The 60,448-nt window shown below is 55.1% G+C and overlaps 1 protein-coding gene across 1 annotated transcript; it reads left to right on the plus strand.

Moving 5' to 3' along the window:
- Positions 1 to 10,577: 10,577 nt before the first annotated feature.
- LOC144489429 (brevican core protein-like) lies at positions 10,578 to 50,416 on the plus strand. Its single transcript, XM_078207274.1, has 13 exons — positions 10,578 to 10,692; positions 13,478 to 13,843; positions 15,030 to 15,204; positions 17,440 to 17,567; positions 20,105 to 20,395; positions 31,276 to 31,824; positions 35,492 to 36,106; positions 43,041 to 43,148; positions 44,378 to 44,536; positions 45,983 to 46,065; positions 47,975 to 48,119; positions 48,674 to 48,856; positions 50,343 to 50,416. Exons 1-13 carry the CDS (start codon positions 10,611 to 10,613, stop codon positions 50,414 to 50,416), a joined length of 2,958 nt encoding a protein of 985 aa, XP_078063400.1. The 5' UTR covers positions 10,578 to 10,610.
- The last annotated feature ends 10,032 nt before the right edge of the window (positions 50,417 to 60,448 follow it).

Consider the following 60,448-nt stretch of genomic DNA (forward strand, 5'->3'; position numbering starts at 1 on the left):
ACTGTGACAATCCCCTTGTCACCACACAACGGCGCCTGTTCGGGTTACACTGAGGGACAATTTCGCACGGCCAATCCACCCCAACCAGCACGTCTTTCAGACTGTGGGAGGAAACCCACGCAGACACGGGGAGAACGTGCAGACTCCACACAGACAGTGACCCAAGCTGGGAACCGAACCTGGGTCCTTGGCACTGTGGGGCAGCTGTGCTAACCACTGCGCCACCCTGGTGAAACTTCCAGTGAAGAGGATTTGATTTATTATTGTCACATGTACTGGGATACAGTGAAAAGTATTGTTTCTTGCGCGCTATACAGACAAAGCATACCGTTCATAGAGAAGGAAAGGAGAGAGTGCAGAATGTAGTGTTACAGTCATAGCTAGGGTGTAGAGAAAGATCAATTTAATGCGAGGTCGGTCCATTCAAAAGTCTGACAGCAGCAGGGAAGAAGCTGTTCTTGAGTCGGTTGGTGCGTGAGCTCAGACTTTTGTATCTTTTTCCCGACGGAAGAAGGTGGAAGAGAGAATGTCCGGGGTGCGTGGGGGTCCTTGATTATGCCGACTGCTTTTCCCCGAGGCAGCGGGAAGTGTAGACAGAGTCAATGGATGGGAGGCTGGTTTGCGTGATGGGACTGGGCTACATTCACGACCTTTTGTAGTTCCTTACGGTCTTGGGCAGAGCAGGAGCCCCAGACCAAGCTGTGATACAACCAGAAAGGATGCTTTCTATGGTGCATCTGTAAAAGTTGGTGAGAGTAGTAGCGGACATGCCAAATTTCCTTAGCCTCCTGAGAAAGTGGAAAGAATTCTCTCAGGCCACCTTGTCCGGAAGAAAGGACAAGAAAGAAGCGCGTAGTATTTCCAACTGGGGCGCGTGTGAGGGGAATGTGAAGAGGCTGGCTCCATTGTGTTCAGACAGAGCGACGGAGGGAGCTGTGAGCACTGCATATCGATCAGAAACAGCAAGAGTCAGCACAGCGAGGGCGCTGATTCTCTCTCCGAGGGTCTGGAGTGCGAGGGGACGGAGGGAGTACTCTCCCGACAGTTTGCACACCGCACAGGATTGCCTACACCCCCTCCCTATCTCTGTAACATCCTCCAGCCCCTACACCCGTCCCTATCTCTGTAACCCCCTCCCAGCCCCCTACACCCCCCTCCCGATCTCTATAACCTCCTCCAGCCCCTACACCTCCCTCCCTATCTCTGTAAACTCCTCCAGCCCCTACACCCCCCTCCCTATCTCTGTAACCCCCTCCCAGCCCCCGACATCCGCTCCCTATCTCTGTAACCCCCTCCTGCCCCTACACCCCCCTCCCTATCTCTGTAACCCCTCCAGCTCCCTACACCCCCTCCCTATCTTTGTAACCCCCTCCAGCCCCTACACCCACTCCCTATCTCTGTAACCCCCTCCCAGCCCCCTACATCCGCTCCCTATCTCTGTAACCCCCTCCTGCCCCTACACCCCCCTCCCTATCTCTGTAACCCCACCAGCCCCCTACACCCCCCTCCCTATCTCTGGAAACTCCTCCAGCTCCTACACACACCCCCTCTCTGTAATCTCCTCCAGCCCATAACCCTCCTCCCTATCCCTGTAACCTCCTCCAGCCCCTACACCCTCCTTATCTCTGTAACCCCCTCCAGCCCCTACACCCCCTCCCTATCTTTGTAACCTCCTCCAGCCCCTAAACCCCCTCCCTATCTCTGTAACCCCCTCCAGTCCCTACACCCCCATCCCTATCTTTGTAACCTCCTCCAGCCCCTAAACCCCCTCCCTATCTCTGTAACCCCCTCCAGCCCCTACACCCCCTCCCTATCTCTGTAACCTCCTCCAGCCCCTACACCCCCTCCCTATCACTGTAACCACCTCCAGCCCCAACACCCCCTCCCTATCTTTGTAACCTCCTCCAGCCCCTAAACCCCCTCCCTATCTCTGTAACCCCCTCCAGTCCCTACACCCCCCTCCATATCTTTGTAACCTCCTCCAGCCCCTACACCCCCTCCCTATCTCTGTAACCACCTCCAGCCCCAACACCCCCTCCCTATCTCTAACCCCCTCCAGCCCCTACACCCCCTCCCTATCTCTGTAACCTCCTCCAGCCCCAACACCCCCTCCCTATCTCTGTAACCCCCTCCAGCCCCTACACCCCCTCCCTATCTCTGTAACCTCCTCCAGCCCCTACACCCCCTCCCTATCTCTGTCAACTCCTCCCGCCCCTACATCCCCCTCCCTATCTCTGTAACCACCTCCAGCCCCAACACCCCCTCCCTATCTCTAACCCCCTCCAGCCCCGACACCCCCTCTCTATCTCTGTAACCTCCTCCAGCCCCTACACCCCCTCCCTATCTCTGTAACCTCCTCCCACCCCTATACCCCCCTCCCTATCTTTGTAACGCCCTCCAGCCCCTACACCCACTCCCTATCTCTAACCTCCTCCAACCACTCCACCCTCCTCCCTATCTCTGTAACCCCCTCCAGCCCCTACACCCTCCTCCCGATCTCTGTAACCTCCTCCAGCCCCTACACCCCCTCCCTATCTCTGTATCCTCCTCCAGCCCCTACACCCTCCTCCCTATCTCTGTAACCTCCTCCAGCCCCCTACACCCTCCTCCCTATCTCTGTAACCCCCTCCAGCCCCTACACCCCCCTCCCTATCTCTGTAACCCCCTCCAGCCCCTACACCCTCCTCCCTATCTCTGTAACCTCCTCCAGCCCCCTACACCCTCCTCCCTATCTCTGTAACCCCCTCCAGCCCCTACACCCTCCTCCCTATCTCTGTAACCCCCTCCAGCCCCAACACCCCCTCCCTATCTCTGTAGCCTCCTCCAGCCCCTACACCCTCCTCCCTATGTCTGTAACCTCCTCCAGCCCCCTACACCCTCCTCCCTATCTCTGTAACCCCCTCCAGCCCCTACACCCTCCTCCCTATCTCTGTAACCCCCTCCAGCCCCAACACCCCCTCCCTATCTCTGTAGCCTCCTCCAGCCCCTACACCCCCTCCCTATCTCTGTAACCTCCTCCAGCCCCTACACCCCCTCCCTATCTCTGTAAACTCCTCCCGCCCCTACACCCCCCTCCCTATCTCTGTAGCCTCCTCCAGCCCCTACACCCCCCTCCCTATCTCTGTAACCCCCTCCAGCCCCTACACCCCCTCCCTATCTCTGTAACCCCCTCCAGCCCCGACACCCACTCCCTATCTCTGTAACCTCCTCCAGCCCCTACACCCCCTTCCTATCTCTGTAACCTCCTCCAGCCCCTACACCCCCTCCCTATCTCTGTAACCCCCTCCAGCCCCTACACCCCCTCCCTATCTCTGTAACACCCTCCAGCCCCCTACGCACCCTCCCTATCTCTGTAACCTCCTCCAGCTCCTACACCCCCTCCCTATCTCTGTAACCTCCTCCAGCCCCTACACCCCTCCCTATCTCTGTAACCTCCTCCAGCCCCCTACACCCCCTCCCTATCTCTGTAAACCCCTCCAGCCTCTACACCCCCTCCCTATCTCTGTAACCTCCTCCAGCCCCTACACCCCTCCCTATCTCTGTAACCTCCTCCAGCCCCCTACACCCCCTCCCTATCTCTGTAACCCCCTCCAGCCTCTACACCCCCTCCCTATCTCTGTAACCCCCTCCAGCCCCTTCACCCTCTCCCTATCTCTGTAACCTCCTCCAGCCCCTACACCCCCTTCCTATCTCTGTAACCTCCTCCAGCCCCTACACCCCCTCCCTATCTCTGTAACCCCCTCCAGCCCCTGCACCCCCTCCCTATCTCTGTAACACCCTCCAGCCCCCTACGCACCCTCCCTATCTCTGTAACCCCCTCCAGCCCCTACACCCCCTCCCTATCTCTGTAACCCCCTCCAGCCCCTACACCCCTCCCTATCTCTGTAACTTCCTCCAGCCCCTACACCCCCTCCCTATCTCTGTAACCTCCTCCAGCCCCAACACCCCCTCCCTATCTCTGTAACCCCCTCCAGCCCCTACACCCCCTCCCTATCTCTGTAACCTCCTCCAGCCCCGACACCCCTTCCCTATCTCTGTAACCTCCCCCAGCCCCTACACCCCCTCCCTATCTCTGTAACCTCCTCCAGCCCCTACACCCCCTCCCTATCTCTGTAACCCCCTCCAGCCCTGACACGCCCTCCCTATCTCTGTAACCCCCTCCAGCCCCTACACCCCCTCCCTATCTCTGTAACCCCCTCCAGCCCCTACACCCCCTCCCTATCTCTGTAACCTCCCCCAGCCCCGACACCCCCTCCCTATCTCTGTAACCTCCTCCAGCCCCTACACCCCCTCCCTATCTCTGTAACCTCCTCCAGCCCCTACACCCCCTCCCTATCTCTGTAACCTCCTCCAGCCCCTACACCCCTCCCTATCTCTGTAACCTCCTCCAGCCCCTACACTCCCTCCCTATCTCTGTAACCTCCTCCAGCCCCTACACCCCCTCCCTATCTCTGTAACCCCCTCCAGCCCCTACACCCCCTCCCTATCTCTGTAACCTCCCCCAGCCCCGACACCCCCTCCCTATCTCTGTAACCTCCTCCAGCCCCTACACCCCCTCCCTATCTCTGTAACCCCCTCCAGCCCCTACACCCCCCTCCCTATCTCTGTAACCTCCTCCAGCCCCTACACCCCCTCCCTATCTCTGTAACCTCCTCCAGCCCCTACACCCCCTCCCTATCTCTGTAACCTCCTCCCGCCCCTACACCCCCCTCCCTATCTCTGTAACCTCCTCCTGCCCCTACACCCCCCTCCATATTTCTGTAACCTCCTCCAGCCCCTACACCCCCTCCCTATCTCTGTAACCTCCTCCAGCCCCTACACCCCCTCCCTATCTCTGTAACCTCCTCCAGCCCCTACACCCCCTCCCTATCTCTGTAACCTCCTCCCGCCCCTACACCCCCCTCCCTATCTCTGTAACCTCCTCCAGCCCCTACACCCCCCTCCCTATCTCTGTAACCTCCTCCAGCCCCTACACCCCCTCCCTATCTCTGTAACCTCCTCCCGCCCCTACACCCCCCTCCCTATCTCTGTAACCTCCTCCCACCCCTACACCCCCCTCCCTATCTTTGTAATCCCCTCCAGCCCCTACACCCACTCCCTATCTCTAACCTCCTCCAACCCCTCCACCCTCCTCCCTATCTCTGTAACCTCCTCCAGCCCCTAAACCCCCTCCCCATCTCTGTAACCTCCTCCCGCCCCTACACCCCCCTCCCTATCTCTGTAACCTCCTCCCGCCCCTCCACCCTCCTCCCTGTCTCTGTAACCCCCTCCAGCCCCAACACCCCCTCCCTATCTCTGTAACCCCCTCCAGCCCCTACACCCCCTCCCTATCTCTGTAACCCCCTCCAGCCCCTACACCCCCTCCCTATCTCTGTAACCCCCTCCAGCCCCTACACCCCCTCCCTATCTCTGTAACCCCCTCCAGCCCCTACACCCCCTCCCTATCTCTGTAACCCCCTCCAGCCCCTACACCCCCTCCCTATCTCTGTAACCCCCTCCGGTGAGTGATGTTCCTGCCTCCAAATGCACACCAAGTAGTTTAAACATTGTGTACGCTGGACAGAGATAGAGAATCCCTGCAGTGCAGAAGGAGGCCATTCGGCCCATCGAGTCTGCACCGACCGCAATCCCACCCGGGCCCTATCCCCGTATTCCCACGTATTTGAGGGTGTTTCCATCCTAGCTAATATTGCTTCTGGACAATTCTGACCCCACGTGAAACCTGACTCATTTGATTCTAACTTTTATTTTTCAGTTTGAAATGTGGAAGTTTGTTACTGAGCAGAGTCACAGGAGTCTGTCGATTTACTTTGAACGAAAGAATAAAGCATTTATTGAACAAGGAAGGATAAACTATATCACAATGCTCCATCAGAGCTATGCATTTACAGATAACTGCAAACTTGTTAAGTTATTTTATTAGTGTCACAAGTCGGCTTACATTAACGCTGCAATGAAGTTACTGTGAAAATCCCCGAGTCGCCACACTCCGGCGCCTGTTCGGGTAACACCGAGGGAGAATTTGGCACGGCCAATGCACCCTAACCAGCACGTCTTTCGGACTGTGGGAGGAAACTGGAGCACCCGGAGGAAACCCACGCAGACACGGGGAGAATGTGCAGACTCCACACAGACATTTGATTTAATTTATTATTGTCACATGTATTGGGATACAGTGAAAAGTATTGTTTCTTGCGCGCTATACAGACAAAGCATACCGTTCATAGAGTACATAGATTTGATTTATTATTGTCACGTGTATTGGGATACAGTGAAAAGTATTGTTTCTTGCGCGCTATACAGACAAAGCATACCGTTCATAGAGTACATAGATTTGATTTATTATTGTCACATGTATTGAGATACAGTGAAAAGTATTGTTTCTTGCGCGCTATACAGACAAAGCATACCGTTCATAGAGAAGGAAAGGCAAGAGTGCAGAATGTAGTGTTACAGTCACAGCTAGGGTGTAGAGAAAGATCAACTTAATGCGAGGTAGGTCCATTCAAAAGTCTGACAGCAGCAGGGAAGAAGCTGATCTTGAGTCGGTCGGTACGTGACCTCAGACTTTTGTATCTTTTTCCCTGCGGAAGAAGGTGGAAGAGAGAATGTCCGGGGTGCGTGGTGCCCTTAAATGACCCAATCTGGGAATTGAACCCGGGTCCCTGGCGCTGTGAGGCAGCGGCGCTGACCATTGTGCCGCCCAGTTCAAGCTTAATCTATATTTCTGCTGTGTGGGTTGAGGAAACTGGGATTTGGTTTCACTTTGAAGTATGCCTGTATTTTAATGAGGTTTTAGTACTCTAGGGCAAACACTATTAAAAAACTAGGCTGTTTCTCCAGCAACAGAGGACCCTGGAGCAACACTAAGTCGCTTGATGGTCTGTTGGTGATTACACTACGAGATGCTTGGAACATTTTAAGTCTCTCTGTCACAGGACATGAGTGGACCAGGCCCAAATCAAAAAACAGAAAGGTCCCAAAATCCAGGAAAGGAACAGAAGGCAGTCCCAAGAACATCTGGCAGTAAAAGGGAAGTAATGGGAAAATGGAACAGACCCTGTTAGGAGCAGAGGAAGAATCAAAGGCAGCAGGAAACAAACATGAAGGGATCTGGGCTTCAGAAGCCAAGGTCCCAGTAGACCTATAAATTGTTGACTCCTGACTAGGGGGCCTGGGAAGCAGTGTTCTATTGGTATCTGAGAGACTGCGTGGAAGGCAAAGCTTGACCCCCCCGCCCCACCCCTGGGGCAGAGGGAATTGGTAGGGGAGGCTGAAATTCTGGAGCTGGATCCTTGGTGAAGACCTCCGAGAGTAAGTGTCGCACGGGAGCAGATACCAAGGCGGGTTCCTTGAGAGTGGGGATTGTCAACCCTGGTGTGAAAAATCAAAGGTGCAGTGAGACTGGTTGGCTCACAGGTATGGCAAGAGTTGGGGGCGGGGAGCAGATGAGAGAACCACGGAGATTGTTTTGATTGTCTTCCCCCACTTTGAGTGTGGGGCGTCTGACCACATTTCGCCTGTTGGTTTACATGGCCTGTGTACTGATTTAGAACATTAGCGTATCAGATAGATTTTGCAACTTGAGTTACCTGCACGGTGGCACAGTGGTTATCACTGCAGCCTCACAGCAGCCAGGGACCCGGGTTCGATTCCCGGCTTGGGTCACTGTCTGTGCGGAGTCTGCACGTTCTCCCCGTGTCTGCGTGGGTTTTCTCCGGGTGCTCCGGTTTCCTCCCACAGTCCAAAAGACACGCTGGTTAGGGTGCATTGTCCGTGCTAAATTCTCCCTCAGTGTACCCGAACAGGCGCCGGAGTGTGGCGACTAGGGGATTTTCACAGTAACTTCATTGCAGTGTTAATGTAAGCCTACTTATGACACGAAGAAATAAACTTTTTAAACTTAAAAAAACTTCAACTTAAAAGCATATCGTGAACTTAAAGCTACAGCTTATGCTACAGTATTCGAAGGTGGCAGGACAGCTGGAGAGAAGACTCCCTACAGTGCAGAAGGAGGCCATTTGGCCCATTCAGTCTGCACCGACTCTCCAACAGAGCATTTTATCCTGGGCCACCCTATTCCCGTAGGAATGAATTTCCACCTAACCCGCACGTTCGTTGACTCTAAGGGGCAATTTAGCATGGCCAATCCACCTAACCTGCACATCTTTGGACACTAAGGGGCAATTTAGCACGGCCAATCCCCCTAACCAGCACATCTTTGGATACTAAGGGACAATTTAGCATGGCCAATCCACCCAACCTGCACATCTTTGGACACTAAGGGGCAATTTAGCATGGCCAATCCACCTAACCTGCACATCTTTGGATGCTAAGGGGCAATTTAGCATAGCCAATCCACCTAACCTACACATCTTTGGATGCTAAGGGGCAATTTAGCATAGCCAATCCACCTAACCTACACATCTTTGGATGCTAAGGGGCAATTTAGCATGGCCAATCCACCCAACCTGCACATCTTTGGACACTAAGGGGCAATTTAGCATGGCCAATCCACCTAACCTGCACATCTTTGGATGCTAAGGGGCAATTTAGCATAGCCAATCCACCTAACCTACACATCTTTGGATGCTAAGGGGCAATTTAGCATGGCCAATCCACCTAACCTGCACATCTTTGGATACTAAGGGACAATTTAGCATGGCCAATCCACCTAACCTGCACATCTTTGGACACTAAGGGGCAATTTAGCATAGCCAATCCACCTAACCTGCACATCTTTGGACTGTGGGAGGAAACCCACGCAAACATGAGGGGAGAACGTGCAAACTCCCACAGACAGTGACCCGTGCTGGGAATTGAACCCGGGTCCCTGGCACTGTGAAGCAGCAGCGCTAACCCACTGTGCCACCCAATAGATGCTTAATAAGACATGTGGTATTCTGGTGTTTTATTGATAGGGGCATAGAGTACATGGGTAAGGAGGTTATGCTAAACTTATACCAGACACTAGTTAGCCCTCAGCTGGAGTATTTGGTACAGTTCTGCACGCCACGCTGAGAGAAGGATGTTATCTCATTGGACAGAGTGCAGAAGAGGTTGACAAGAATGGTTCCAGGGATGAGAAACTTCCGTTATGAGGATAGATTGGAGAGGTTGGGACTGTTCCTCTTGGAGAGGCGAGGAGGAGATTTCATCGAGATGCTCAAAATCATGAGGGAGCTGGACAGAGTAGAGAGGGAGAAACCGTTCCCAGTCGTAAAAAGATTGGGGTGACACAGTGGGCTAACACTGCTGCCTCACAGCGCCAGGGACCCGGGTTCAATTCCCGGCTCGGGTCACTGTCTGTGTGGAGTCTGCACGTTCTCCCCATGTCTGCGTGGGTTTCCTCCGGGTGCTCCGGTTTCCTCCCACGCTCCAAACGATGTGCTGGTTAGGGGGATTGGCCATGCTAAATTGTCCCTTAGTGTCCAAAGATGTGCAGGTTAGGTGGATTGGCCATGCTAAATTGCCCCTTAGTGTCAAAAGATGTGTAGGTTAGGTGGATTGGCCATGCTAAGTTGTCCCTTAGTGTCCAAAGATGTGCAGGTTAGGTGGACTGGCCATGCTAAATTGTCCCTTAGTGTCCAAAGATGTGCAGGTTAGGTGGATTGGCCATGCTAAATTGCCCCTTAGTGTCCAAAGATGTGCAGGTTAGGTGGATTGGCCATGCTAAATTGCCCCTTAGTGTCCAAAGATGTGCAGGTTAGGTGGATTGGCCATGCTAAATTGTCCCTTAGTGTCCAAAGATGTGCAGGTTAGGTAGATTGGCCATGCTAAATTGCCCCTTAGTGTCCAAAGATGTGTAGGTTGGGTGGATTGACCGTGCTAAATTGCCCCTTAGTGTCCAAAGATGTGTAGGTTAGGTGGATTGGCCATGCTAAATTGTCCCTTAGTGTCCAAAGATGTGCAGGTTAGGTAGATTGGCCATGCTAAATTGCCCCTTAGTGTCCAAAGATGTGTAGGTTAGGTGGATTGGCCATGCTAAATTGCCCCTTAGTGTCCAAAGATGTGCAGGTTGGGTGGATTGGCCATGCTAAATTGCCCCTTAGTGTCCAAAGATGTGCAGGTTGGGTGGATTGGCCATGCTAAATTGCCCCTTAGTGTCAGGGGGATTAGCAGGGTAACTATGTGGGGGTAGGGCCTGCGTGGGATTGTTGTCGGTGCAGACTCGATGGGCCGAATGGCCTCCTCCTGCACCATCGGAGTCTATTCTATGAGTCTAGGGGAACGAGAGGGACACGGATTTAAAGCGGTTTGCAAAAGAAGCAAATACGACGCGAGTAAAAACCCTCTCACACGGCGAGCAGTTGGGATCTGGAATGTTCCGCCTGGAGGTGTGTTGGAAGCAGGTTCAATCGAGAGGGCGTTGGATGGTTATTTGAATAAAGACAGTGTGTAGGAGGGGGTACAGGTGAGGGGGGTGGAATGGCACTAAGTCACGATGCTCGTTTGGGGAGCCAGGGCGGACACGATGGGCCGAACGGCCTCCTTCTGTGCACCGTAGCAATTCTGCGATAACCCTGTGAAATGCGATATAGATGATGGACTATATTTCCTGCCGCAGATGTGATGAAGTTAACACTCCGTCTTGTCGCTCGCTGTACAGGATGGAGATGTTCCCCTGCCTCCTCTTGGCCTTCCTCCTCACGGACTGTTCCTCGTCCTTCCCACTCTCCGACCCGACTCAAGGTAAGAGGATTCTGATTCTGGGCTAATTAACATCGGTCAGTGCAAAGTCTCTCCCCCGCCTCTGCTGTGGGGGTTGGGGGGGCATCATGCCTCACAAAGCTCGAGCTAGTCACGTTAAAACGCCAGGAGTAGGAGGCCATTTGGCCCCTCGAGCCTGCCTCTCCGTTCAGCCCCCCCAACGTGGCTCGATCGTGGCCTCCGACTCTGTTGTTTCCACCTGTTTCCGCTCCCTTAATCCCCCGAGACATCAAAAATCTGTCTCATTCTTGCACGTGTCGGACAACAGAGAATCCGCAACCCTCTGGGGGGGAGAGAATTCCAAAAGATTCACAAACCCTTTGAGTGAAGAAATTTCTCCTTATCCCAGTCCAAAATGGCCGCCCCCTTAGTCATCTCAATCCAAAATGGTCGCCCCCTTAGTCATCTCAATCCAAAATGGTCACCCCCTTAGTCATCTCAATCCAAGATGGCCACCCCCTTAGTCATCTCAATCCAAAATGGCCACCCCCTTAGTCATCTCAGTCTAAAATGGCCACCCCTTAACTCAAGCCAATATGGCCACCCCCTTAGTCATCTCAAAGAACAAAGCACAGGAACAGGCCCTTCGGCCCTCCAAGCCCGCACTGCTCCCTGGTCCAAACTAGACCATTCTTTTGTATCCCTCCATTCCCACTCCGTTCATGTGGCTATCTAGATAAGTCTTAAACGTTCCCAGTGTGTCCACCTCCACCACCTTGCCCGGCAGCGCATTCCAGGCCCCCACCACCCTCTGTGTAAAATACGTCCTTCTGATATCCGTGTTAAACCTCCCCCGCCTCACCTTGAACCTATGACCCCTTGTGAATGTCACCACCGGCCTGGGGAACAGCTCCCCACCGTTCACCCTATCTATGCCTTTCATAATTTTATACACCTCTATTAGGTCACCCCTCATCCTCCGTCTTTCCAGTGAGAACAACCCCAGTTTACCCAATCTCTCCTCATAACTAAGCCCCTCCATACCAGGCAACATCCTGGTAAACCTCCTCTGCACTCTCTCTAAAACCTCCACGTCCTTCCGATAGTGTGGCAACCAGAACTGGGCGCAGTATTCCAACTGCGGCCGAACCAACGTTCTATACAACTGCAACATCAGACCCCAACTTTTATACTCTATGCCCCGTCCTATAAAGGCAAGCATGCCATATGCCTTCTTCACTACCTTCTCCACCTGTGCCGTCACCTTCAAGGATCTGTGGACTTGCACACCCAGGTCCCTCTGCGTATCTACACCCTTTATGGTTCTGCCATTTATCGTATAGCTCCCCCCTACATTAGTTCTACCAAAATGCATCACTTCGCATTTATCTAGATTGAACTCCATCAGCCATTTCTTTGCCCAATTTCCAGCCTATCTCTATCCTTCTGTAGCCTCTGACAATCTCAGTCTAAAATGGCCACCCCCTTAGTCATCTTGATCCAAAATGTCCAACCCCTTAGTGATCTCAATCCAAAATGGCCACTCCCTTATTTAGCTCAATCCAAAATGGTCACCCCCTTATTTATCTCGATCCAAAATGGCTGGGCCCCTAGTTATCTCAGTAAAAAATGGCCGCACCCTTAGTCATTTCAGTGCAAAATGGCCACCCCTTATCGAGATCCAAAATGGCCACCCCCTTAGTCATCTCAATCCAAAATGGCCACCCCCTTAGTCATCTCAATCCAAAATGGCCACCCCCTTAGTCATCTCAATCCAAAATGGCCACCCCCTTATTTACCTCGATCCAAAATGGCCACCCCCTTATTCATCTCAGTCCAAAATGGCTCCCCTTAGTTATCTCGGTCCAAAATGGCCACCCCCTTAGCCATCACAACCCAAAGTCTCCATCCCTTGTTCACCTCGTGGTGACGGATGGGAGAGAGGGGGAGGAGTGGGAGAGACGGGAATGGTGGTGTCGGAAGGATGGAGACAAGGATGAGTGGGGATATCAAGAGTCAGTGAAAGTAAGAGAGGGAAAGAGAGAGTGAGGGAGATGGAGCGAAAGAGACAGAGGGATGGAGAGATGGATGAGAAGAATAGAGGGATGCAGAGACGGAAGGAGCCGAGGGAGGAGTAACAGAGATGGGAAAAGAGAGACCGGAGTGAGGGGCAGGGAGAGAGATAGGGATGGAAGATGAGGGGGAGGTATAGAGACAGGGAAGGAAGGAAGGGGCGGAGGGAGGGAGGGAGGGATAGAGGGAGACAAAGAGAGAAGAGGGATGGTGAGACGGGGGAAGAGAGAGGGATGGAGGGGAGTGGGAAGAATAAGAGAGCTGGAGGGACGGGGAGACGGATGGAGGGACGGATGGGGAGGCGGATGGAGGGACGGATGGGGAGGCGGATGGAGGGACGGATGGGGAGACGGATGGAGGGACGGATGGGGAGGTGGATGGAGGGACGGATGGGGAGGTGGATGGAGGGACGGATGGGGAGACGGATGGAGGGACAGATGGGGAGACGGATGGAGGGACGGATGGGGAGACGGATGGAGGGATGGAGGAATGGGGAGACGGATGGATGGAGGGATGGGGAGACGGATGGATAGAGGGATGGATAGAGGGATGGGGAGATGGATGGATGGATAGAGGGATGGATGGAGGGATGGGGAGACGGAGGGATGGATGGGGAGACGAAGGGATGGATGGGGAGAGTGAGGGAGGGATGGGGAGACGGAGGGATGGAGAGACGGAGGGAGGGATGGGGTGAAGGAGGGATGGGGAGATGGAGGGATGGATGGAGGAATGACTGAACTTGTTCCTTTCCCAGATGAGGTGAAGACTCTGAATGTAACAATCGGAGCACTGGCGCCGTTACGAGGGGTGCTGGGGGGAAGGGTGACGATTCCCTGCTTTGCCTCTTACTCTGAGCCCCCCCAGTTCCCCAGCACACCCCGGGTCAAGTGGAGCTTCATTCGGGACGGCAACGAGACGGACATCCTGGTTGCCACGGTGTTCAAAGTGAAAGTCAATGAGTGGTATCACCACCGAGTGGCACTGCCTCACTATCCCAGCACCACCACTGACGTCTCGCTGGAGATCCGCCGGTTACTGAGTAACGACACGGGGATCTATCGCTGCGAGGTACAGCACGGGATCGACGATGCACAGGACCTGGCTGAGCTGGAGGTCAAAGGTAATGGGGTGCGTTCGGAGGGAGCGCCGCACTGTGGGAGGGTCGGTGCTGAGGGAGCGCCGCACTGTGGGAGGGTCGGTGCTGAGGGAGCGCCGCACTGTGGGAGGGTCGGTGCTGAGGGAGCGCCGCACTGTGGGAGGGTCGGTGCTGAGGGAGCGCTGCACTGTGGGAGGGTCAGTGCTGAGGGAGCGCCGCACTGTGGGAGGGTCAGTGAGGGAGCGCCGCACTGTGGGTGGGTCAGTGCTGAGGGAGCGCCGCACTGTGGGAGGGTCAGTGCTGAGGGAGCGCCGCACTGTGGGAGGGTCAGTGCTGAGGGAGCGCCGCACTGTGGGAGGGTCAGTGCTGAGGGAGCGCCGCACTGTGGGAGGTTCAGTGCTGAGGGAGCGCCGCACTGTGGGAGGATCGGTGCTGAGGGAGCGCCGCACTGTGGGAGGGTCAGTGCTGAGGGAGCGCCGCACTGTGGGAGGTTCAGTGCTGAGGGAGCGCCGCACTGTGGGAGGGTCAGTGCTGAGGGAGCGCCGCACTGTGGGAGGTTCAGTGCTGAGGGAGCGCCGCACTGTGGGAGGATCGGTGCTGAGGGAGCGCCGCACTGTGGGAGGGTCAGTGCTGAGGGAGCGCCGCACTGTGGGAGGTTCAGTGCTGAGGGAGCGCCGCACTGTGGGAGGGTCAGTGCTGAGGGAGCGCCGCACTGTGGGAGGGTCAGTGCTGAGGGAGCGCCGCACTGTGGGAGGGTCAGAGCTGAGGGAGCGCCGCACTGTGGGAGGGTCAGTGCTGAGGGAGCGCCGCACTGTGGGAGGGTCAGTGCTGAGGGAGCGCCGCACTGTGGGAGGATCGGTGCTGAGGGAGCGCCGCACTGTGGGAGGGTCGGTGCTGAGGGAGCGCCGCACTGTGGGAGAGTCAGTGCTGAGGGAGCGCCCTGAGGGAGTGCCGCACTGTGGGAGGGTCAGTGCTGAGGGAGCGCCGCACTGTGGGAGGATCGGTGCTGAGGGAGCGCCGCACTGTGGGAGGGTCAGTGCTGAGGGAGCGCCGCACTGTGGGAGGGTCAGTGCTGATGGAGCGCCGCACTGTGGGAGGATCGGTGCTGAGGGAGTGCCGCACTGTGGGAGGGTCAGTGCTGAGGGCGCACTGCGCTGGGTGAAAGGGGTGGTATCCTCTGGGATGACGAAGTGTCTCGTTCCTCCTCCAGGTGTGGTGTTCCATTACCGTGAAACGTCTACGCGATACGCCTTCAATTTTAGCCGGGCACAGCGGGTGTGCCAGGAGATCAGTGCCAGGATTGCCACCCCGGAGCAGCTGGAGACGGCGTACGCCAGTGGTTATGAACAGTGCGATGCTGGCTGGCTCTCTGATCAGTCTGTACGGTGAGTGTATACCTATCATCCGACACGTCACACACCCCTCTGCCATCCGACCATTCACCCTTGGATCCTCGTTCTCTCAAGCCCTCACCCCCCAGACCCCTCGACCCCTCGCCCCCCCGGACCCCTCGCCCCCCCCGGACCCCTCGCCCCCCCCGGACCCCTCGCCCCCCCCGGACCCCTCGCCCCCCCCGGACCCCTCGCCCCCCCCGGACCCCTCGCCCCCCCCGGACCCCTCGCCCCCCCCGGACCCCTCGCCCCCCCCGGACCCCTCGCCCCCCCGGACCCCTCGCCCCCCCCGGACCCCTCGCCCCCCCCGGACCCCTCGCCCCCCCCGGACCCCTCGCCCCCCCCGGACCCCTCGCCCCCCCCGGACCCCTCGCCCCCCCCGGACCCCTCGCCCCCCCCGGACCCCTCGCCCCCCCCGGACCCCTCGCCCCCCCCGGACCCCTCGCCCCCCCCGGACCCCTCGCCCCCCCCGGACCCCTCGCCCCCCCCGGACCCCTCGCCCCCCCGGACCCCTCGCCCCCCCCGGACCCCTCGCCCCCCCCGGACCCCTCGCCCCCCCCGGACCCCTCGCCCCCCCCGGACCCCTCGCCCCCCCCGGACCCCTCGCCCCCCCCGGACCCCTCGCCCCCCCCGGACCCCTCGCCCCCCCCGGACCCCTCGCCCCCCCGGACCCCTCGCCCCCCCCGGACCCCTCGCCCCCCCCGGACCCCTCGCCCCCCCCGGACCCCTCGCCCCCCCCGGACCCCTCGCCCCCCCCGGACCCCTCGCCCCCCCCGGACCCCTCGCCCCCCCCGGACCCCTCGCCCCCCCCGGACCCCTCGCCCCCCCCGGACCCCTCGCCCCCCCCGGACCCCTCGCCCCCCCCGGACCCCTCGCCCCCCCCGGACCCCTCGCCCCCCCCGGACCCCTCGCCCCCCCCGGACCCCTCGCCCCCCCCGGACCCCTCGCCCCCCCCGGACCCCTCGCCCCCCCCGGACCCCTCGCCCCCCCCGGACCCCTCGCCCCCCCCGGACCCCTCGCCCCCCCCGGACCCCTCGCCCCCCCCGGACCCCTCGCCCCCCCCGGACCCCTCGCCCCCCCCGGACCCCTCGCCCCCCCCGGACCCCTCGCCCCCCCCGGACCCCTCGCCCCCCCCGGACCCCTCGCCCCCCCCGGACCCCTCGCCCCCCCCCGGACCCCTCGCCCCCCCCGGACCCCTCGCCCCCCCCGGACCCCTCGCCCCCCCCGGACCCCTCGCCCCCCCCGGACCCGTCGCCCCCCCCGGACCCGTCGCCCCCCCGGACCCCTCGCCCCCCCGGACCCGTCGCCCCCCCCGGACCCCTCGCCCCCCCCGGACCCCTCGCCCCCCCGGACCCCTCGCCCTCGCCCCCCCCGGACCCCTCGCCCCCCCCCGGACCCCTCGCCCCCCCGGACCCCTCGCCCTCGCCCCCCCCGGACCCCTCGCCCCCCCCCGGACCCCTCGCCCCCCCGGACCCCTCGCCCCCCCCGGACCCCTCGCCCCCCCCGGACCCCTCGCCCCCCCCGGACCCCTCGCCCCCCCCGGACCCCTCGCCCCCCCCGGACCCCTCGCCCCCCCCGGACCCCTCGCCCCCCCCGGACCCCTCGCCCCCCCCGGACCCCTCGCCCCCCCCGGACCCCTCGCCCCCCCCGGACCCCTCGCCCCCCCCGGACCCCTCGCCCCCCCCGGACCCCTCGCCCCCCCCGGACCCCTCGGCCCCCCCGGACCCCTGGCCCCCCCCGACCCCTGGCCCCCCCGGACCCCTGGCCCCCCCCCGGACCCCTCGCCCCCCCCGGACCCCTGCCCCCCCCGGACCCCTGGCCCCCCCCGGACCCCTGGCCCCCCCCGGACCCCTGGCCCCCCCCGGACCCCTGGCCCCCCCCCGGACCCCTGGCCCCCCCCGGACCCCTCGCCCCCCCCCGGACCCCTCGCCCCCCCCCGGACCCCTCGCCCCCCCCGGACCCCTCGCCCCCCCCGGACCCCTCGCCCCCCCCGGACCCCTCGCCCCCCCCGGACCCCTCGCCCCCCCCGGACCCCTCGCCCCCCCCCGGACCCCTCGCCCCCCCCGGACCCCAGCGTCTGCTTGACACTGGACCTAACCTTGTTGCCTGGGTGATTGGTGCTGTGTGTGTGGGGGTGATTGGCGCTGGGCGAGGGGGGTATCGCCGTGTGTGGGGCTCCAATCTCCCCGGTGCCGCCTGTACTCAAACACTTCCTGTCCTTGACGCCAGGTACCCCATCCAGACCCCGCGGGAGGGTTGCTATGGCGACATGGATGGATTTCCTGGTGTTCGGAACTACGGGACCCAAGACCCTGAGGACATGTACGATGTCTACTGCTACGTTGAGGATCTGGAAGGTACGTGTTTCCCCGCACCTCCTCCCCGTAACCCCCAGCGCTCACTCGGTTCCCATCGTTCCGCCATTGGCGGCCACGCTTTCAGCTGCCCGGGGGAGGCCCGAAGCTCTGGAATTCACTCTCGAAACATCTCCACCGCTCGCTCTCCCCCCGCCTTTCTCCCCTCTGTCTCTGTCCGCGCCCCCTCGCCCGCTGGGGGAGCGCCGCACTGTGGGAGGGTCAGTGCTGAGGGAGTGCCGCACTGTGGGAGGGTCAGTGCTGGGGGAGCGCCGCACTGTGGGAGTGTCAGTGCTGAGGGAGCGCCGCACTGTGGGGGGGTCAGTGCTGAGGGAGCGCCGCACTGTGGGAGTGTCAGTGCTGAGGGAGCGCCGCACTGTGGGAGGGTCGGTGCTGAGGGAGTGCCGCACTGTGGGAGTGTCAGTGCTGAGGGAGCGCCGCACTGTGGGGGGGTCAGTGCTGAGGGAGCGCCGCACTGTGGGAGGGTCGGTGCTGAGGGAGCGCCGCACTGTGGGAGGGTCAGTGCTGAGGGAGCGCCGCACTGTGGGAGGGTCAGTGCTGAGGGAGCGCCGTGCTGTGGGAGGGTCAGTGCTGAGGGAGCGCCGCACTGTGGGAGGATTGGTGCTGAGGGACCGCCGCACTGTGGGAGAATCAGTGCTGAGGGAGCGCCGCACTGTGGGAGGGTCGGTGCTGAGGGAGCGCCGCACTGTGGGAGGGTCAGTGCTGAGGGAGCGCCGCACTGTGGGAGGGTCGGTGCTGAGGGAGCGCCGCACTGTGGGAGGGTCAGTGCTGAGGGAGTGCCGCACTGTGGGAGGGTCAGTGCTGAGGGAGCGCCACACTGTGGGAGGGTCAGTGCTGAGGGGGCGCCGCACTTTGGGAGGGTCAGTGCTGAGGAAGCGCCGCACTGTGGGAGGGTCAGTGCTGAGTGAGTGCCGCACTGTGGGAGGGTCAGTGCTGAGGGAGCGCCGCACTGTGGGAAGGTCAGTGCTGAGGGAGCGCCGCACTGTGGGAGGGTCAGTGCTGAGGGAGCGCCGCACTGTGGGAGGGTCAGTGAGGGAGCGCCGCACTGTGGGAAGGTCAGTGCTGAGGGAGCGCCGCACTGTGGGAGGGTCAGTGCTGAGGGAGCGCCGCACTGTGGGAGGGTCAGTGCTGAGGGAGCGCCGCACTGTGGGAGGGTCAGTGCTGAGGGAGCGCCGCACTGTGGGAGGGTCAGTGCTGAGGGAGCGCCGCACTGTGGGAGGGTCAGTGCTGAGGGAGCGCTGCACACGGCGGGTTTTGGTCAGGTGTATTCCCCCAACAGGAATTAGTAAAAACACAAATTATTGGGCTGTTATCGAGTTGCTGGTTTTGGGATCTTTCTGTGCAGCAGATGTCTCTCAGAATTTCCTTTCCTTCAGAAAATTGACTGGGACTCCGATAGTGTTCAATTCTGGTCGCCACACTACCAGAAGGATGTGGAGGCTTTGGAGAGGGTACGGAAAAGATTTACCAGGATGTTGCCTGGTATGGAGGGCATTAGCTATGAGGAGAGGTTGGAGAAACTTGGTTTGTTCTCACTGGAATGACGGAGGTTGAGACCATAAGAGGTAGGAGCAGAATGAGGCCACTCGGCCCATCGAGTCTGCTCCGCCATTCAATCATGGCTGATATTTCTCTCATCCCCATTCTCCTGCCTTTTCCCCATAACCCCTGATCCCCTTATTAATCAAGAACCAATCTATCTCTGTCTTAAAGACACTCAATGACCTGGCCTCCACAGCCTTCTGCGGCAAAGAGTTCCACAGATTCACCACTCTCCGGCTGAAGAAATTCCTCCTCATCTCTGTTTTAAAGGATCGTCCCTTTAGCCTGAGGTTGTGCCTCTGGTTCTAGTTTTTCCTACTCGTGGAAACATCCTCTCCACGTCCACTCTATCCAGGCCTCGCAGTATCCTGTAAGTTTCAATAAGATCCCCCCTCATCCTTCTAAACTCCAACGAGCACAGACCCAGAGTCCTCAACCGTTCCTCATCGGACAAGCTCTTCATTCCAGGGGTCATTCTTGTGAACCTCCTCTGGACCCTTTCCAAGGCCGGCACATCCTTCCTTGAGGGGCGACCTGATAGAAGTCTACAAGATTATGAGAGGCATGGACAGAGTGGATAGTCAGAAGCTTTTTCCCAGGGTGGAAGAGTCAATTACTAGGGGGGCACAGGTTTAAGGTGCGAGGGGCAAGGTTTAAAGGAGATGTACGAGGCAGATTTTTTACACAGAGGGTGGTGGGTGCCTGGAACTCGCTGCCAGGGGAGGGAGTGGAAGCGGATACGATAGTGAGTTTTAAGGGGAGTCTTGACAAATACATGAACAGGATGTGAATAGAGGGATATGGTACCCGGAAGGGGAGGGGGTTTTAGTTCAGACAGGCAGCATGGTCGGTGCAGGCTTGGAGGGCCGAAGGGCCTGTTCCTGTGCTGTAATTTTCTTTGTTCGTTGTCCAAGATGGAGGACGTCTGTGTCTAACCCGTGTCTCTCTCTCTCTACCCCCTCCCCCCCCACCTCCAGGGACCATCTTTGCCAGCGAGTCGGACGCACTGAGCTTTGAGGAGGCCACCCGTGTCTGCGAGGAGGAAGGGACCCGGCTGGCCACCACGGGCGAACTCTACGCGGCCTGGAGTGAGGGTCTTGACCACTGTACCCCGGGGTGGCTCTCGGACGGAAGCGTGCGTTACCCCATCGTCACCCCCAGGGAGCGCTGCGGGGGCAAGGTGCCTGGGGTCAAGACCATCTACGCCTTCCGGAACCAGACCGGCTTCCTTGACCCCGCCTCGCTCCACGGGGCCTTCTGCTTCCTAGGTGACTCCCTGCCGCCGCTTGGGGTTGGGCCTTGGGCCATGGGTTGTCACGGTGAACGGGTTGTCAAGGACAATGGGTTACATAGAATCATCGGATCCCTGCAGTGCAGAAGGACGTCATTCGGCCCATTGAGTCTGCACCGACCACACGGTAGCACAGCGGGTTAGCACTGCTGCTTCACAGCTCCAGGGTCCCGGGTTCGATTCCCGGCTCGGGTCACTGTCTGTGTGGAGTTTGCACATTCTCCCCGTGTCTGCGTGGGTTTCCTCCGGGTGCTCCGGTTTCCTCCCACAGTCCAAAGATGTGCGGGTTAGGTTGATTGGCCATGCTAAAATTGCCCCTTAGTGTCCTGAGATGCGTAGGTTAGAGGGATTCGCGGGTAAATGTGTAGGGATAAGGGGATAGGGCCTGGGTGAGATTGTGGTCGGTGCAGACTCGATGGGCCGAATGGCCTCCTTCTGCACTGTAGGGTTTCTATGATTTCTATTCTATGATTTCAATCCCACCCAGGCCCTACCCCTGTAACCCCACATTTACCCTGCTAATCCCCCTGACACTAAGGGACAATTTAGCACGGCCAATCTACCCTAACCTGCACATCTTTGGACACTAAGGGACAATTTAGCATGGCCAATCCACCTAACCTGCACATCTTTGGACACTAAGGGACAATTTAGCATGGCCAATCCCCCTAACCTGCACATCTTTAGACACTAAGGGGCAATTTAGCATGGCCAATCCACCTAACCTGCACATCTTTGGACACTAAGGGGCAATTTAGCATGGCCAATCCACCTAACCTACACATCTTTGGACACTAAGGGGCAATTTAGCATGGCCAATCCACCCAACCTGCACATCTTTGGACACTAAGGGGCAATTTAGCATGGCCAATCCACCTAACCTACACATCTTTGGACACTAAGGGGCAATTTAGCATGGCCAATCTACCCTAACCTACACATCTTTGGACACTAAGGGGCAATTTAGCATGGCCAATCCACCTAACGTGCACATCTTTGGAGTGTGGGAGGAAACCGGAGCACCCGGAGGAAACCCATGCAGACACGGGGAGAACGTGCAGACTCCGCACAGACAGTGACCCAAGCCGGGAATCGAACCCGGGACCCTGGCGCTGTCAGGCAGCAGTGCCAACCACTTTAAGAAGGTTGGTGGGGCTTTCTTAACTGTAGTGCCGGCGTTGGGAGGGACCAGGACAGGTTGTTGGTGATCTGGACTCCTAGAAACTTGAAGCTCTCTCTCGACCATTGCCTATAATTTACTTTCCCTCCCGAGAAAGTAGAGGTGCGTTTGGAATGTTTTGGCCGCCCGTGGGCGGCCATGAGTTAATGGGGGCATGGTTTGGAATGGGCAGTGGGTTGCCACGGGCGACGGTTGGCATGGCCCTGGCCTCGGGCGGAAAGGAATTCCTGAAACGGATGAAATTTCATTGTCGTTTGTTATTCTGGGTCACTGTCAGTTTATAAATCCAAGTTCCTTCACTCCCGTAACCGCCCCCCCTTCCACGTCTCTCAGAACTTACACGGCCGAGGGGGGCGCGATTAAATCCAACTCCATCTGGTGATCGGAAGGTCCGATTGGGTCGTAGGCCAGAAAGATGGAGGTTGTGGGGAAGGGAGGTGTGGGGGGGAGGGTGTTACACATCTCTAGATTAAACACCTTCCAAGTATTCCAGTCGAATGAGACAAGGACAGTAACAAAGAACAAAGAAAATTACAGCACAGGAACGGGCCCTTCGGCCCTCCAAGCCTGCACCGACCATGCTGCCCGACTGAACTAAAACCCCCGACCCTTCCGGGGACCGTATCCCTCTATTCCCATCCTATTCATGTATTTGTCCAGACGCCCCTTAAAACTCACTACCGTATCCGCTTCCACTCCCTCCCCCGGCAGCGAGTTCCAGGCACCCACCACCCTCTGTGTAAAAAATCTGCCTCGTACATCTCCTTTAAACCTTGCCCCTCGCACCTTAAACCTGTGTCCCCCTAGTAATTGACTCTTCCACCCTGGGAAAAAGCTTCTGACTATCCACTCTGTCCATGCCTCTCATAATCTTGTAGACTTCTATCAGGTCTCCCCTCAACCTCCGTCGTTCCAGTGAGAACAAACCAAGTTTCTCCAACCTCCCCTCATGGAGGGGGCTGAATGGGCCCTCCTCCTGTTCCCATGTAATAATTTCAAGAGAGAGGCTGAATGGCCTCCTCCTGTTCCTGTGTAACAGGCTCAAGGGAAGGGCTGAATGGCCTCCTTCTGTTCCTGTGTAACAGGTCCGAGAGGGGCTGAATGGCCTCCTCCTGTTCCTGTGTAACAGGCTGGAAGAGGGGCTGAATGGCCTCCTCCTGTTCTTGTGTAACAGGCTCAAGGGGAGGGCTGAATGATCTCCTATTCCTGTGTAACAGGCTTGAGAAAGGGGCTGAATGGCCTCCTCCTGTTCCTAGCTAACAGGCTGGAAGAGGGGCTGAATGGCCTCCTCCTATTCCTGTGTAACAGGCTCGAGAAAGGGGCTGAATGGCCACCTCCTGTTGCCCTCCATACCTGGGCAACATCCTGGTAAATCTTTTCTGCACCCTCTCCAAAGCCTCCACATCCTTCTGGTAGTGTGGCGACCAGAATTGAACACTATATTCCAAGCGCGGCCTAACTAAGGTTCTATAAAGCGTCAACATGCCAATTTTTAAACTCAGTGCCCCAGCCGATGAAGGCAAGCATGCCGCATGCCTTCTTGACTACCTTCTCCACCTGCGTTGCCACTTTCAGTGACCTGTGTACCTGTACACCCAGATCCCTCTGCCTATCAATACTCTTCAGGGTTCCGCCATTTACTGTATATTTCCTATCTGTATTAGACCTTCCAAAATGCATTACCTCACATTTGTCCGGATTAAACTCCATCTGCCATCTCTCCGCCCAAGTCTCCAACTGATCTATATCCTGCTGTATCCTCTGATGGTCCTCATCGCTATCCGCAATTTATTTAGTTCTTTAACGCTTCTAGTAACAACTCAAACATAAACAGTTGCAACTCATTAACTCTTTACGGAGCTTGAACTCAAACTGAACGTCAACCCTCAACTAAACTTGAACTCTTAAACTGCACTTTAACCGATCATCAACCTTAACTATTTAACTGAAAATAAATACTACCAAGTTTAGGGAAACCTTGGCCAAGAAGTATCCTCGATGTATAATCTATCTATCTTCTCTCTGAAGTATCCTTCAGGGCACATGCTTTGTTGCGATGATAGATCTCTTGGACTTGCTGCTGCCAAACTCGCGAGCCTTTTTATCTATAATTCCCCACTTGCTTCCGGAAGATTCTCTGTCATCCAGCCAATTGTGTAACCAGAAATCGATCACGTGGCTCGAACAGCCAGTGAAATTTTGAACGATGGCATTACACTTAGTTCACTTGACATGTCCAACACATTGCAGCCATAAATTGGAGCCATGCTGTCTTAGCTAATGTGAACAACTTCCCTTATCTGGGAAGATCACAGCTCAGTAAGAAGTCTCACAACACCAGGTTAAAGTCCAACGGGTTTATTTGGTAGCACAAGCCACAAGCTTTTGGAGCACTGCCCCTTCATCAGGTGAGTGGAAGTCCTGTTCACAAACAGGGCATACAGAGACACAAACTCAATTTGCAAGATAATGGTTGGAATGCGAGTCTTTACAGGTAATCAAGTCTTAAAGGTACAGACAACGTACCTGATCTACCACTCACCTGATGAAGGAGCAGCGCTCCGAAAGCTCGTGCTACCAAATAAACCTGTTGGGCTTTAACCTGGTGTTGTGAGACTTCTTACTGTGCCCACCCCAGTCCAACGCCGGCATCTCCACATCAAGATCTCAGCTCCCGGACCAGTGCCTCTTTGCTGGTTTTAACCGATAAGTTGACCAAAAATTCCCAGCATAAGAATTAGGAGCAGGAGTAGACAATCTGACCCCTCGAGCCTGCTCCGCCATTCAATAAGATCATGGCTGATCTTTTCCTGGACTCAGCTCCACTTACCCGCCCGCTCCCCTTAATTCCTACTGTTCAAAAATCTATCTATCCTTGCCTTAAAAACATTCAGCGAGGGAGCCTCAACTGCTTCACTGGGCAGGGAATTCCACAGATTCACAACCCTTTGTGTGAAGAAGTTCCTCCTCAACTCAGTCCTAAATCTGCTCCCCCTTATTTTGAGGCCATGCCCCCGAGTTTGAGTTTCACCCGCCTGTGGAAACAACTTCCCTGCTTCTATCTTATCTATTCCCTTCATAATCTTATATGTTTCTATAAGATCTCCCCTCATTCTTCTGAATTCCAATGAGTATAGCCCCAGTCTACTCAGTCTCTCCTCATAAGCCAACCCTCTCAACTCCGGAATCAACCCAGTGAATCTCCTCTGCACCCCCTCCAGTGCCAGTATATCCTTTCTCAAGTAAGGAGACCAAAACTGTACACAGTACTCCAGGTGTGGCCTCACCAGCACCTTATACAGCTGCAACATAACCTCGCTGTTTTTAAACTCCATCCCTCTCGCAGTGAAGGACAAAATTCCATTTGCATTCAGCTTGCTTGGTTTCATTGAATACAGGAGTTGGGACGTCTTGTTGAAGTTGTACAAGACATTGGTAAGGCCACACTTGGAATACTGTGTCCAGTTCTGGTCACCCTATTATAGAAAGGATATTATTAAACTAGAAAGAGTGCAGAAAAGATTTATTAGGATGCTCCCGGGACTTGATGGTTTGAGTTATAAGGAGAGGCTGGATAGACTGGGACTTTTTTCTCTGGAGCGTAGGAGGCTGAGGGGTGATATGGGCCAAATGCGGGCAATTGGGACTAGCTTAGGGGTTTAAAAAAAAGGGGCAGCATGGACAAGTTGGGCTGAAAGGCCTGTTTCCATGCTGTAAACCTCTATGACTCTAATTACCTGCTGCACCTGCAAACCAACTCCTTGAGATTCCTGCACAAGGACACCCAGGTCTCTCTGCACAGCAGCATGCTGCAATTTTTTACCATTTAAATAATAGTCCATTTTGCTGTTATTCCTACCAAAATGGATGACCTCACATTTACCAACATTGTACTCCATCTGCCAGACCCTCGCCCACTCACTTAGACTATCTCTATCCCTTTGCAGACTTTCAGCATCCTCTGCACACTTTGCTCTGCCACTCATCTTAGTGTCATCTGCGAATTTTGACACACTGTTCAAGCTTGTCTAAGCTTCACTCTCAGACAGAACAACCATTTTGAAGCCACAATTGTGATAGAGTCATAGAGGTTTACAGCATGGAAACAGGCCCTTCGGCCCAACTTGTCCATGCCGCCCCTTTTTTTTAAGCTAGTCCCACTTGCCCGTGTTTGGCCCATATCCCTCTATGCCCATCGTACCCATGTAACTGTCTAAACGCTTTTTAAAAGACAAAATTGTACCCTCCTCTACTACTACCTCTGGCAGCTTGTTCCAGACACTCACCACCCACTATGTGAAAAAATTGCCCCTCTGGACCCTTTTGTATCTCTCCCCTCTCACCTTAAACCTATGCCCTCTAGTTTTAGACTCCCCTCCCTTTGGGAAAAGATATTGACTATCTAGCTGATCTGTGCCCCTCATTATTTTATAGACCTCTGTAAGATCACCCCTCAGCCTCCTACGCTCCAGAGAAAAAAGTCCCAGTCTATCCAGCCTCTCCTTATAACTCAATCCATCAAGTCCCGGTAGCATCCTAGTAAATCTTTTCTGCACTCTTTCCAGCTCAATAATAATTGAGGTTAAATCATTGTTTGAGTCGTTCTTTCTCCGTCCACAGTGGGGGGAGAGCCAGGCGGTTCAGGGAGGGTGGGGGGGGGGGGGCGGGGGGGGGGGGGGTGGGGTCCCGTCATGATGCACTTCCTCGCACGAAAAAATCGGACCTCTCCGGGACAAAAGTGGGGAATTATGCTTGGAGCCCAAAGAAGTAGGGGAGATCCCAAATGAATACTTTGCGTCGGTATTCACAAAGGAGAGGGATGTGTTGACTGGGAGTGTCTCGGAGGGGAGTGTTGACCCGTTAGAGAAAATCTCCATTACAAGGGAGGAAGTTTTAGGTTTTTTAGGGAATATAAAGACTGACAAATCCCCAGGGCCTGATGGAATCTATCCAAGGCTGCTCAGGGAGACGAGAGATGAAATCGCTGGGCCTCTGACGCAAATCTTTGTCTCGTCACTGGACACAGGTGAGGTCCCAGAGGATTGGAGGATAGCTAATGTGGTCCCGTTATTTAAAAAGGGTAGGAAGGATAACCCGGGAAATTATAGGCCAGTGAGCTTGACGTCCGTGGTAGGGAAGTTGTTGGAGAGGATTCTTAGAGATAGGATGTATGCGCATTTAGAAAGGAATAAACTCATTAACGATAGTCAGCATGGTTTTGTGAGAGGGAGGTCATGCCTCACTAACCTGGTGGAGTTTTTTGAAGAAGTGACCAGAATGGTTGACGAGGGAAGGGCCGTGGATGTCGTCTATATGGACTTTAGTAAAGCGTTTGACAAAGTCCCTCATGGCCGGCTGGTGAAAAAGGTTGGATCTCATGGGATAAAGGGGGAGGTGGCTAGATGGGTGGAGAACTGGCTTGGTCACAGAAGACAGAGGGTGGTAGTGGAAAGGTCTTTTTCCGTCTGGAGGCCTGTGACTAGTGGTGTTCCGCAGGACTCTGTATTGGGACCTCTGCTGTTTGTGATTTATATAAACGATCTGGAAGAAGGTGTAACTGGGGTGATCAGTAAGTTTGCGGATGACACGAAAATGGCTGGATTTGCAGATAGTGAGGAACATTGTCAGAGGCTACAGAAGGATATAGATAGGCTGGAAATTTGGGCAAAGAAATGGCAGATGGAGTTCAATCCAAATAAATGCGAAGTGATGCATTTTGGTAGAACTAACGTAGGGGGAAGCTATACGATAAATGGCAGAACCATAAAGGGTGTAGATACGCAGAGGGACCTGGGTGTGCAAGTCCACAGATCCTTGAAGGTGACGGCACAGGTGGAGAAGGTAATGAAGAAGGCATATGGCATGCTTGCCTTTACAGGACGGGGCATAGAGTATAAAAGTTGGGGTCTGATGTTGCAGTTGTATAGAACATTGGTTCGGCCGCATTTGGAATACTGCACCCAGTTCTGGTCGCCACACTACCAGAAGGACGTGGAGGCTTTAGAGAGAGTGCAGAGGAGGTTTACCAGGATGTTGCCTGGTATGGAAGGGCTTAGTTATGAGGAGAGATTGGGTAAACTGGGGTTGTTCTCACTGGAAAGACGGAGGATGAAGGGTGACCTATTAGAGGTGTATAAAATTATGAAAGGCATAGATAGGCGAACGGTGGGAAGCTTTTTCCCAGGTCGATGGTGACGTTCACGAGGGGTCGTAGGTTCAAGGTGAAGGGGGGGAGGTTTAACACAGATATCAGAAGGACGTATTTTACACAGAGGGTGGTGGGGGCCTGGAATGCGCTGCCGGGCAAGGTGGTGGAGGCAGACACACTGGGAACGTTTAAGACTTATCTAGATAGCCACATGAACGGAGTGGGAATGGAGGGATACAAAAGAATGGTCTAGTTGGGACCAGGGAGCAGCGCAGGCTTGGAGGGCCGAAGGGCTTGTTCCTGTGCTGTATTGCTCACGAAGGGTTGAGGGAAATCTGGAACGCTCTCCCCTCACCCCCACACCCCCTTTCCCAAAACCTAAGCTCTTGATGCTGGGCAGTGGGGGAGGGGGAGGTTGTAGGGGTGGCAGACGGGAGGGCTATTGGCCATTTATTGGGTTGTGGGGCAGGGGGCGGCTGGGGTTGTTCTGCTAACCAGGGTGGGGCGATGTGGTTACAATTCAGACCAGTGATCCGATTGGGATGGCAGGAGAGTCACGAGGGGCTGAGTGGCCTCCTTGTTCCCGTGTCACAGGCTCAATAACGGGGTTAAATGGCCTCCTGTTATGATGCGATTAGGCGAGATTTAGCTGGCATAGGTTGGGGAAGGAAACTGCAGGGGATGGGCACAATTGTAATGTGGAACTTGTTCAAGGAACAGCTACTACGCGTCCTTGATAAATATGTACCTGTCAGGCAGGGAGGAAGCAGACGTGAGAGGGAACCAGGGTTTACTAAGGAGGTTGAATCTCTTATGAAGAGGAAGAAGGGGACTTATGTTAAGATGAGACGTGAAGGCTCAGTTAGGGCGCTTGAGAGTTACAAGTTAGCCAGGAAGGACCTAAAGAAAGAGTTAAGAAGAGCCAGGAGGGGACGTGAGAAGTCTTTGGCAGGTAGGATCAAGGAAAACCCTAAAGCTTTCTATAGGTATGTCAGGAGTAAAAGAATGACTAGGGTACGATTAGGGCCAGTCAAGGACAGGAGTGGGAAGTTGTGCGTGGAGTCCGAAGAGATAGGAGAGGCGCCAAATGAATATTTTTCGTCAGTATTCACACTGGAGAGGGACAGTGTTGTCGAGGGGAGTACTGAGATGCAGGCTGTTGGACTGGATGGGATTGATGTTCATAAGGAGGAGGTGTTAGCAATTCTGGAAAGGGTAAAAATAGATAAGTCCCCTGGGCCGGATGGGATTTATCCGAGGATTCTCTGGGAGGCTCGAGAGGAGATTGCAGAGGCTTTGATCTTTGTGTCGTCATTGTCTACAGGAACAGTGCCAGAAGACTGGAGGATATCAAATGTTGTCCCCTTGTTCAAGAAGGGGAGTAGGGACAACCCTGGTAATTATAGACCGGTGAGCCTTACTTCTGTTGTGGGTAAAGTATTGGAAAGGATTATAAGAGATAGGATTTATAATCACCTAGAAAGGAATAATTTGATTAGGGATAGTCAGCTCGGTTTTGTGAAGGGTAGGTCGTGCCTCACAAACCTTATTGAGTTCTTTGAGAAGGTGACCAAAGAGGTGGATGAGGGTAAAGCGGTTGATGTGGTGTATATGGATTTCAGCAAAGCGTTTGATAAGGTTCCCCACGGTAAGCTTTTGCAGAAAATACGGACACATGGGATTGAGGGTGATTGAGTGGTTTGGATCAGGAATTGGCTAGCTGTAAGAAAACAGAGGGTGGTGGTTTATGGGAAATATTCATCCTGGAGTTCAGTTACGAGTGGTGTACCACAAGGATCTGTTTTGGGGCCACTGCTGTTTGTCATTTTTATTAATAACCTGGATGAGGGCGTAGAAGGATGGATTAGTAAATTTGCGGATGACACTAAAGTCGGTGGAGTTGTGGACAGTGCGGAGGGAAGTGGCAGGTTACAGAGGGACATAGATAAGCTGCAGAGCTGGGCTGAGAGGTGGCAAATGGAGTTTAATGCGGGAAAGTGTGAGATGATTCACTTTGGAAGGAGTAACAGGAATACAGAGTACTGGGCTAATGGTAAGATACTTGGTAGTGTGGATGAACAGAGGGATCTGAGTGTCCATGTGCATAGATCCCTGAAAGTTGGCACCCAGGTTGTTAGGGTTGTTAAGAAGGCGTACGGTGTGTTAGCTTTTATTGGTAGAGGGATTGAGTTTCGGAGCCAGGAGGTCATGCTGCAACTGTACAAAACTCTGGTGCGGCCGCATTTGGAGTATTGCGTACAGTTCTGGTCGCCGCATTATAGGAAAGGTGTGGAAGTGTTGGAAAGGGTGCAGAGGAAATTTACCAGGATGTTGCCTGGTATGGTGGGAAAATCGTATGAGGAAAGGCTGAGGGGCTTGAGGTTGTTTTCATTAGAGAGAAGAAGGTTAAGAGGTGACTTAATAGAGGCATACAAGATGATCAGAGGATTAGATAGGGTGGATAGTGAGAGCCTTTTTCCTCGGATGGTGATGCCTCGCACGAGGGGACATAGCTTTAAATTGAGGGGTGATAGATATAGGACAGCTGTCAGAGGTAGGTTCTTTACTCAGAGAGTAGTAAGGGCGTGGAATGCCCTGCCTGCAACAGTAGTGGACTCGTCAACATTAAGAGCGTTCAAATGGTTATTGGATAAACATATGGATGATATTGGAATAGTGTAGGTTAGATGGGCTTTAGATTGGTTTCACTGGTCGGCGCAACATCGAGGGCCGAAGGGCCTGTACTGCGCTGTAATGTTCTATATTCCAGTCTAACAGGTTTGAGAGGGGCTGAATGGCCTCCTCCTGTTCCTGTGGAACAGGTTTGAGAAGGGGCTGAATCGGCCTCCTCCTGTTCCTGTGTAACAGGCTCAAGTGAGAGGCTGAATGGCCTCCTGCTGTTCCTGTCTAACAGGCTGGAGAAGGGGCTGAATGGCCTCCTGCTGTTCCTGTGGAACAGGCTGAAGAGATAGGCTGAATGGCCTCCTGCTGTTCCTGTGGAACAGGCTTGAGAAGGGGCTGAATGGCCGCCTCCTCTTCCTGTGTAACAGGCCCAAGAGGAGGGGCTGAATGGCCTCCTCCTATTCCTGTCTAACAGGCCCAAGAGGAGGGGCTGAATGGCCGCCTCCTATTCCTGTCTAACAGGCTCAAGAGGGGGGGCTGAATAGCCTCCTCCTGTTCCAGTGTGACAGGCTGCCAAAGGGGCTGAACGGCCTCCTCCTGTTCCTATGTAGCAGGCTGGAAGAGGGCCTGAATGGCCCCTCAAAGCAATGGCCTGGATTTTCTGGGGGTCAGTAACAGGGGATTGTGACTGTAATTGAGAGTGGGGGGGGGGGGGGGGGGGGTGGGGGAATCCCTCGGCCCCGATGCTCGCTCGGTATGCTGACCCACTCATTAACTGAGCTTTGCAGGGTCTTTGAGGGATCTTGGGTTAGGGTTCAGAGGGGGTTGGGATGGGGGGAGGGGGGTGGGGTCGTCGTCACCTTGGCGAAGCCACTCTCTGACATCTTGTTCCTCAACCTGTGCGCAGAAACAGAAGACTCCTACACTGAATTCCCCTTCGACTACTTTGCGACGGATGCAGAGTACGAGGACCACAAGCAGGATTCCGTGCACGCGCAGGCCACCACCGAGGGGCTGGGGGAGCCGGAATCTGAGGCCGCTGAGGAGGTTAAAGGTGACGTTGCCACGTCGGAGGCGGGTGGACTGATTCCCGCCGGGAACCCGGGGGCCCCCACCCCGGCCCCGACCCCCGAAACGGCGCTGGTGCTGCCCGAGATGTTTGGAGTCCCTCGCTCGCCCAGCGGCCCCCGGGACCACCATGGGCGCCACCCGGCCGCGGACCCCCCCGGCGCAGGTCGGCCGGCGCCGAGCGGGGAGGGCCAGGAGACTCACAGCGGGGGGCCGGGGCCCCAGGACGGGGAGCCTGCCGTCGGGACAAAGTTCCGGACCCCCTTGGGGCGCGGGCCCCCGCCACGGCGGAAGGATTCGGCATTTCCGGCTGGATTCCCGGGCCAGGCGACCCAGGGGGAGCGGGAGACGGAGGGACCCCCGATGCCGGATCCGTACCCGCCCACAGGTGAGTGACAAAGATTCGAGGTGCAGGACGGAATTGCATTTGGGTAGCACCTCCTCCCACCGATGGCTGCCCCAGAATACTTTGCAGCCAATAGGGCACAGTAAGATCCCACAGACAGTCACGCGCCAGAGAGCTTGCTCAACCTGGGGCCATAGAATCTCCGGCAGTGCAGAAGGAGGCCATTCAGTCCATCGAGTCTGCACAGACTCTCCAACAGTGCATCTTAACCAGGCCCTCTCCCCCTACCCCATACCCATGCATTTAACATAGCCAATCCACCTAACCCGCACATCTTTGGACACTAAGGGACAATTTAGCACGGCCAATCCACCTAACCTGCACATCTTTGGAGACTAAGGGACAATTTAGCACGGCCAATCCACCTAACCCGCACATCTTTGGACACTAAGGGACAATTTAGCACGGCCAATCCACCTAACCTGCACATATTTGGACACTAAGGGACAATTTAGCACGGCCAATCCACCTAACCTGCACACCTTTGGACACTAAGGGACAATTTAGCATGGCCAATCTACCTAACCTGCACATCTTTGGACACTAAGGGACAATTTAGCATGGCCAATCCACCTAACCTGCGCATCTTTGGACACTAAGGGACAATTTAGCATGGCCAATCCACCTAACCTGCACATCTTTGGACACTAAGGGGCAATTTAGCATGGCCAATCCACCTAACCTGCACATCTTTGGACACTAAGGGGCAATTTAGCATGGCCAATCCCCCTAACCTGCACATCTTTGGACACTAAGGGACAATTTAGCACGGCCAATCCACCTAACCTGCACATCTTTGGACACTAAGGGACAATTTAGCATGGCCAATCCACCTAACCTGCACATCTTTGGACACTAAGGGACAATTTAGCACGGCCAATCCACCTAACCTGCACACCTCTGGACACTAAGGGACAATTTAGCACGGCCAATCCACCTAACCTGCACATCTTTGGACACTAAGGGACAATTTAGCACGGCCAATCCACCTAACCTGCACACCTTTGGACACTAAGGGACAATTTAGCATGGCCAATCTACCTAACCTGCACATCTTTGGACACTAAGGGACAATTTAGCATGGCCAATCCACCTAACCTGCGCATCTTTGGACACTAAGGGACAATTTAGCATGGCCAATCCACCTAACCTGCACATCTTTGGACACTAAGGGGCAATTTAGCATGGCCAATCCCCCTAACCTGCACATCTTTGGACACTAAGGGGCAATTTAGCATGGCCAATCCACCTAACCTGCACATCTTTGGACACTAAGGGACAATTTAGCACGGCCAATCCACCTAACCTGCACACCTTTGGACACTAAGGGACAATTTAGCATGGCCAATCTACCTAACCTGCACATCTTTGGACACTAAGGGACAATTTAGCATGGCCAATCCACCTAACCTGCGCATCTTTGGACACTAAGGGGCAATTTAGCATGGCCAATCCACCTAACCTGCACATCTTTGGACACTAAGGGGCAATTTAGCATGGCCAATCCCCCTAACCTACACATCTTTGGACACTAAGGGGCAATTTAGCATGGCCAATCCACCTAACCTGCACATCTTTGGACACTAAGGGGCAATTTAGCATGGCCAATCCCCCTAACCTACACATCTTTGGACACTAAGGGGCAATTTAGCATGGCCAATCCACCTAACCTGCACATCTTTGGACACTAAGGGGCAATTTAGCATGGCCAATCCCCCTAACCTACACATCTTTGGACACTAAGGGGCAATTTAGCATGGCCAATCCACCTAACCTGCACATCTTTGGACACTAAGGGGCAATTTAGCATGGCCAATCCACCTAACCTGCACATCTTTGGACACTAAGGGGCAATTTAGCATGGCCAATCCACCTAACCCGCACATCTTTGGACACTAAGGGGCAATTTAGCATGGCCAATCCACCTAACCTGCACATCTTTGGACACTAAGGGGCAATTTAGCATGGCCAATCCACCTAACCTGCACATCTTTGGACACTAAGGGGCAATTTAGCATGGCCAATCCACCTAACCCGCACATCTTTGGACACTAAGGGGCAATTTAGTATGGCCAATCCACCTAACCCGCACATCTTTGGACACTAAGGGTCAATTTAGTATGGCCAATACACCTTAGCTACACTTCTTTGGAGTGTGGGAGGAAACTGGAGCACCCGGAGGAAACCCACGCAGACACGGGGAGAACATGCAGACTCCACACAGACAGTGACCCAAGCCGGAAATCGAACCCGGGTCCCTGGTGCTGTGAGGCAGCAGGGCTAACCCGCTGTGCCACTGTTAACCCACCACCTCCCCCCCCCCCCCCCGCCAACGTGCCCCCATCGTCCTCCCACACGCCTCCACTCCCCCACACCTCGATCCTACACTCTTAACAATGCCCAACTGGGATCAAATGCAGTGAGGGGATAGGAGGAGGCTCATGGAGGGGGCGTGAGTCACCAGAACAGAGTGGAGGGGCCGAATGGCCTGCTGTAAATTGAGTTTCCAAAGTGGGGATCAAGGCAGGAGAATGGGGATGAGAAAAATATCAGCCATGATTGAATGGCGGAGGAGACTCGATGGGCCGAGTGGCCTCATTCTGCTCCTGGGTCTTATGGAGTTTTCAGGGCGAGTTGTGACTGGTCAGGAATGGACAAGGTGGAGACACGTTCGTCGCTCTCAATCCCAGAAACTGTCTAACACCAAACTCTAACCCAATCTCCAAAACTCTCTTCTCTTCCTTCTCTCTCTCCCTCCCTCTCTCTGACCTCCAGTTGCTGTGTTTCTCTACATTTTGGGATCCTCCTGTGCGCGCCCCTCCCCCTGGGTGCCTAATGAGTGAGCGAGGCGCCCTCCTCCACCCCCCCCCACCCTCACCACGAGGGAGAAGGCAGGAAAAGTAGGAGTTGAGGAGCGTCGCACGACCTCCTTGAGGGGCGGTACAGACTCTCTCGATGGACCGAATGGCCTACCTCCGCTCTGAACCTCATATGGGTCATCCTGGGACACCCCTCCCCCTTCCTCCCCTTCAGGAGTTTTGATTGGCTTGTTGTGGCGGAGGAGGAGGGAGGGAGTTGTGGGGGAGGGGGGGGAAAATGGCGGAAAGTTCTGGAAGCCATTCCCACTGGTGCTGGTGTAGGGGGCCCGAACACGTGTCATGTTGGGGGGAGGGGGTCCTTATTGTTCCACCTCCATCCCCACTCCTTCCCCTCCCCTCCAGACCCCACCCAGAACTTCCCCCCTCCTCCTCCTCCTGACCGTTGCCCTCACAAAGCGGCCAATCCCATTTCTCTCTCCCTCTCCGAGAGGGCGCCATTTTGTCTGGGAGTGCAATCTCACCGGTCTGGGCTTCCTCCGGCCGTGCCTTCTCCGAACTGACCGCTGTGGGGGGTAGTGGGGTTGGGAGGGGAATGGGGGGGGCACAGCTCCCGCGCAGACCCCAAGGAAGAGAGGGCTGAATGGCCTCCTCCTGTTCCTGCGTAAAAGGCCAGTTGGGTGTCCACTTTCGATTGTCAGTTGGGCGTCCAATTTTGTTTCGAAGTGCCCTCGAACGGGACCCTCTCCCCATCCCTCCACCCAACCCCTCCCATCCCCGTTCAGTCCCCCCCAGACAATCCAATTCCCAACTGCTCCGTTCTCTGTTCCCAGGGGAAAGTCCGGAACTGACGGGATACACCGGGACAGACGACCCGTTCCTCGGAGGCGGGGGGCCCCCTGAGACGGGAGGGGACCCCGGGTCTGGCCAGAGAGGGGGTGATCCTGGACACACCTCCCCCGTTCCGCCGCGGGACCAGCCGAAGAGGCCACCCCCCGACGTTCCCGGAGACGAGGAGGTGGACGACGGCGCGCGGCTGGAAGTCGGCACGGCCTCCACGGGCCGGGGGGCCACCTCCCGCGGCTCCTGGATGCGGAGCGAGCTCTCGGGCCACACCCCCCGCCCCACCGCCCCGGCCGCGGACCCGACCTCCGACCTCCACCCCCCCCTGCCCCTGACGACCCAAGGCGAAGGACGCCCCCCCGCGGAGGGGCCGGAAGATGCCAGGACCCCCGGAGACCACCGGACTCCGGACCCCCGGACGGAGGGCCCCGTCGCGCTGGACTCGCCCCCCGGCACGGAGGGAGGGGCCCCCCACTCGACTTCACCCCTCCCGCTTCCGGAGGAGGGAGGGACGGACAGGAGGGTGACGGAGGCACTCCCTCTCGCCCCTGAGCGAGCAGCGCCCACTCAGCGAGGAGCCTTCAACCGGGCAGTGGAACAGACAGGTAACTGGCAGAGGTGTGCCCTCCTGTACGCACTCCATGCCCTTATATCCAGGTACTAAACTGCCCACCCCTACTCCACCTCTCTCTTTCTCTCTCACCATCCCTCCCCCTTTACCCCGCTCTCTGCTGCGATCTCTAACTCCTGTTCAAGAAGAGGAAACCAGCACACAGTTAACCGATCCCTTAATACAAAGTCCGAGAGAACCAGTAGACCTTTGCACTGTTGTGGCAAAACTTCTGTGAAGTGTCCAGACCTCTTAATAATTTCAATGAAACTTTATTAAAAGTATTTTCCAAACATCGGTGCTGCTGTGTCTTTGTTCTTGAAGTGGCTAAACTAATCAACTAACCCACCCCTTGCTACGCCCTCCCTCTTTCCTACACCCCCATCCACCTTCCGTCGCCACCCACCTTTTGTCTTTTCATGACGTTTTGGCTTGCTGGAGGTTTGTACGAATGTCCCAGGCTCTGGCGTCTCTCTGCCGTGCTCCGAGGAAGAGGAGGGCGGGGGGGGGACACCTCAGAGGGTGCGGCGCTCCCTCAGCACCGACGCTCCCACAGTGCGGCGCTCCCTCACTGACCCTCCCACAGTGCGGCGCTCCCTCACTGACCCATCCACAGTGCGGCGCTCCCTCACTGACCCATCCACAGTGCGGCGCTCCCTCAGCACTGACCCTCCCACAGTGCGGCGCTCCCTCAGCACTGACACTCCGACAGTGCGGCGCTCCCTCAGCACTGACCCTCCCACAGTGCGGCGCTCCCTCAGCACCGACGCTCCGACAGTGTGGTGCTCCCTCAGCACTGAGCCTCCCGCAGTGCGGCGCTCCCTCAACACTGAGCCTCCCACAGTGCGGCGCTCCCTCAGCACCGACCCTCCCACAGTGCGGCGCTCCCTCAGCACCGACCCTCCCACAGTGCGGCGTTCCCTCAGCACTGACCCTCCCACAGTGCGGCGCTCCCTCAGCACCGACCCTCCCACAGTGCGGCGCTCCCTCAGCACCGACCCTCCCACAGTGCGGCGCTCCCTCAGCACCGACCCTCCCACAGTGCGGCGCTCCCTCAGCACTGACTCTCCCACAGTGCGGCGCTCCCTCAGCACCGACGCTCCCACAGTGCGGCGCTCCCTCAGCACTGACTCTCCCACAGTGCGGCGCTCCCTCAGCACCGACGCTCCCACAGTGCGGCGCTCCCTCAGCACTGACCCTCCCACAGTGCGGCGCTCCCTCAGCACTGACTCTCCCACAGTGCAGCCCTCACTCAGCACTGACTCTCCCACAGTGCGGCGCTCCCTCAGCGCTGACCCTCCCACAGTGCGGCGCTCCCTCAGCGCTGACCCTCCCACAGTGCGGCGCTCCCTCAGCGCTGACCCTCCCACAGTGCGGCGCTCCCTCAGCACTGACCCTCCCACAGTGCGGCGCCCCCTCAGCACTGACCCTATTGTGAATCCCAATGAAGTTTGAAATTTATTAGTGTCACGAATCGGCTTACATTAACACCGCAATGAAGTTAGTGTGGGAGGAGTTTAGTTTTGATGTCTCTAAAATGAAGATTGGAGATGATTGAAATGTTTCCATCAAGTTCTGAAATATTCCAGGTGGGGTGGGTAACCAGAGGGGCCACAGATTGTCGAGAATCGGGGAAAGGGAAGGGGGGGGAGATGGGGAGAATTTGGAATTAACAGCAGCAAGTTGTTGTAAAGTTAAAATGTATTTATTAGTCACAATTAAGCCTTACATTAACACCGCAATGAAGTTACTGTGAAATTCCCCTATCTGGAAGGGTTAGGGTGCAGATTCAACAGGAACTTTCTGAAGTTGGGGGGGGTGGATATTGGAGAAATGAGGGAGGATATTTCCCCTGGATACGGGTGGAGGGGTAGGGTTGGGGGCGAATGGGCGATAGCGTTCCAAGGGCTATCACGGACATGATGGGCAAAAGAGCCTTCTCCTTCCCTGATCTCCGTCTCCTGTTTGTGGGATCTTGCTGTGCACATCTTGGGCTGGGGCCAGCTCAGCGGCACTTCAGCCGGGAGGGCCGAGAGGAATGGTGGGGTGGGGCGGGGAACACACACGCTGGATAGATCTTTCGGAGGGCCAGTACGGGTTAAATGGACCAAATGGCTTCCTCCTCTGATGCGTCGTCCCCATTCCGGTCGCCAGTCTCTGGTTCCTGTGATCAGAGGCACCTCAATCAGGAATGTGGCGGGGCCTGAGGGGGTGGAGGAGGGGGGAGACCATTCGGTCCCTCCAAGCTGTCCCACCATTCAATAAGGTTGCGGCTGATTGGACTGCGACCTCATCCCCACATTCTCGTCCGTAGAATCCCTACGCTGCAGAGAGAGGCCCTTTGGCCCATCGAGTCTGCACCGGCCCATCCTATCCCCTTATCCTACATATTTAGCATGGCCAATCCCCCTAACCTCCACCTCTTTGGACACTAAGGGGCAATTTAGCATGGCCAATCCCCCTAACCTGCACATCTTTGGACACGAAGGGGCAATTTAGCATGGCCAATCCCCCTAACCTGCACATCTTTGGACACTAAGGGGCAATTTAGCATAGCCAATCCGCCTAACCCGCACATCTTTGGACACTAAGGGGCAATTTAGCATGGCCAATCCCCCTAACCTGCACATCTTTGGACACTAAGGGGCAATTTAGCACGGCCAATCCACCTAACCTGCACATCTTTGGACACTAAGGGGCAATTTAGCATGGCCAATCCCCCTAACCTGCACATCTTTGGACACTAAGGGACAATTTAGCACGGCCAATCCACCTAACCTGCACATCTTTGGACACTAAGGGGCAATTTAGCATGGCCAATCCACCTAACCTGCACATCTTTGGACACTAAGGGGCAATTTAGCATAGCCAATCCGCCTAACCCGCACATCTTTGGACACTAAGGGGCAATTTAGCATGGCCAATCCCCCTAACCTGCACATCTTTGGACACTAAGGGGCAATTTAGCACGGCCAATCCACCTAACCTGCACATCTTTGGACACGAAGGGGCAATTTAGCATGGCCAATCCCCCTAACCTGCACATCTTTGGACACGAAGGGGCAATTTAGCATGGCCAATCCCCCTAACCTGCACATCTTTGGACACTAAGGGGCAATTTAGCATAGCCAATCCGCCTAACCCGCACATCTTTGGACACTAAGGGGCAATTTAGCATGGCCAATCCCCCTAACCTGCACATCTTTGGACACTAAGGGGCAATTTAGCACGGCCAATCCACCTAACCTGCACATCTTTGGACACTAAGGGGCAATTTAGCATGGCCAATCCCCCTAACCTGCACATCTTTGGACACTAAGGGACAATTTAGCACGGCCAATCCACCTAACCTGCACATCTTTGGACACTAAGGGGCAATTTAGCATGGCCAATCCACCTAACCTGCACATCTTTGGACACTAAGGGACAATTTAGCACGGCCAATCCCCCTAACCTGCACATCTTTGGACACTAAGGGACAATTTAGCACGGCCAATCCACCTAACCTGCACATCTTTGGACACTAAGGGGCAATTTAGCACGGCCAATCCACCTAACCTGCACATCTTTGGACACTAAGGGACAATTTAGCACGGCCAATCCACCTAACCTGCACATCTTTGGACACTAAGGGACAATTTAGCACGGCCAATCCACCTAACCCGCACATCTTTGGACACTAAGGGGCAATTTAGCATGGCCAATCCACCTAACCTGCACATCTTTGGAGTGTGGGAGGAAACCCACGGGGAGAACATGCAAACTCCACACAGACAGTGACTCGAGCCGGGAATCGAACCCGGGACCCTGGCGCTGTGAGGCAGCAGCACTAACCACTGTGCTACCGTGCTGCCCCCATCTTTTAGGCTCCCTCAGAAGTAGCAGCCGGAGTTTCAGGTTCCCCCCATCTCAGGACCTGGAATTTACCATCTCCCGTTCTGATAAACACCACGGAGCGTTGGCCCAAGAGCGATCTTAATCCCAGGGATCTGCCTCGGTAACTGATGACTCAAGAGGTGGGTTCAAAGGTGCAGATGGATGGTTGGAGAGAGAGAGAGGTGGAGAGGTTTAGGGAGGGAATTCCAGAGCTTAGGGCCTCCACCAGGCCGCTGAAAGCACGGCCGCCAATGGCGGAGCGATGGGAATTGGGGAATGATCGAGAGGCCGGAATTGGAGGATTCGAAAGGTCGAAGGTCACCAGGCTGCGATGGCGATGGACAGGCCAGGAGCTAAGGCAGTGCGAAGAATGGGGGCCACCTTTGCAAAGCTGGCCGCATTTGGGGGTCCAGTCCCCAGGTGACACGTACCCCAGCTCGAAGCTCAAACATTACAACTGACCGAAGAACTATCAGCGCCGGATAACGGGATCTCTGTGTGTGAGGGAACAGATACAATATTTAAATATATAATGCACACACTCATTGTGTAACACTCACACTCCCTGTGTAACCTCACACTCCCTGTGTAACCCTCACACTCACTGTGTAACACTCACACTCCCTGTGTAACCTCACACTCACTGTGTAACACTCTCACTCACTGTGTGACACACACTCACTGTGTAACCCTCACACTCACTGTGTGACACTCACACTCACTGTGTGACACTCACACTCACTGTGTGACACTCTCACTCACTGTGTGACACTCACACTCACTGTGTGACACTCACACTCACTGTGTAACACTCTCACTCACTGTGTGACACTCACACTCACTGTGTGACACTCACACTCACTGTGTGACACTCACTCACTGTGTGACACTCTCACTCACTGTGTGACACTCACACTCACTGTGTGACACTCACACTCCCTGTGTAACACTCACACTCACTGTGTGACACTCACACTCACTGTGTAACACTCTCACTCACTGTGTAACACTCTCAGTTACTGTGTAACACTCTCAGTTACTGTGTAACCCTCACACTCACTGTGTAACCCTCACACTCACTGTGTAACCCTCACACTCAGTGTAATGCTCACACTCACACACTGTGTAACACTCGCACACTCACTGTGTAACACTCACACATTCACTGTGCAACACTCACACTCACTGTGTAACACTCACACTCACTGTGTAAATCTCTCACTCCCTGTGTAACAGTCACACTCCCTGTGTAACCCTCACACTCACTGTGCAAAACTCACACTCACTGTAACAGTCACACTCACACTCCCTGTGTAACACACTCACTGTGTGACACTCACACTCACTGTGTAACACTCACTCTCACTGTGTGACACTCACACTCACTGTGTAACACACACACTCACTGTGTAACCCTCACACTCCCTGTGTAACGCTCACACTCGCTGTGTAACACTCACACTCGCTGTGTAACACTCACATTCACTGTGCAACACTCACAAACACTGTTTAACACTCACACTCACTGTTTAACACTCACACTCACTGTGTAACACACACACTCACTGTGTAACACACACACTCACTGTGTAACACTTACACTCACAGTGTGACACACACTCTGTGTAACACTCACACTCACTGTGTAACACTGACACTCACACCCACTGTGTAACACTCACTCCCTGTGTAACAGTCACACTCCCTGTGTAACACTCACACTCACTGCAACACTCACACTCACTGTAACACTCACTCACTGTGTAACACTCACTCACTGTGCAACACTCACACTCCCTGTGTAACACTCACACTCACTGTGTAAGACTCACACTCATTGTGTAACACTCACACTCACTGTGTAACAGTCGCATTCACACTCCCTGTGTAATGCACACTCACTGTGTAACCCTCACACTCACTGTGCAAAACTCACACCCACTGTGTAAAACTCTCACACACTGTAACACTCACACTCACTGTGTAACTCACACACTCCCTGTGTAACACTCACACTCCCTGTGTAACACTCACACTCCCTGTGTAACACTCACAGTTTAACACACACTCAGTGTAATACACACACTCACTGTGTAACACTCACACTCCCTGTGTAACACTCACAGTTTAACACACACTCAGTGTAATACACACACTCACTGTGTAACACTCACACTGTGTAACACTCACACTCATTGTGTAAAACTCACACTCACTGTGTAACACTCACTGTGTAACACTCACACTCACTCACTGTGTCACCGTCACACTCACACTCACTGTGTAACACTCACACAGTGAGTGTGAGTTTTACACAGTGAGTGTGAGTTTTACACAGTGAGTGTGACTGTTACAGTGAGTGTGAGTTTTACACAGTGAGTATAACAGTCGCACTCACACTCCCTGTGTAACACCCACACTCCCTGTGTAACACCCACACTCCCTGTGTAACACCCACACTCACTGCGTAACGCACACTCACTGCGTAACACTCACACTCACTGTGTAACACACTCACTGTGTAAAACTCACACTCATTGTGTAACAGTCACACTCACACTCCCTGTGTAATGCACACTCACTGTGTGACACTCACACTCCCTGTGTAAAACTCACACTCCCTGTGTAAAACCCACACTCACTGTGTAACACTCACACTCACTGTGTAACACTCACACTCAGTGTAACACTCACTCACTGTGTAACCATCACACTCACTTTGTAACACACACTCACTGTGTAACCCTCACACTCACCGTGTAACACACACACACTCACTGTGTAACGCACACTCACTGTGTAACTCACACACTCACTATGTAACCCTCACACTCACTGTGTAACACTCACACTCATTGTGTAACCGTCACACACTCTGTGTAACACTCACACTCACTGTGTAAAACTCACACTCACTGTGTAACACACACTCCCACTCACTGTGTCACACTCACACGCACTGTGTAACACTCTCACTCCCTGTGTAACACTCTCACTCCCTGTGTAACACTCTCACTCACATTATCCTGACAATCTCACCCTCGTTTTTCCAGACACTTGCTTCCCGAATCCCTGTGCGAATGGTGGAACTTGTGTGGAGGAAGATAGCATCTTCTCCTGTGTTTGCCTTCCCACGTACACGGGCAGTCTGTGCCACCTGGGTGAGTGTCTGTAACTGTGCCCACAGCGCGGGTGAACCATCAGGTCCAGAGTTAACGTTTGCACCTCTCGCCTCGACTCTGCACCCCCGAGACTCTCTGTCCCCTTTCCCAGTTTCTGGAGAGATATCGACTAAATCTGAACTTCCAGTGTCAGAGGGAGTGCCGCACTGTGGGAGGGTCAGTGCTGAGGGAGCGCCGCACTGTGGGAGGGTCAGTGCTGAGGGAGCGCCGCACTGTGGGAGGGTCAGTGCTGAGGGAGCGCCGCACTGTGGGAGGGTCAGTGCTGAGGGAGCGCCGCACTGTGGGAGGGTCAGTGCTGAGGGAGCGCCGCACTGTGGGAGTGTCAGTGCTGAGGGAGCACCGCACTGTGGGAAGGTCAGTGCTGAGGGAGCGCCGCACTGTGGGAGGGTCAGTGCTGAGGGAGCACCGCACTGTGGGAAGGTCAGTGCTGAGGGAGCGCCGCACTGTGGGAGGGTCGGTGCTGAGGGAGCGCCGCACTGTGGGAGGGTCAGTGCTGAGGGAGCGCCACACTGTGGGAGGGTCAGTGCTGAGGGAGCACCGCACTGTGGGAGGGTCGGTGCTGAGGGAGCGCCGCACTGTGGGAGGGTCGGTGCTGAGGGAGCACCGCACTGTGGGAGGGTCGGTGCTGAGGGAGTGCCGCACAGTGGGAGGGTACGCGCTGAGGGAGCACGACACTGTGGGAGGGTCAGTGCTGAAGGAGCGCCGCATTGTGGGAGGATCGGTGCTGAGGGAGCGCCGCACTGTGGGAGGGTTCGCGCTGAGGGAGCGCTGATCTGTTGGAGGGTCGGTGCTGAGGGAGCGCCGCACTGTGGGAAGGTCAGTGCTGAGGGAGCGCCGCACTGTGGGAGGGTCAGTGCTGAGGGAGCGCCCCACTGTGGGAGGGTCAGTGCTGAGGGAGCGCCCCACTGTGGGAGGGTCAGTGCTGAGGGAGCGCCGCACTGTGGGAGGGTCAGTGCTGAGGGAGCGCCGCACTGTGGGAAGGTCAGTGCTGAGGGAGCGCCGCACTGTGGGAGGGTCAGTGCTGAGGGAGCGCCGCACTGTGGGAGGGTCAGTGCTGGGGGAGCGCCGCACTGTGGGAGGGTCAGTGCTGAGGGAGCGCCGCACTGTGGGAGGGTCAGTGCTGAGGGAGCGCCGCACTGTGGGAGGGTCAGTGCTGAGGGAGCGCCGCACTGTGGGATTAACAGTCTGTTGCCTCTCTCTCGGCATAGATGAGGTGACTTGTGAGGTGGGATGGCTGAAGTTTCTGGGCTATTGCTACAAGCACCATCGGGGGCGCCGTACCTGGGAGTCGGCTGAGGAGCAGTGCCGGTCTGAGGGGGGACATCTGACCAGCATCATGACTCCCGAGGAACAGAAATTTATTAACGGTAAGCCCGCTGTCGACCTGTGTCTTCCAACCCAGCGTCTGCATCCCGCACCCTCCCGACGAAGGCCCCTTCGCTCAGAGGGGACTTCACATTCCCAGCGAAACACTCGTTATCTCACAAGTGGCACCAACACACTTTGCAGCCAATGAACTGCCCTCTGCAGTGTGGCCACTGTTGAAATGTCAGAAACGCAGCAATTGGTACAAAGTAAGATCCCACGACACCAGGGGACAATTTAGCACGGCCAATCCCCCTATCCCACACATCTTTGGACACTAAGGGACAATTTAGCATGGCCAATCCCCCTATCCCACACATCTTTGGACACTAAGGGACAATTTAGCATGGCCAATCCCCCTATCCCACACATCTTTGGACACTAAGGGACAATTTAGCATGGCCAATCCCCCTATCCCACACATCTTTGGACACGAAGGGACAATTTAGCATGGCCAATCCACCTAACCCGCACATCTTTGGACACGAAGGGACAATTTAGCATGGCCAATCCACCTAACCTGCACATCTTTGGACACTAAAGGGTAATTTAGCATGGCCAATCCACCCTAACCTGCACATCCTTGGACACTAAGGGGCAATTTAGCATGGCCAATCCACCTAACCTGCACATCTTTGGACACTAAGGGACAATGTAGCACGGCCAATCCCCCGAACCTGCACATCTTTGGACACTAAAGGGTAATTTAGCATGGCCAATCCACCTAACCTGCACATCTTTGGACACTAAGGGACAATGTAGCACGGCCAATCCCCCGAACCTGCACATCTTTGGACACTAAGGGACAATGTAGCACGGCCAATCCACCCTAACCTGCACATCCTTGGACACTAAGGGGCAATTTAGCATGGCCAATCCCCCAAACCTATACATCTTTGGACACTAAGGGGTAATTTAGCATGGCCAATCCACCTAACCCACGTATCTTTGGACACTAAGGGGCAATTTAGCATGGCCAATCCCCCTAACCTGCACATCTTTGGGCACTAAGGGGCAATTTAGCACGGCCAATCCACCTCACCTACTCATTTTTGGACACTAAGGGGCAATTTAGCATGGCCAATCTCGCTCACCTGCACATCTTTGGACACTAAGGGGGTCTAGCTCAGGGGGGGTTCAGGAATAGGGCCTGGGTGGGATTGCGGTTGGTGCAAACTCGATGGGCCGAATGGCCTCCTGCACTGTTGGGATTCTATAGTTCTACATGTGACTCCAGAGCCACACAGCAATGTGGTTGACTCTCAACTCTCCTCTCCAAGGGCAACTGGGGATGGGCAATAAATGCTGGGACCAGCCAGCGACGCCCATGTCCCAGGAATGGATAAAGAAAAACGCCATTCACGAGCAACATGAGATGCATACTTTTCTTAAAGGAGTAGTAACGTGACCCAAAGCTAACCCCCTCTTCCATCTCTCTGTATTTGCAGAGCGCTTTAAGGAGTATCAGTGGATTGGATTGAATGATAAAATTATTGAGGATGATTTCCAATGGTCAGATGGAAAACAGTTGGTGAGTTTTCATTGCGATCAACCAATGATTGACCAGTGCTCTGGCGGGAGACAGGAGAGAGGCTGCCCCACCAGGACTCAACCTGGGATGACCCTCCCACAGTGCGGCGCTCCCTCAGCACTGACCCTCCCACAGTGCGGCGCTCCCTCAGCACTGACCCTCCCACAGTGCGGCGCTCCCTCAGCACTGACCCTCCCACAGTGCGGCGCTCCCTCAGCACTGACCCTCCCACAGTGCGGCGCTCCCTCAGCACAGACCCTCACACAGTGCGGCGCTCCCTCAGCACAGACGCTCCCACAGTGCGGCGCTCCCTCAGCACAGACCCTCCCACAGTGCGGAGCTCCCTCAGCACTGACCCTCCCACAGTCCGGGGCTCCCTCTGCACTGACCCTCCCACAGTGCGGCGCTCCCTCAGCACTGACCCTCCCACAGTGCGGCGCTCCCTCAGCACAGACCCTCCCACAGTGCGGCGCTCCCTCAGCACTGACCCTCCCACAGTGCGGCGCTCCCTCAGCACTGACCCTCCCACAGTCCGGGGCTCCCTCAGCACTGACCCTCCCACAGTGCGGCGCTCCCTCGGCACTGACCCTCCCACAGTGCGGCGCTCCCTCAGCACTGACCCTCCCACAGTGCGGCGTTCCCTCAGCACTGACCCTCCCACAGTGCGGCACTCCCTCGGCACTGACCCTCCCACAGTGCGGCGCTCCCTCAACACTGACCCTCCCACAGTGCGGCGCTCCCTCAGCACTGACCCTCCCGCAGTGCGGCGCTCCTCAACACTGACCCTCCCACAGTGCGGCGCTCCCTCAGCACCGACCCTCCCACAGTGCGGCACTCCCTCGGCACTGACCCTCCCACAGTGCGGCGCTCCCTCAGCACTGACCCTCCCACAGTGCGGAGCTCCCTCAGCACCGACCCTCCCACAGTGCGGCGCTCCCTCAGCACTGACCCTCCCACAGTGCGGCGCTCCCTCAGCACCGACCCTCCCACAGTGTGGCGCTCCCTCAGCACTGACCCTCCAAACGTTTGGATCAAGTTGTTGTCAACTTTTGGAAGGAGCTTTACACAGCAGGATAGATTGAACAGGCTTGAGGCTCTTTTCCCCAGAAAGCTGAGGCAGGGGGTGACCTGTTTGAGATCCTTAAATTTCTGTTCGTTTGTAACAGGCTTAAGGGAGAGGGGGCTGAATGGCCTCCTCCTGTTCCTGTGTAACAGGCTTGAGAGAGAGGGGCTGAATGGCCTCCTCCTGTTCCTGTGTAACAGGCTCAAAAGAGCTAGGGGATGAATGGCCTCCTCCTGTTCCTGTGTAACAGGCTCAAAAGAGCTAGGGGATGAATGGCCTCCTCCTGTTCCTGTGTAACAGACTTGAGAGAGAGGGGCTGAATGGCCTCCTCCTGTTCCTGTGTAACAGACTTGAGAGAGAGGGGCTGAATGGCCTCCTCCTGTTCCTGTGTAACAGGCTCGGAGGAGTTAGTGGCTGAATGGCCTCCTCCTGCTCCTGTGTAATAGGTTGGAGGGAGAGAGGGACTGAATGGCCTCCTCCTGTTCCTGTGTAACAGACTTGAGAGAGAGGGGCTGAATGGCCTCCTCCTGTTCCTGCGTAACAGACTTGAGAGAGAGGGGCTGAATGGCCTCCTCCTGTCCCTGTGTAACAGGCTCGAAAGAGAGAGGGGCTAAATGGCCTCCTCCTGTCCCTGTGTAACAGGCTCGAAAGAGAGAGGGGCTGAATGGCCTCCTCCTGTTCCTGTGTCAGAGGCTCAAGGGAGAGGGGCTGGATGGCCTCCTATTCCTGTGTAACAGGCTCGAGAGGGGTCGAATGGCCTCCTGTTTTTTTGCTGGTCATTCCTCGCGCTAACAGTCTGTTGTTTCTCACCCTGCTGGTTCTTGTCGCCACCCCGCCGGACCCCAGCTCTACGAGAACTGGCACAGCGGGCAACCGGATAGCTTCTTCACCTCGGGGGAGAACTGCGTGGTGATGGTGTGGCACAAAGGGGGCCGGTGGAGTGACGTTCCCTGCAATTATTTCCTGGCTTTCACTTGCAAGAAGGGCACCAGTAAGTATCCAGCTCCCCCGCTCCCCCTCCAGATACCCCCGTTAACCCCCTGCGCCCATGAGAGACAATCTTGAATACCACCGCAATCCAGTCGGTCTCTGAACGTTTCTACGACCCAAGAGGAATAATACCAAATTCTCCAGCCTCCCGCCACGTAGATTTCAGTCCCTCCTCCACCCTCATCCTCTGGGTCAGTCTCCCCCTCCCCTCACCCTCCTTTCCACCCCCCCTCCCCTCACCCTCCCTTCCCCTCCCTTCCCCCCTCCCCTCACCCTCCCTTCCCCTCCCCTCCCCTCAACCTCCCTTCCCCCCCTCCCCTCACCCTCCCTTCCCCCCCGCTCCCCTCACCCTCCCTTCCCCACCCCTCCCCCTCCCTTCCCCCCCTCCCCTCACCCTCCCTTCCCCCCCTCCCCTCACCCTCCCTTCCCCCCCCCTCCCCTCACCCTCCCTTCCCCCCCCCTCCCCTCACCCTCCCTTCCCCCCTCCACCCACCGTCCGAGCCCTCTCACGACTCTCCTCTTCTCTCTGTCCCCCTCTGCGAACCTGTAACCTAGGCTCCTGTGGTGCGCCCCCGGCTCTGGAGGAAGCCCGGGTCCTCGGCAAACCCAAACCCCGCTACGAGACCGACTCCATTGTGAGATACCAGTGCAAGGCGGGCTACACCCAACGCCAACTGCCCACGGTCAGGTGCCAAGCGGACGGGAGCTGGGAACGGCCTCAGATCATCTGCACCCGGGGTAAGTCGGAGACTGGCGGGGCAGGACAGCGGGTACAACTCAATACCAGAGAACGTGTAACCCCCGTGCTGTACCCGTCCTGGGAGTGTTTGATGGGGGACAGTGTAGAGGGAGCTTTACTCTGTATCTAACCCCGTGCTGTACCTGTCCTGGGAGTGTTTGATGAGGGACAGTGTAGAGGGAGCTTTACTCTGTATCTAACCCCGTGCTGTACCTGTCCTGGGAGTGTTTGATGAGGGACAGTGTAGAGGGAGCTTTACTCTGTATCTAACCCCGTGCTGTTCCTGTCCTGGGAGTGTTTGATGGGGACAGTGTAGAGGGAGCTTTACTCTGTATCTAACCCCGTGCTGTACCTGTCCTGGGAGTGTTTGATGGGGACAGTGTAGAGGGAGCTTTACTCTGTATCTAACCCCGTGCTGTACCTGTCCTGGGAGTGTTTGATGGGGACAGTGTAGAGGGAGCTTTACTCTGTATCTAACCCCGTGCTGTCCCTGTCCTGGGAGTGTTTGATGGGGACAGTGCAGAGGGAGCTTTGCTCTGTATCTAACCCCGTGCTGTACCTGTCCTGGGAGTGTTTGATGGGGGATAGTGTAGAGGGAGCTTTACTCTTAAAAAAAATCATAGAAACCCTACAGTACAGAAAGAGGCCATTCAGCCCATCGAGTCTGCACCGACCATAATCCCACCCAGGCCCTACCCCCATATCCCTACATATTTTACCCACTAACCTCTCTAATCTACACATCCCAGGACACTAAGGGGCAATTTTAGCATGGCCAATCAACCTAACCTGCACATCTTTGGACTGTGGGAGGAAACCGGAGCACCCGGAGGAAACCCACACAGACACGAGGAGAATGTGCAAACTCCACACAGACAGTGACCCAAGCCGGGAATCGAACCCAGGTCCCTGGAGCTATGAAGCAGCAGTGCTAACCACTGTTGTACCGTGTATCTAACCCCGTGCTGTACCTGTCCTGGGAGTGTTTGATGGGGGGTAGTGTAGGGGGAGCTTTACTCTGTATCTAACGCCGTGCTGTACCTATCCTGGGAGTGTTTGATGGGGGACAGTGTAGAGGGAGCTTTACTCTGTATCTAACCCCGTGCTGTACTTGTCCTGGGAGTGTTTGATGGGGGACAGTGTAGAGGGAGCTTTACTCTGTATCTAACCCCGTGCTGTACCTGTCCTGGGATTGTTTGATGGGGACAGTGTAGAGGGAGCTTTACTCTGTATCTAACCCCGTGCTGTACCTGTCCTGGGAGTGTTTGATGGGGGACAGTGTAGAGGGAGCTTTACTCTGTATCTAACCCCGTGCTGTACCTGTCCTGGGAGTGTTTGATGGGGGATAGTGTAGAGGGAGCTTTACTCTGTATCTAACCCCGTGCTGTACCTGTCCTGGGAGTGTTTGATGGGGATTTATTTCCAGAATTCTTTACCCTCTCCTGATGAAAAATAATCCTTGTTTTTTATCGTTCGTTTTTCCAGCTTCTAATTACACTCAGGCTGCCCAGACAGAGGGTAACAGCGCATCCTCGGAGATGGCTACGATATTAAGATAAGGATGGGGGAGGTACCTACCTGAGCGCCCTCGAGGATGCAGCGAGGGGTCTCTGAACACTTACTAACCGAGGACAATCTGAATGGAGATCTTCATCGTCGATATCTCACCTTTATACCGATTCCCCCCGAATGGTATCACCAGCTTCAGAGAATCACACGATGCCTTTGCCTTTTGCCCCGATCCGGAACAAAGGGATTCGGAAAACTCCAGCTGAACCTGGACACTAACCCTCGGAGGGCCTGTGTGCGCCCGCGTGTGTGTGTTTTGCATTGGAAGCTTCTCACGTCCGTCGATGCCCACACTGTTCCCCCCCATCCCGCTCCCCCCTCACTGCATGGGCAACGCCCCACATCGATGGAGCAAGCCTTAATTAGATGTCCTCGATGTTCCCTCTCAGCTCGGTGCGACCCCCTCCCGCTACCCCCCCACCCCCCTCCCGCTCCCCCCACCACCCCACTTCCACCCCGCGGTATTCCGAAGATGCTTCCCAATGGGAGAAGGACTTATCTCGGATTCCAAGGGGAGAGGCGGTTTTGTGGTTGAGGATCGCAGCCCGGGACAATCCGTCGCTACGCCACTGTCCCTCCCCTCTCTCCGCTTCCGCCATTCCCGACAACAAGCACATTCCCCAGCTCCCAATGTCTCCCAAACCCGTTCCTATAACCAGTGCAGAACTGTCCCCGACATTGGCCGGATCACCCAGCTCCCATCCCCGGACACTCACATCCCGAACCAATCCGTGTTTCCCGCAGCCTGCTGCTGTCCTCCAATGTCCGTACTCCATCCCAGATGCCATTCCCACATCACCTTCATTATTCCTGCAAAATCGATTCATTCCCAGAGAGCAAACACCCAGTCACCATCAATCATCGACACCAACTCAGTGTAGAGGGAGCTTTACTCTGTATCTAACCCCGTGCTGTACCTGTCCTGGGAGTGTTTGATGGGGGACAGTGTAGAGGGAGCTTTACTCTGTATCTAACCCCGTGCTGTACCTGTCCTGGGAGTGTTTGATGGGGGACAGTGTAGAGGGAGCTTTACTCTGTATCTAACCCCGTGCTGTACCTGTCCTGGGAGTGTTTGATGGGGGACAGTGTAGAGGGAGCTTTACTCTGTATCTAACCCCGTGCTGTACCTGTCCTGGGAGTGTTTGATGGGGGACAGTGTACAGGGAGTTTCAGTCTGCACCGAATCCCATATTTGTATGCAATTCTAATGGACCCAATCCCCTTCCATTCACTCCCACTGTACACAATTTCAATCCCAAACCCCTTCCCATTCACTCCCATTGTACACAATCCCAATGGACCCAGACCCCTTCCCATTGACTCCCATTGTACACAATTCCAATCCCAAATCCCTTCCCATTCACTCCCATTGTACACAATCCCAGTGGACCCAAACCCCTTCCCATTCACTCCCATTGTACACAATCCCAATCCCCTTCCCATTCACTCCCATTGTACACAATCCCAATCCCCTTCCCATTCATTCCCATTGTACACAATCCCAATCCCTTCCCATTCATTCCCATTGTACACAATCCCAATGGACCCAAACCCCCCCCCCATTCACTCCCATTGTACACAATCCCAATCCCCTTCCCATTCACTCCCATTGTCCACAATCCCAAACCCCTTCCCATTCATTCCCATTGTACACAATCCCAATCCCCTTCCCATTCACTCCCATTGTACACAATCCCAGTGGACCCAAACCCCTTCCCATTCACTCCCATTGTACACAATCCCAATCCCCTTCCCATTCACTCCCATTGTACACAATCCCAATCCCCTTCCCATTCATTCCCATTGTACACAATCCCAATCCCTTCCCATTCATTCCCATTGTACACAATCCCAATGGACCCAAACCCCTTCCCATTCACTCCCATTGTACACAATCCCAATCCCCTTCCCATTCACTCCCATTGTCCACAATCCCAAACCCCTTCCCATTCATTCCCATTGTACACAATCCCAATCCCCTTCCCATTCACTCCCATTGGACTCAATCCCAATGGACCCAATCCCCTTCCCATTCACTCCCATTGTACACAATCCCAATCCCCAACCCCTTCCCATTCACTCCCATTGTACACAATCCCAATGGATCCAAACCCCTTCCCATTCACTCCCATTGTACACAATCCCAAAGGACCCAAACCCCTTCCCATTCACTCCCATTGTACACAATCCCAATCCGAAGCCCCTTCCCAATCACTCCCGCTGTGCACAATCCCAATGGACCTCAACTGCTTCCTATTCATACAATGGACTGACTCTAATAATGCTCGTCGGTTCGCCTTCGAGGATGAGGAACATTCTGGAAGAAGTTGTGTGGTTTTTTTGAAACAGCACCGCCCCTGAAAGGGTCATCACAAGGACACTGGTTGCTGCTGCTCCTGGGAAAGAACGGATTTAACAAGAAAAGGTAATTAAGCAGTTTGAAAGAAAGCTCTTGACCCCCTGGAGTGTTTCCCAAAGGGGGACACGGCGGGTTCTAATTTTGTGGGGGGGACAAAAACATTCCTGGAAATCTGTGTTTCAAAACCTGGTTGGCTGGATTTGTCTTTGGGGATGATACAAGGAGGAGGAACTATTCGGGGGAAGAAGGCAAGATCTCTACACTCTGCCCAGAGCAACCAGTGAATGGAAGTTGCTCCCAGGTCGCTTTGCCATCTGAAATCCACTGACTACAAGTTTCCCACCAAGTGCCTCTGAAAAGTAACACAAGATTCATCGATTGTAAAGCAGCCCAGCGCCAAGAGACAGCATGCAAAGAATCCACACTCCATTTCTAAGGAGTCCATCATCCCTCCTTTATCCTTCAACCACTGACTTCTAACCTTTCGAGGCAGAACGCCTCTATTTCCTGATGTGTGTGCATGCGTGACAGAGAGTTCGGGTACTTAAAAAGAATAATTACGATACTTCCATATTCCATACTGTATCTTCATCAGCTTTGCCCCACGACTGGACAAGCCTGGCTTCATAATAAACTAATAAAGTTGTTTATTGAAGAATCTGGGGGATTGCGTGGGCCATTCGGGGATTCACGGGTAATAGGACAGATTTGTCCGTGTAACGGGCTGGGGAAATGGCGGGAAGGTATGTTGTGACTCCTGGTGCAGGGGAAGGAGAGAGAGAGACAGAGAACTGCTCCCGTCCCGGTCTCAATAACACACTCATGTTCCCATTCATTCTCATTGTATACAATCCCAATCCCCTTCCCATTCATTCCCATTGTACACAATCCCAATCCCCTTCCCATTCACTCCCATTGTACACAATCCCAATCCCCTTCCTAATCACTCCCATGTACACAATCCCAATGGACAAAACCCCTTCCCATTCACTCCCATTGTACACATTCCCAATGGATCCAAACCCTTTCCCATTCACTCCCATTGTACACAAACCCAATCCCAAACCCCTTCCCATTCACTCCCATTGTACACAATCCCAATGGATCCAAACCCTTTCCCATTCACTCCCATTGTACACAATCCCAATCCCAAACCCCTTCCCATTCACTCCCATTGTACACAATCCCAATGGATCCAAACCCTTTCCCATTCACTCCCATTGGACACAATCCCAATCCCAAACCCCTTCCCATTCACTCCCATTGTACACAATCCCAATGGACCCAAACCCCTTCCCATTCATTCCCATTGTACACAATCCCAATGGACCCAAACCCCTTCCCATTCATTCCCATTGTACACAATCCCAATCCCAAACCCCTTCCCATTCACTCCCATTGTACACAATCCCAATGGACCCAAACCCCTTCCCATTCATTCCCATTCTACACAATCCCAATGGACCCAAACCCCTTCCCATTCACTCCCATTGGACACAATCCCAATGGACCCAAACCCCTTCCCGTTCACTCCCATTGTACACAATCCCAATGGACCCAAACCCCTTCCCATTCACTCCATTGTACACAATCCCAATGGACCCAAACTCCTTCCCATTCACTCCCATTGTACACAATCCCAATCCCCTTCCCATTCACTCCCATTGTACACAATCCCAATCCCAAACCCCTTCCCGTTCACTCCCATTGTACACATTCCCAATGGACCCAAACCCCTTCCCATTCACTCCCATTGTACACATTCCCAATGGACCCAAACCCCTTCCCATTCACTCCATTGTACACAATCCCAATGGACCCAAACCCCTTCCCATTCACTCCCATTGTACACAATCCCAATCCCCTTCCCATTCACTCCCATTGTACACAATCCCAATCCCCTTCCCATTCACTCCCATTGTACACAATCCCAATCCGAAACCCCTTCCCGTTCACTCCCATTGTACACATTCCCAATGGACCCAAACCCCTTCCCATTCACTCGCATTGTACACAATCCCAATGGACCCAAACCCCTTCCCATTCACTCCCATTGTACACAATCCCAATGGACCCAAACCCCTTCCCATTCATTCCCATTGTACACAATCCCAATGGACCCAAACCCCTTCCCATTCACTCCCATTGTACACAATCCCAATGGACCCAAACCCCTTCCCATTCATTCCCATTGTACACCATCCCAATGGACCCAAACCCCTTCCCATTCATTCCCATTGTACACATTCCCAATGGACCCAAACCCCTTCCCATTCACTCCCATTGTACACAATCCCAATCCCCTTCCCATTCACTCCCATTGGACACAATCCCAATGGACCCAAACCCCTTCCCATTCACTCCCATTGTACACAATCCCAATCCCCTTCCCATTCACTCCCATTGGACACAATCCCAATGGACCCAAACCCCTTCCCATTCACTCCCATTGTACACAATCCCAATCCCCTTCCCATTCACTCCCATTGGACACAATCCCAATGGACTCATAGGAAGACAAAGAGAAATCAGTCGGATCCAGGCACTATTTACAGTTTTAAATTCACTCTTTATTGCCACTGCCCGAACTATGCACACACAGCAGCAAGTTAACATCACCTATTATATCGATAACAACTTACTAATAGGTGTGGAAACATTCTAATACACAGTCTTTAGGCAGTGGCCATTAATCGATCATTTCCTAAGGCACTGGTTATAGTTGTAAGAAGTGCATTAATTAAATAGAAGTTATTCCGTTTGCATTGTATCAGTGTTATAACTAACTAACTCTCGCAGGCGTTGTCACAGTGGGCCGTCAAGAGGAGACTACAGTTAAAGTATCACAGTGCAATTATTGCCAATGTACAGCATGGAAAAAGGCCATTCGCCCCATCTGTGCTGCCCCCTCCCTCATGGATCTTTCTTTCCATAACCCCTCCAAAGACGTAAGGGTTAGGGTGGATTGGCCATGCTAAATTAGAACATAGAACATAGAACAGTACAGCACAGAACAGGCCCTTCGGCCCACGATGTTGTGCCGAGCTTTATCTGAAACCAAGATCAAGCTATTCCACTCCCTATCATCCTGGTGTGCTCCATGTGCCTATCCAATAACCGCTTAAATGTTCCTAAAGTGTCTGACTCCACTATCACTGCAGGCAGTCCATTCCACACCCCAACCACTCTCTGCGTAAAGAACCTACCTCTGATATCCTTCCTGTATCTCCCACCACGAACCCTATAGTTATGCCCCCTTGTAATAGCTCCATCCACCCGAGGAAATAGTCTTTGAACGTTCACTCTATCTATCCCCTTCATCATTTTATAAACCTCTATTAAGTCTCCCCTCAGCCTCCTCCGCTCCAGAGAGAACAGCCCTAGCTCCCTCAACCTTTCCTCATAAGACCTACCCTCCAAACCAGGCAGCATCCTGGTAAATCTCCTCTGCACTCTTTCCAGCGCTTCCACATCCTTCTTTATAGTGAGGTGACCAGAACTGCACACAATATTCCAAATGTGGTCTCACCAAGGTCCTGTACAGTTGCAGCATAACCCCACGGCTCTTAAACTCCAACCCCCTGTTAATAAAAGCTAACACACTATAGGCCTTCTTCACAGCTCTATCCACTTGAGTGGCAACCTTCAGAGATCTGTGGATATGGACCCCAAGATCTCTCTGTTCCTCCACAGTCTTCAGAACCCTACCTTTGACCCTGTAATCCACATTTAAATTAGTCCTACCAAAATGAATCACCTCACATTTATCAGGGTTAAACTCCATTTGCCATTTTTCAGCCCAGCTTTGCATCCTATCTATGTCTCTTTGCAGCCTACAACAGCCCTCCACCTCATCCACTACTCCACCAATCTTGGTGTCATCAGCAAATTTACTGATCCACCCTTCAGCCCCCTACTCTAAGTCATTAATAAAAATCACAAAGAGCAGAGGACCAAGCACTGATCCCTGTGGCACTCTGCTAGCAACCTGCCTCCAGTCCGAAAATTTTCCATCCACCACCACCCATTGCAGATGAGACCAAGATTGGTGGCATAGTGGACAGTGAAGAAAGTTATCTCTGATTGCAATAGGATCTTGATCAATTGGGCCAGTGGGCTGACGAATGGCAGATGGAGTTTAATTTAGATAAATGTGAGGTGATGCATTTGGGTAGATTGAACCAGGGCAGGACTTACTCAGTTAATGGTAGGGCGTTGGGGGAGAGTTACAGAGCAAAGAGATCTAGGGGTACAGGTTCATAGCTCCTTGAAAGTGGAGTCACAGGTGGACAGAGTGGTGAAGAAGGCATTCAGCATGCTTGGTTTCATTGGTCAGAACATTGAATACAGGAGTTGGGACGTCTTGTTGAAGTTGTACAAGACATTGGGAAGGCCACACTTGGAATACAGGGTGATCAGAACTACACAATTATAGAAAGGATATTATTAAACTAGAAAGAGTGCAGAAATGATTTACTAGGATGCTACCGGGACTTGATGGTTTGAGTTATAAGGAGAGGCTGGATAGACTGGGACTTTTTTCACTGGAGTGTAGGAGGCTGAGGGATGATCTTATCGAGGTCTATAAAATAATGAGGGGCACAGATCAGCTAGATAGTCAACATCTTTTCCCAAAGGTAGGGGAGTCTAAAACTAGAGGGCATGGGTTTAAGGTGAGAGGGGAGAGATACACAACTGTCCAGAGGGGCAATTTTTTCACACACAGGGCGGTGAGTGTCTGGAACGAGCTGCCAGAGGTAGTAGTAGAGGCGGGTACAATTTTGTCTTTTAAAAAGTGTTTAGGCAGTTACATGGCCAAGATGGGTATGGAGGGATACGGGTCAAACGTGGGCAATTGGGACTAGCTTAGGGGTTTAAAACAAAGGGACGGCATGGACAAGTTGGGCCGAAGGGCCTGTTTCCATGCTGTAAACCTCTATGACTCTAATTGCCCCTTCATGTCCCAAGATGTGTAGGTTAGGGGGATTGGCCATGCTAAATTGCTCCTTAGTGTCAGGGAACTAGCAGGGCAAATACATGGGGTTCAGCTAGGATTGTTGTCAGTGCAGACTCGATGGGCCAAATGGCCTCCTTCTGCCCAGTCGGGATTCTATGAGAGTCAACCTTGGAATCCTGCGGAGAGTAACTCACCTCCTGACTCCCCAAAGCCTGTCCACTATCTCCAAGGACACAAGTCAGGAGTGTGATGGAACACTCTCCACTTGCCTGGATGAGTGCGGCTCCAACAACAATCTCCACTTGCCTGGATGAGTGCGGCTCCAACAACAATCTCCACTTGCCTGGATGAGTGCGGCTCCAACAACAATCTCCACTTGCCTGGATGAGTGCGGCTCCAACAACACTCGAGAAGCTCGACACCATCCAGGACAAAGCAGCCCCGCTCGATCGACACGCTGACCACAAACACTCACTCCCTCCACCCCCGACACAGCCGTGTGAACCATCTACAAGATGCACCGCAGCGACTCGCCAAGGCTCCTTCGACAGCACCTTCCAAACCCACCACCTCTACCATCTAGAAGGACAAGGGGGGGGGCAGCAGACACATGGGGAACACCCACCGCCTGCAAGTTCCCCCTCCGAGCCACTCACCATCCCGACTGGGAAATATATCGGCCGTTCCTTCACTGTGGCTGGGGTCAAAATCCCGGAACTCCCTCCCTAACAGCGCTGTGGGTGTACCTACCCCACTCACGGGGACTGACTGATGTCCAATAACAATCCTGGAACTCCCTCCCTAACAGCGCTGTGGGTGTACCTACCCCACACACGGGGACTGACTGATGCCCAATAACAATCCCGGAACTCCCTCCCTAACAGCACTGTGGGTGTACCTACCCCACACACGGGGACTGACTGATGCCCAATAACAATCCCGGAACTCCCTCCCTAACAGCACTGTGGGTGTACCTACCCCACACACGGGGACTGACTGATGTCCAATAACAATCCTGGAACTCCCTCCCTAACAGCACTGTGGGTGTACCTACCCCACACACGGGGACTGACTGATGTCCAATAACAATCCCAGAACTCCCTCCCTAACAGCGCTGTGGGTGTACCTACCCCACACACGGGGACTGCCTGATGTCCAATAACAATCCCAGGACTCCCTCCCTAACAACGCTGTGGGTGTACCTACCCCACACACGGGGACTGCCTGATGTCCAATAACAATCCCAGAACTCCCTCCCTAACAGCGCTGTGGGTGTACCTACCCCACACACGGGGACTGACTGATGTCCAATAACAATCCTGGAACTCCCTCCCTAACAGCGCTGTGGGTGTACCTACCCCACACACGGGGACTGCAGCGGGTTCAAGATGGCGGCTCCCCCAGCACTGAAGGGGCAATTAGGGATGGGGAATGAATTCTGAGTGTGACAGAGGGGAAATGACGCAGGGGCATGAGGAGCCCAGGCTTTGCCACCCTGGCAACCACCATCTTGGCATGGGGGTGTCGATACCAACACCAACAGGTCACGATCGAAGGTGGGGGGGGGGGGGGGGAGAGAGAGTCCGGAGGGGGCTGAGCGGTACAGAGGGTGGGGAGTTACCTTGAGGGAATGGAAGGGATGATTCGGGGGGTGGGGGGCGTAGGGTCTTGGGTCCCGGCTGATGGAGAGAGACTTGGGACGTGGCTGGTCCTCTGTCCAAACTGGCCCTCTTGTCCCTCATAATGGACGCCCTCTTCAGACCAGTCCCCCAGTCACGGCCGGGTTTATCCGTGCCCAGTTCCGGGGTCAGGCTGGGGTCTTTATCTGTGGCGCGATTCCCCCCACGGGCCAGGCTCGACTCCCCTCCCCCCCCAAATGCCAAGCCAACACTCAGGAGGCAAGGGGAGACTGGGCAAGGCTGGCCATTCCTTGGCGAACGCCCTCACACTCCCCAACCCCCTCCCCATGGCAATGCCCAAGCAGGGCGCCCCCTTGTGTCCACAACCACGCATCTCCCCCCCCCCCCCCCCCCCACTGGCCCTTGGCCCGAGTGATGTGCCCCCTCCCCTTGTGTACCGCTCTGCCCAGCTCGCTCAGAGGGGTGAGGGGGCGAATCTCCACCGTCCCAGGTCGGCCTCCGTGCTTTCTGTTGGGGTGCTGAGGGGTTTCCCATGCCCGCTTAGTGGTGCCAGATATCCGCCCCCCCCCCATCCTGGGTCAAAACCGGGCATCGCAACCCCTCCCCCCACCCCGCCCCCGACAGCACATACCAACCCCTCCGACACTTGCCACCCCCCACCACTTCCCAAGGCCGGACTGTCATTTTAAATATGCCCACTCCGGAAACCCCAGGACCCTTTCAGACCCCCCACGGCCAGCGTGAAGGGTGGGGGGGCGGCAAGGGACGGGGGAAGGACAAGGAACAAAGAAAATTACAGCACAGGAACAGGCCCTTCGGCCCCTCCAAGCCTGCACCGACCATGCTGCCCGACTGAACTAAAACCCCCTCCCCTTCCGGGGACCATATCCCTCTATTCCCATCCTGTTCATGTATTTGTCAAGACGCCCCTTAAAACTCACTACCGTATCCGCTTCCACTCCCTCCCCTGGCAGCGAGTTCCAGGCACCCACCACCCTCTGTGTAAAAATCTGTCTTGTACATCTCCTTTAAACCTTGCCGCTCGCACCTTAAACCTGTGCCCCCC

The sequence above is a fragment of the Mustelus asterias genome, unplaced genomic scaffold (assembly GCF_964213995.1).
Source record: "Mustelus asterias unplaced genomic scaffold, sMusAst1.hap1.1 HAP1_SCAFFOLD_2177, whole genome shotgun sequence".
Lineage (NCBI taxonomy): Eukaryota > Metazoa > Chordata > Chondrichthyes > Carcharhiniformes > Triakidae > Mustelus > Mustelus asterias.

Excerpts from the sequence above, each read along its gene's own strand:
- LOC144489429 (XM_078207274.1), top strand. The coding sequence starts at position 10,611 with ATGGAGATGTTCCCCTGCCTCCTCTTGGCCTTCCTCCTCACGGACTGT. Across the intron at positions 17,568-20,104 it reads CTACGTTGAGGATCTGGAAG|GGACCATCTTTGCCAGCGAG; the intron begins GTACGTGTTTCC and ends CCCCACCTCCAG. Across the intron at positions 31,825-35,491 it reads GGATCCGTACCCGCCCACAG|GGGAAAGTCCGGAACTGACG; the intron begins GTGAGTGACAAA and ends CTCTGTTCCCAG.